Here is a 64,894-nt window from a genome sequence, read left to right on the forward strand (position 1 = left end):
AGCTCCATCGCAGTCTTTAACACTGGTAACATGCCGCGACAGCGTGGACGTGAACCGTATGTGCAGTTGACGGACTTTGAGCGAGGGCATATAGTGGGCATGCGGGAGGCCGGGTGGACGTACCGCCGAATTGCTCAACACGTGGGGCGTGAGGTCTCCACAGTACATCGATGTTGTCGCCAGTGGTCGGCGGAAGGTGCACGTGCCCGTCGACCTGGGACCGGACCGCAGCGACGCACGGATGCACGCCAAGACCGTAGGATCCTACGCAGTGCCGTAGGGGACCGCACCGCCACTTCCCAGCAAATTAGGGACACTGTTGCTCCTGGGGTATCGGCGAGGACCATTCGCAACCGTCTCCATGAAGCTGGGCTACGGTCCCGCACACCGTTAGGCCGTCTTCCGCTCACGCCCCAACATCGTGCAGCCCGCCTCCAGTGGTGTCGCGACAGGCGTGAATGGAGGGACGAATGGAGACGTGTCGTCTTCAGCGATGAGAGTCGCTTCTGCCTTGGTGCCAATGATGGTCGTATGCGTGTTTGGCGCCGTGCAGGTGAGCGCCACAATCAGAACTGCATACGACTGAGGCACACAGGGCCAACACCCAGCATCATGGTGTGGGGAGCGATCTCCTACACTGGCCGTACACCACTGGTGATCGTCGAGGGGACACTGAATAGTGCACGGTACATCCAAACCGTCATCGAACCCATCGTTCTACCATTCCTAGACCGGCAAGGGAACTTGCTGTTCCAACAGGACAATGCACGTCCGCATGTATCCCGTGCCACCCAACGTGCTCTAGAAGGTGTAAGTCAACTACCCTGGCCAGCAAGATCTCCGGATCTGTCCCCCATTGAGCATGTTTGGGACTGGATGAAGCGTCGTCTCACGCGGTCTGCACGTCCAGCACGAACGCCGGTCCAACTGAGGCGCCAGGTGGAAATGGCATGGCAAGCCGTTCCACAGGACTACATCCAGCATCTCTACGATCGTCTCCATGGGAGAATAGCAGCCTGCATTGCTGCGAAAGGTGGATATACACTGTACTAGTGCCGACATTGTGCATGCTCTGTTGCCTGTGTCTATGTGCCTGTGGTTCTGTCAGTGTGATCATGTGATGTATCTGACCCCAGGAATGTGTCAATAAAGTTTCCCCTTCCTGGGACAATGAATTCACGGTGTTCTAATTTCAATTTCCAGGAGTGTATTTATGCTTTACATGTCACTTCTTCGCACTGCCACCCTCAACCCTAAGAGTTGGAAGTGAAGGAAATGGAGCACCTCAGCCGTATTTTCGAAGTATTTATTAATCAGTACCTGAAAATATGAAATGCATTCTCAGTTGTGATTATGATAAAGTATCAGCTGTATAAGAGAATGGCAACGAAGAAAATCTGTGCCGGACCAGGAGACGCTAACTCGGATTTCCCGCTTTATGCGAGCAGTCCCCTTATTCGCCTCGGCTATCCGTGCACAACTCATGGTCGGACCAAAACTTCCATAAGTCTTAGTTCTCGCCTAACAGCCTGTACTCGTACACACATTATGTAATTCCCGTACGGGGGAGGGCATTTTAGTTGAAAGCCGTTGCCTGATATCGGCGGATAAATACGATATTGCAGTGCCTCTGTTATTGAGAAGAGAGTTACAGTGTTCCCTCGGATTTGCTTGCACGGCCAAAGAAACACTGCATCGTTCCACTGAACAACAGTACCGTATTTATTATTCAGACGACTACTTTTAACGCTACATTTGCGTCATTTTCAGTTACTGTTTACCAAGAAAAAACCTATACAGTTCAAATGCCTTTGTCTAATGATTTAACTGTTGTACAAAACAGGATATCACAACTGCTTTAACATTGAAAATGACAAAAAAATGGTTCAAATGGCTCTGAGCACTATGAGACTTAACTGCTGAGGTCATCAGTCTCCTAGAACTTAGAACTACTTAAACCTAACTAGCCTAAGGACATCACACACATCGATGCCCGAGGCAGGATTCGAACCTGCGACCGTAGCGGTCGCGCGGTTCCAGACTGTAGCGCCTAGAACCGCTTGGCCACTCCTGCCGGCCGAAAAGAAACACAATCAAAGTAGCGTATGAGTGTACACATCATTACATGTAAATGTTTCTTTTCAGGAACTTGAATCATAAAGTGAATAAAAGTACTGGACATAATAACACACAGTGAAAAGATGTGTCATTCTAATCATACTTGTGGTTATTCGCATGTATGAAAGAGATGGAATCTTCTAAGGTAACTATTGCCTTACTTTAAAACTACGACAGTGTAAAGCAATACACTTTCTAGCAATTGTAAATTTTGAAAAGGGTAAATATCAAACATGATTCAACTGAGAAACGTAAGTGATATAGAACAAGCATCACATGTAAAAGTTTGTAGAAGTGCTGTACCGATGGCTCTGAGCACTATGGGACTCAACTGCTGTGGTTATCAGTCCCCTAGAACTTAGAACTACTTAAACCTAACTAACCTAAGGACATCACACACAGCCATGCCCGAGGCAGGATTCGAACCTGCGACCGTAGCAGTCGCACGGTTCCGGACTGCGCGCCTAGAACCGCGAGACCACCGCGGCCGGCTGCTGTACCGAATGGAAGTAAAGTAAGCCAACAGTTACCTTAGAAGGTTCCATCTTTTTCACATATGCTAATAACCAAGTGTATGATTACATTGATATACTTTTGTGCCGTGTGTTTTTACGTTCATGTAATTTTATCCATTTTATGATTCGCTTCTGCAAAAAAAAAAAAAAAAAAAAAAAAAGAAGTACACAAAGCCTTCCCATGTACTGATGTGTTTTCTCCTTTTATAATATTAAAGCAGTCGTCGTATCTTTATTTTTTACATCAGTTAAGTTACGAGGGGCGTTTCAAAAGCCCTTGTAATGTTCGAGAGATTGTACCACCGGCGCGTATCGAGGTCATGTTTAGTTCGTAGCATCTTTGGAACGAACGCACACGAAGTTTCAGCCATATTGGTCTATTTATATGTGTTTGGCATTCGTGTGAATCAAGGAAGTCGAGTGATTGTCAAAAAATGGACTAAAAGGAATTTCGTGTGCTGATTAAACATTACTTTATAAAAAGCAAAACGCTTCAGGAGACTAAAGAGAAGCTTGATAAGCATTACGGTGACTCTGCAGCTTCGATTATAACAGTTTATAAATGGTTTCAAAATTTTCGGAGTGGCCATATACTGAACGTTCTGGACGCCCTGTGGAGGTTACGACTCGAGAAATCATTCATAAAATCCATGATATGGTGATGGATGACAGGAAAGTTAAGGTGCGTGAGATTGCTAGTGCTGTGGGCATCTCGAATGAACTGATACATAATATTTTGCACAAACATTTGGACATGAGAAAGCAATCGGCAAGACGGGTTCCACGTTTGGTGACGCTTGATCCAAAACGGAATCGTGTGAAGTGTTGCAAAGATGGTTTGCAGCTGTTCAGGAAGAGAACTTTAGGCGTCGTTTCGTCACTGTGGATGAAACACGGATACATTACTATACTCCTGAGACCAAACAACAATCTAAACAATGGGTTACCAAGGGAGAATCTGCACCAAAAAAGGCGAAGACCATTCCTTCGGCCTGAAAGCCTATGGCGCCTGTCTTTTGGGATTCGCAACGGATAATCCTCGTCGACTATCTGGAAAAGGGTAAAACTATTACAGGTGCATATTATTCATCGTTATTGGACCGTTTGAAAACCGAGCTGCAAGAAAAACGCCGGCGATTGGACCGCATTAAAGTCATTTTCCATCACGACATTTCACTAGTACACACCTCAGCAGCTGGGGTCGCAAAATTAATTTAAATAGGATTCCATCCCACCTATTCACCAGACTTGGCTCCCTCAGACTATTAGTTGTTCCCCTTTGAAGAAATGTCTGGCGGGACAAAGATTTTATGCAAACGAGGAGGTGACTGCAGCAACTAATAGCTATTTTGCAGAGTTGCACAATTCCTATTATTCGGAAGGGATCAACAAATTAGAACAGCGTTGGACGAAGTGTATAAGTTTAAAAGGAGACGATGTCGAAAAATAAAAAAGGTTTACCCCAAACACGTAAGTAGTTTTTATTTTTGCACGGACTTTTTAGATGACCCCGTATTAGACACGGGCTATATAGCATCTGAAATATAGTGCTACAAACTATTGTTCAAAATTAGTTGGTCTGATAAGGTAAGAAGGTTCTCCGCAGAATCGGCGAGGAAGGGAATAAAGTGAAACATTGGAGAAGGGGCAGGATGGTAGGACATCTGTTCAGACATCACGGAATAAATTCATGGTAATAGAGGGAGCGTTAAAACTGAAACTAAACTCCTCCCGAACAAGCCATGAAGGCCCGAAGGTACAGACCGGCCGCCGTGTCTTCCTCACCCACAGGCGTCACTAGATGTCGATTTGGACAGGCATGTGGTCGGCACACCGCTCTCCCGGCCGTATGTCAGTTTACGGGGCCGGGGCCGCTACTTCTCAATCAAGTAGCTCCACAGTTTGCCGCACGAGGGCTTGCCAAAAGCGCTCGGCGGACCGTATGGTCACCCATCCAAGTGCTAGTCCAGCTCGACAGCACTTTACTTCTTTCGTGATCTTTCGGGAACCGGTGTTACCACGGCGGCAAGGCCGTTGCCAATACAGGGAATTACAGAGTGTAAAAACTGCAGAGGAAAATAGAGGCTGGAATACATACAACAAATAACTGAGGACGCAAGTGGTACTCTGACATGAACAGGTTGGCACAGGAGAAGAATTAATGGCGGACTCGCATCAGACCAGTCAGAAGAGTGGATGATTCAAAATAAAAAAATAAAAAGAAAACATCACGCAGTCTTCCTGGTCGTTGTTCTTGGATTGCGTCCGCAAGAAGTCTCAGTTGTTGACAATAAATGTCAGCAGTTATGGTTACACAGCAGGGAAGCAAAGCACACCTTCGCTGTTCCACCAGATGCATAACATTATCTTTTGTGGATGCGCAGAGGTCTTTGTAAGGGGAGTTGATGCTTTGTTTGGGCTCAGCCATTCCTTTTTTTTCCCTTATGTTAGCATAAAGATACCATTTCTCATCAGCAATAACGATACAGGACAGGAATGGTCGGTTTTACTCGTTAGCAAGCAGAGACGCACATACGGGCACCCGCTGCTTTTTGTGATGTTGCCTTAGAACATACGGCACCAGTGCATCTGACTTTTTGAATCTTCCCCGTTGTATGTAAATGTCGCACGATGGTCCAAGTCTATGGCCATCCGGATATTTTTGTATAACCGACTGTAGAATTACGACATTTAAGCCAAGGAATCCTGATGTTAGTTGAAACTCTTCACCAGAACGTGAGACAGCGCTTTGCCTCGTTTTCATCTAATTACTATTTCATCAACTTTCACACTTGTCGCGTCCCTGAAGTCCTCTTCGAAGTCTGTTTACAGTACCACAGAAAAACTGCATAACTACATCAAAATTTATGTTAAGCTTCATTGTCATGATTCGACAGCTATAAAAAAATTACCTGCTTACATCAGAAAATTATACTGAAGATATTAATTTTTTGCCATCGAACTGAAGATTCAAAAAAATTTCGTACTTGCAGTTGGCGACCGTTTGCTCCACTGCACAATATTTCGACTGGGCACCTGCCAGCCATCCTCAGGTGAGCCACCGAAGGCTGACGAATGCTTTTCCCGTCCCGCAATTTGTTAACGCGCTGGTTTCGTCAAAACTTAGTGATTTTGATATATAAATGTCTGTGATTGGTATTCTGGAACCAGTAAATAGCCTTAGTTGTCATAGACAACGACAAAGGTGACCTAAGAAAACCGTATATAAATCTAGGAATACGAATCGAGATTCACCAAAGTATTATTAGTATACTGTTTATCCAGCTGCCTAATTTTATTTCGAGATAAGCATCACTTCATTCAAGAGCTGTAGCCCGAGGGCAGGGACGTCACGTTAGTTTTAGTGAAATATCACAAGCGAGCAGACACTCGTGGAGGTGACCTGTCGCCAGATAAGATGCATACCAGGTGTGTAGAGCCTTATAACAGTCCGTGTAACAATGGTGACTTAAATGTTCGATGTTAAGCTGCCAACACTGGACCATACAGCAATTAAAGTGTTCAGTTTACATCATAACGAGCACTTAATGTGCGTCTATAGAGAGCTAGCGATCTCTTAAAGTGCTACTGCATTTCAAACAATAGCTTCCTGTTTCACTATATTTAGGTTTCCAAGCCAATAAGAACTCTGTGTTTTCTCCTCAGTCGGGCGGGGTGGCCGAGAGGTTCTAGGCGCTACAGTCTGGAACCACGCGACCGCTGCGGTCGCAGGTTCGAATCCTGCCTCGGACATGGATATGTGTGACGTCCTTAGATTAGTCAGGTTTAAGTAGTTGTAAGTTCTAGGGGACTGTTGAATGAAGACTTTCACGACCGGGTGACATGGCTGTTGATATACTTTCCGGGATGTGAGGTCGTGGTCCAAGAACTTTTCTGCTCCTTACGTTTCGTCCAGAACTGCGCTGGACTTCCTCAGAGGCGCTGCTCCGCTGAGTCTTGCCGACTGATGACATCAGCAGTTAACTCCCATAGTGCTCAGAACCATTTTTTTCTCCTCAGGAACACTTAAATTGGAAGGAACACATAGAAAATGTTGTGGGGAAGGCTAACCGAAGACAGCATTTTATTGACAGGACATTTAGAAAATTAACAGATCTACTAAGGAGACTGCCTCCTCTACACTTGTCTGTCCTCTTTTAGAATACTGATGCGCGGTGTGGGATCCTTACCAGATAGGACTGACGGAGTACGTCGAAAAAGTTCAAAGAAAGGCAGCACGTTTTGTATTATCTCGAAATATGCGAGAGAGTGTCACATAAATGATACAGTATTTGGGCTGGACATCATTAAAATAAAGGTGTTTTTCGTTGCGACGAAATCTTCTCACGAAATTTCAATCGCCAACTTTCGCCTCCGAATGCGAAAATATTTTGTTGACACCGACCTACATAGGGAGAAACGGTCACCAGGATAAAATAAGGGAAATCAGAGCTCGTACGGTAAGATATAGGTGTTCGTTCTTTCCGCACGCTATACGACATCGAATTAATGAGAATTGTGAAAGTGGTTCGATAAAGCCTCTGCCAGGCACTTGCATGTGATTTGCAGAGTATCCATGTAGACGTGGACGTAGGAACATTAGAAAAAAGTATTCCGGTTTTTGTTAGGAAAATGGACAATTGTTTCGTGACTTAATTAAATGCCTTTTGTTCTAGCACTGTCGACTTTGAGGCTTCTAAATTTATCATCAGATGTACCTTACGCCTATACATCTGATGATGAAACAATAAGTCTGGAAACCGACTAAAGTGTAACAAATTAAAGACATGTAAATAGGTAACCTATTTTATTCCTAATTATGCGAATGCGTTCGTCATAGCCCGTTCAATGATAGTAAGTTTAAATACAGGGTGATTTAAAAAGAATACCACAACTTTAGGAATTTAAAACTCTGCAACGACAAAAGGCAGAGCTAAGCACTATCTGTCGGCGAATTAAGGGAGCTATAAAGTTTCATTTAGTTGTACATTTGTTCGCTTGAGGCGCTGTTGACTAGGCGTCAGCGTCAGTTGATGCTAAGATGGCGACCGCTCAACAGAAAGCTTTTTGTGTTATTGAGTACGGCAGAAGTGAATCGACGACAGTTGTTCAGCGTGCATTTCGAACGAAGCATGGTGTTAAACCTCCTGATAGGTGGTGTATTAAACGTTGGTATAAACAGTTTACAGAGGATGGGTGTTTGTGCAAAGGGAAACGTTCTGGACGGCCGAGAACGAGTGATGAAAATGTAGCACGCATCCAGCAAGCATTTGTTCGCAGCCCAGGAAAATCGACTCACAGAGCTAGCAGAGAGCTGCAAATTCCACAATCAACTGTATGGAGAGTCCTACGAAAAAGGTTAGTTATGAAACCTTATCGTCTGACATTGGTTCAAGCACTGTCTGCAGCTGATAAGATTAAAAGAATCGATTTCTGTGATTTTATCCTTGCTCAAATGGAAACAGATGAATCTTTCGTTTCAAAGATTGTGTTTAGTGATGAAGCAACTTTCCACACTAACGGGAAAGTCAACCGTCACAATGTCTGTATACGGGGCACTGAGAATCCGCGGGAAACAACTCAGTATGAACGTAACTCGCCTAAGGTGAACGTTTTCTGTGCCATTTCAGCCAATAAAGTTTTTGGTCCCTTTTTCTTCGAAGGTGCTACTGTAACTGGACTACAGTATCTGGAGATGTTAGACAATTGGCTGTTCCCTCAGTTCGAACAAGAAGCACAACAATTCATATTTCAGCAGGATGGAGCGCCACCACATTGGCACTTATCTGTCCGTAACTACCTGAACGTCAACTACCCGAGGCGAGGGATCGGCCGCCAGGCAGCCCGTGACAGAGCACTTCATCACTGGCCTCCAAGAAGCCCTGATCTTACCCCCTGCAATTTTTTCTTATGGGGGTATGTTAAGGATATGGTGTTTCGGCCACCTCTCCCAGCCACCATTGATGATTTGAAACGAGAAATAACAGCAGCTATCCAAACTGTTACGCCTGATATGCTACAGAGAGTGTGGAACGAGTTGGAGTATCGGGTTGATATTGCTTGAGTGTCTGGAGGGGGCCATATTGAACATCTCTCAACTTGTTTTTGAGTGAAAAAAAACTTTTTAAATACTCTTTGTAATGATGTACAACAGAAGGTTATATTATGTTTCTTTCATTAAATACACATTTTTAAAGTTGTGGTATTCTTTTTGAATCACCCTGTATATTCCCTTTCGTGCGAGTGACTGACACCGAAAATTAAAAGCACCATAACAGGTACTGGGGCCCGAGCTGTTGTTCAAGTAAAATATCGTGACGATAGAGCATAACAGTCTCAAGTTCGAGACCCTCGATCGCCATGTTTATAGTAATAACATAGCAGCGTTTGTTGCCGGGTCTGTGCTAATGATAGGATGCTACTCCAGATGAGAATCTTTCTGATAATTAATGCTACAGAAAGAGTTTTAGCGTCTGATTATCCGATTTCCAGAAATTGATGATCGTCGAAATTGGTAATAGGTTTCTTTAAGCATGATGAGGCAAGTCATGTGAGCTCAGCCCCTAGGCACGCAATAGCGTCATACTTATTCTCGTCAGAGGCTGCCTGCGGCGAAACGAGATCTAGCGCCCAACTGACTGGCCACTCTGAAGAAAGGTGTTATTGGCCACCTACGCCGCCAGTGATCCACAAAAAGTGGTCCGCCGCCGAGCTGCTGAGAAGAGAATTAAACGTAGCCGTGATGCCATGCCTCAGATAGCTGGCTACACGTTGATACCGTAGAAGACGCCGCCAGAGCCTGAAGGCTGTGGGTTCGACTCCCCGTCACGCGCTGTACTACGACTTATCCAGTGGAGGCGCACCTCAAACTGAATATTTAATTACGTCAGCAGCGTTACAAAAACTTGTACCATCCTCATAGCTTGCACAGTAAACGCATTTTCTTATCGAAAACGTGAATAATTCCTAGTCATTTTACACAAACACGCCCTAGTCAATGATGAAGATGACGAGAGCTTGTTGCTCGTTAGCACTGAGAAAGTCTCAATATAATAAATAAGAGGTTGATGAGTAATTAATTCAATTAAAACGAAGCATTTAATCAGAATCAGAATACAGATTCTTGTGTTAGGTACACTACTGGACATTAAAATTGCTACACCAAGAAGAAATGCAGATGATAAACGGGTATTCAATGGACAAATATACTAGTACTGACTTGTGATTACATTTTCACGCAATTTGGGTGCATAGATCCTGAGAAATCAGTACCCACAACAACCACCTCTGGCCGTAATAACGGCCTTGATACGCCTGGGCATTGAGTCAAACAGAGCTTGGATGGCGTGGACAGGTACAGCTGCCCATGCAGCTTCGACACGATACCACAGTTCATCAAGAGTAGTAACTGGCGTATTGTGGCGAGCCAGTAGCTCGGCCACCATTGACCAGACGATTTCAATTGGTGAGAGATCTGGAGAATGTGCTGGACAGGGCAGCAATCGAACATTTTCTGTATCCAAAAAAGGCCAGTACAGGACCTGCAACATGAGGTCGTGCATTATCCATCTGAAATGTAGGGTTTCGCAGGTATCGAATGAAGGGTAGAGCCACGGGTCGTAACACATCTGAAATGTACTGTTCAAAGTGCCGTCAATGCGAACAAGAGGTGACCGAGACGTGTAATCAGTGGCACCCCATACCATCACCCCGGGTGATACGCCAGTATGGCGATGACTAATGCCCGCTTCCAATGTGCGATCACCGCAATGTCACCAAACATGGATGCGACCATCATGATGCTGTAAACAGCACCTGGATTCATCCGAAAAAATTACGTTCTGCCATTCGTGCACCCAGGTTCTTCGTTGAGTACACCATCGCAGGCGCTCCTTTCTGTGATGCAGCGTTAAGGGTAACCGCAGCTATGGTCTCCGAGCTGATAGTCCATGCTGCTGCAAACGTCGTCGAACTGTTCGTGCAGATGGTTGTTGTCTTGCAAACGTCCCCATCTGTTGACTCAGGGATCGAGACGGCTGCACGATCCATTACAACCATGCGGATAAGATGCCTGTCCTCATCTCGAGTGCTAGTGATACGACGCCGTTGGGATCCCTCACGGCGTTCGGTATTACCCTCCTGAACCCACCGATTCCATAGTCTGCTGACGGTCATTGGATCTCGACCAACGCGAGCAGCAATGTCGCGATACGATAAACCGCAATAGCGATAGGCTACAATCCGACCTTTATCAAAGTCGGAAACGTGATGGGACGCATTTCTCCTCCTTACACCAGGCATCACAACAACGTTTCACCAGGCAACGCCAGTCAACTGCTGTTTGTGTATGAGAAATCGGTTGGAAACTTTCCTCATGTCAGCACGTTGTAGGTGTCACCACCGGCGCCAACCTTGTGTGAATGCCCTGAAAAGCTAATAATTTGCATATCACAGCATCCTCTTCCTGTTTGTTAAATTTCGCGTCTGTAGCACGTCATCTTCGTGGAGTAACAATTTTAATGGTCAGCAGTGTACATAAAAAATATTAAACTTAAATAATTTCTATTAAGGGGGCTAATAATCGGATGGCTTTAAAGTAGCCTAGATTGGAAATTTGGGAGGGATTGCATGAAATAACTCTATGATCGCAATTAAGAAACACGTGGCCATTTGTTTTCTAGCTAAATTTGTTCAAAACCCAAAGGGTATCAATGGTTCAAATGGCTTTGAGCACTATGCGACTTAACTTCCGAGGTCATCAGTTCCCTAGAACTTAGAACTAATTAAACCTAACTAACCTAAGGACATCACACACATCCATGCCCGAGGTAGGATTCGAACCTGCGACCGGAGCGGTCGCTCGGCTCCAGACCGTAGCGCCTAGAACCGCACGGCCTCTCCGGCCGGCCCCAAAGGGTATCAAATGAAGAACATAATTGTAAGGGAATGCTGCTGCGAGACACTTATTACACAATACGGCACGCACTTCGTGAATTATAACTCAGGCGTTGGAAATGTGTAGGAAAGGAAACATAAAGAATTGGTTCAAATGGCTCTGAGCACTATGGGACTTAATATCTGTGGTCATCAGCCCCTTATAACTCAGAACTACTTAATCCTAACTAACCTAAGGACATCACACACATCCATGCCCGAGGCACGATTCGAACCTGCGACCGTAGCAGTCCCTCGGTTCCGGACTGAGCGCCTAGAACCGCTAGACCACCGACAGAAAGAATTCATCAAACGCACGTAATAGGTACATTCACACTCGTTATGAATAGAGAGAGAAGAATAGAAGCTGTAATGGTATTTCCATACACCAAACGTTCACGTATTGTGTAAGAGACTGATTACAATGACGGAAAAAAATCGCAACACCAAGACGGAGTTGTGTGACATAAACGAAAGTTGGTAGGCGTGTTTCTGTATCTTAAACATGGTGGTATTCACATCTGACACTACTCGCGTAAGAGGGGTGCTAGTAGCGCCTCTATAAGGATGTAAATCAGGTTTGCTTGAAATACGTGCATTAACGGTCGTGAGCTTTTGTTACCTTAGATAATGGACGTGGTGCGTTGTCGTTAGTCAAGAATGCCTTTAAGGCGACAAAGACTGCATTTTCAACATCTCACTGATTTCAGTAAGGCCGTATAACAGGGCCACGAGGAGCTGGGAGTTCCTTCTGCGATATTACAGAAAGGCTTGTGGTCACGATAATGTACTGTCACAAGAACACCGGGCTCCACACGGTCGCATGCCACTACCCAGAAGGAAGACCATCGTGATCGGCTTAAGGCTTTGGAGCATCGTATCGCATCTGCAGCAGCCGTTAGAGCAGCAGTTGGCACCCCAGTGATACAACGAACTGTTACGAATCGCTTACTTCAAGGACGGCGCCGAGCCAGATGTCATATCGCGTGAATACCACTGGCGACAAACCTCCGCCATTTGCGACCTCAATCGGTCAAGTGAGAGCTCATTGTAGGACACGGTAGAGGTCAACTGTGTTTTTTGATGAAAGCTGGTTCTGCGTCTCTACAAATGATGACTCACTGTTGGTTATACAGAAACCAGTTGAGGGCCTGGAAGCCACCTGTCTTCCTGAACCTACATCTGGTGTTATACTCTGAGATACTGTTTCATATAACAGCAAGAGCTCTCTCATCGATATCTCATGCACCGCGACTGCAGGTTTGTACGTCTGTCTAGTGATTCGACCTGCTGTGCTGCCATTCATGAACAGCATTCCAGCGGGTGTTTTCCAACAGGATAACGCTCGCCCACGTACCGCTGTTGTCACCCGACATACTTTACAGAGTAGCATATTGCCTTGTCCTGCTCGATAACTACATCTGTTTCCAGTCGAGCACATACAACGTATCATTAGATGACAACTCAAGCGTCGTCTAGAAACAGCATTAACATTCCCTGTAATGACTGACCAAGTGCGAGAGGCGTGGAACTTCATCACAAAAACTGGCATTTGGTACGTGTACAACACAATCCATGTACGTTTGCATATTTGCATTCGACATTCTGGGCTTTACTCCGGTTATTAATGTACCAGCATTTCACATTTGCAATGGCTTATCTCGCGCTTACATTAACCTGTGATCTTACAATACCTAGATAAATATATTCCCGAAATTTTATTACTGTTGCGAATTTTTTCAGTCACTTTTCTTTTACCGGTCAACCATATCGTCAGAGCCGCACGGGGCAGACGCGCGGTCTACGGTGCCATGCCACGGTTTGCGTGGCTCCGCTCGTTGGAGATTCGAGTCCTCCCTGGGCCATGGGTGTGTGTGTTGTCGTTAGTGTAAGTTAGTTTAAGTTACATTAAGTAGTATGTAACGCTAGGGACGGATGACCTTAGCAGTTTGGTCCAATAGGAACTTACCACAAATTTCTAGTTTGCACGTCGTCAGTTACTTAATTCGAAATTTCCAACTTCGGGAATACGAAAAATGTAGTGATTAAATACACAAACATTTGGAACAAAATAATTTGGCACACGATATAGAATTGTGATTGAATGGTGAACTTGAATACTCCTACAACCATACGAATCAGAGATGAAAAAAGTCCTGCTTTAATAAACGAGAGTAAAAACTACTGGTTTCGCCATAAATATTACTAGAAAGGAACATGGTTACCAAGAAGATTTAATATTGATAGTAAGTAAGAAATGATTGTCTTGCTTCAAAACCTCACCATGGTACAAAAATAGTCGTGGTATATCTCAGAGAAAGTACACAACGAGAACAGTGAACACGCGACAGATATTCGTGTGAAATGAAATCACGCCCATAGGAAAGATTATTACAAAGGCTGCAGCAAAAGAAGATGGAATACCAGAGATGAAGGCTCAGTGTGTCACATGAGAAACACTTGGGTGCGAACACGCCATCTCGCAGATTACAACAAACACGAAACTCACGAAATGAAATGAAACCGAATGACAGAAAATGAATTCAATCACGAACATACAAAAACAAACACACAAATTCGCACATAACAGGCACACAAATTACGTGGATTTAGACATAGGTAGACTAAAACACTCTCCCATAGTTAAGTTCCGACAGGATTAAAGATCACTCCAAAGAAACGGAATATTAATAGACATGATATCACTCCTTAATTGAAATGAATTATACGGCATGACTTGCAATGGTTACACCTGAAAGAAACGCATTAGAATCTCATCTAAAGTAAGTCTTACACATAGCAATTTCCCAACTTACATTATTGGAGATGACCTCAAAGAACAGTTTCACTTACTGAAGCACCAGAGTGTAGTGAGACCATCACACTACCGGATCGGGGTTCATAGGTAACAGCAGAAGCAGTCAGAAAAAATACGCGCCAGGTACCTGCACCAACACACAGAACAGCTGCTGTCCAGTAGCCACTAATCTCTCATTGACCCAACATAGTTCTATCCAAAGTCTTCACAAAAGACGTGTAAAATGCCATTATCTTGAAAAGAACCGGTGGTCGAGAACCAAAACAGTTTGAAGCTTCACACAGAAACTCAAGCACTCTCTCTACCAAACTAAAGAAGAATTAGGAAAAGAATCTCAGAAACAGAGCAGGGATACATAACAAACATGGTTATAAAATGGTTCAAATGGCTCTGAGCACTATGGGACTTAACTTCTAAGGTCATCAGTCCCCTAGAACTTAGAACTACTTAAACCTAACTAACCTAAGGACATCACACACATCCATGCCCGAGGCAGGAGTCGAACCTGCGAGCGTAGCAGTCGCGCGGTTCCGGACTGAGCGCCTAGAACAAACATGGTTATACGAGTACATAAACAATTAATAGACATATAGGTGCATGAAACATAAAACATATATTGGTCAATTACAAGATATGAATACTGAAATGTCGTTATGAATGAAGCACTCTGCTTTTCATTTTTCTCTCCATTTTAGAGGATACATACTGTTAGAGCTGCTAAGAAATATCGGAAAACCGAAAGATCAGCGCAACCAATGAAACGGCTGACATATCGAAGTTTCTAATGTTTTTCCTAAGCATACTTTCTACCACCGTTATGCTTAGCCAACTCTGTAATGGACGTAAAGGTAAGCCTACGCTCTTAGTTCAGTTCGATAGCGCGCTGTATCTCCGGTGGCTGGTGCTACGGCGTTACCTGTGTACGCTGTTCCAACTAACGTGCCTCAAAGAATTATTTAAATCTTAGACCGTACCCGCGTTGCCTGCCACTCTATTGCGAGACAAGATGGTCAACGCGGAAAGCTACCCACTGACATGCGATAGGCGGTATTTCAGACTTACGCTATGCCATCTCGTTGTTATATCATGTGTTCTCTTTTGCACAATATTGCGTCACTGCCGAAGTCTTCTCGTGCAGTACGCTTAAGCCTTCTTTGTGATCCAGTACGGCATTTCTGATGTAAGAGGTTGCATGACCGATAACAATGTGAAAATCGTCTGCACCTCGAAATTGGAGCATAATGTAAATCTCTGCTGTCACCATTGGAACTCTGATATGCTCCAGGTATATTTACGATTCCAGTTGTTAATACATACCACAAATTTCAACGCCTGTTCTCAACTATATATTCTCGAAAGCATTAGAAGTACATATTCAGAACATACGTACTCATAGAACACAGCTATATAAAACGAGTTTGAAAAAAATGTTCAAATGTGTGTGAAATCTTATGGTACTTAACTGCTAAGGTCATCAGTCCCTAAGCTTACACATTACTTAACCTAAATTATCCTAAGGACAAACACACACATACCCATGCCCGAGGGAGGACTCGAACCTCCACCGGGACCAGCCTCAAGGTCCATGACTGCAGCGCCCTAGACCGCTCGGCTAATTCCGCACGGGTAAAACGAGTTTATGATGGAAATTTGGTACAGTGAATTTTAAATGTAAGCTTTTCGATGAAGTTCTTGTGGCCTTCCTTAACAAGAAATATACTTTTTCTTCAGCACGTTACATGTGACTACTTGCTGTATACTCTCATCGCTTAAAGGATGTGCTCCACATGTCTTCGTCACATTTCGCTGCAGTACCGCACTCGTCTTTGCTGTGAATTGCAAATTTTTTGAAAAACCTGTGGATAATTTCGTAAATCTTGACGGGCCTATGAATCATTTGCACCGTTTCTTCAACCTTATCAATTCTAGTGTTGATATGAGATCTGGAGACTGTGGCGGCCAGGGAAGATACGACAGTTCATCTTCGTGCTCACAAAATCAGCCCTGGACGATGCAGCCCGCCTGAACACGGCCCTGTCCTCTTGGGACATAGCATCACCGTTGGGGAACCAACATTGTACCATCCGAGGGACCTGATGAGCAAAAATGGTCGCATATTCCTTGGCAGTAACGCGACTCAGGTCTCCACCTAACTCACGCCATGCTTCACTCTTGGGGCCTAAACTCGACAAGAAGTTGGAAAAAGTGTGAAAAAAAAAGACTTTTCCGACCAAATGATACTCTTCCATTGCTCCATAGTCGAGGTTTAATGGCTTCGGCGCCAGGTTTTGCCATCACAAGCATTTGAATCACAGATGTGTGCTTTTAGAATTCGAGCTCCCTCCGCGGTTCCTTGCTTATGGAGCCCCCTCCATGTTATTTTGGGGGTACCTCTTGAAACACCAAACACTTCGGCTACCATGGTTACGGAAGTACCCACCACGCGAACACCAACAATCTGCCCACGTTCAAATCGCTTAGCTCCGACATAATGCACTCAGAACGCTGTTCTGACTACGACTGACCCTTGCAGCATGTTAAGGACAGCTGCAGTTGCCGTTCGTGGTCAGGCACAATAGTGCAAACGGGAGGCATGGCTAGCATCTGCATTTATACTGAAGTGTCTATTTCTCGTGATGTTTCCATCTTTTTGCCCACCCATGTGTAGGTAAACGTGGATAAGAAATTAAACGAAAGTATGGGCAGAGTCCATATATGCCCTTGGAAGTGTCTTACAGTTTAAAATCTGTTCCACGTTCTCCTGCTATTTTTACTTCTCTTCTTTTGACTAATAACGAAACCCAGCCACCCATCACAATTAAATTTTCGTCTGTCTTACCTATCTGAATAATTTGCCTTATCTCATCATACATTCTTTCAATCTCTTCATCATATTTGGAGTTGCATAAAAAGTTCTCGGTTTACTTGCCGCGTCAAATTTGGATAAAATCCCAAGCTTTCGATGACTACCTCCGTCATCTTCGTCAGGGGTAAAACTGACTGTCGTGGACCGGTGAGGCTTCCGCTTTTATAAGCAGTGGACGGCTTCTCATTGGCTGGATGACGTCACGGTGAAACCGATGCGTACTGAGGTGGCGGCCTCTATATCCAAAGATTTTGTTTGCGCGCTTTATCCGGCGTTGCTTGCAGCGCCATCCATCGCAACAGGCGGAGAACTGCGAGGAATGTAAGAAGTCTCCCTCTGCGCTCTTTCTATATCAATTGCGCGCTTCCATGCTTTACTGAGTGCATAACCGGAATCTCTGTTGAAATTATTTTCACAGAGTCTAATTTCAACTGCTTCCCTGATGACAGAGTCCCAATAGTTTGAAGCGTGAGCAAGTAGTCTTGTTTCATCGAATAAAATCTTATGTTTATTTAACAAACTGTGCTCAGCGACCGCTGATTTTTCTAGATACCTGTATTTCAGGTGACGCTGATGTTCCACACTGCGATCGGCGACAGTTCTTATAGACTGGCCCACATAACTTTTGCCACACTCGCAAGGAATGCTGTAAATTCCCGGTACTCTCAGGCCAAGATTATCTTTCACGGGTCGCAGCATTTCCTTAATCTTCCTGGGTGGCCGGAAGACTGGTCTGATTCCTTGCCGGCTCAGGACTCTGCCGATCTTGCTGGTCGTTGCACCGCAGAATGGTAGCCGTGCGATGTGTTGGTCCTCTTGATCTGTTCGAACAGCGTTCTTTCTTGGTTTCTTCGCCAGAGTAGATCTGATATCACGATCAGAATAACCATTTTTTATGAATACCGTCGTCAGATGGTTAAGCTCGGAGCCGAGATGATCCTTGTCCGAAATAGTCCTTGCTCTGTGAACCAAGGTGTTCAGCATAGCTCTCTTCTGAGCTGGGTGGTGAAAACTACGCGCGTTTAGATATAAATCTGTATGCGTCGGTTTTCTGTGCACAGAATGTCCGAGACGTCCATCTGATTTTCGCTCCACCAGTACATCTAAGAAGGGTAACTTTCCATCCTTCTCCACCTCCACTGTAAATCTTATGTTCTGATGTATACCATTCAAATGTTCAACAAACTGCTGCAGTGCCTCATTGCCATGTGGCCAGATTAAAAATGTATCGTCAACATATCTGAAGAAGCAGGATGGACGTAAGGGAGCACTGTTCGAACAGATCAAGAGGACCAACAAATCGCACGGCTACCATTCTGCGGTGCAACGACCAGCAAGATCGGCAGAGTCCTGAGCCGGCAAGGAATCAGACCAGTCTTCCGGCCACCCAGGAAGATTAAGGAAATGCTGCGACCCGTGAAAGATAATCTTGGCCTGAGAGTACCGGGAATTTACAGCATTCCTTGCGAGTGTGGCAAAAGTTATGTGGGCCAGTCTATAAGAACTGTCGCCGATCGCAGTGTGGAACATCAGCGTCACCTGAAATACAGGTATCTAGAAAAATCAGCGGTCGCTGAGCACAGTTTGTTAAATAAACATAAGATTTTATTCGATGAAACAAGACTACTTGCTCACGCTTCAAACTATTGGGACTCTGTCATCAGGGAAGCAGTTGAAATTAGACTCTGTGAAAATAATTTCAACAGAGATTCCGGTTATGCACTCAGTAAAGCATGGAAGCGCGCAATTGATATAGAAAGAGCGCAGAGGGAGACTTCTTACATTCCTCGCAGTTCTCCGCCTGTTGCGATGGATGGCGCTGCAAGCAACGCCGGATAAAGCGCGCAAACAAAATCTTTGGATATAGAGGCCGCCACCTCAGTACGCATCGGTTTCACCGTGACGTCATCCAGCCAATGAGAAGCCGTCCACTGCTTATAAAAGCGGAAGCCTCACCGGTCCACGACAGTCAGTTTTACCCCTGACGAAGATGACGGAGGTAGTCATCGAAAGCTTGGGATTTTATCCAAATTTGACGCGGCAAGTAAACCGAGAACTTTTTATGCAAGGACTCCGTCGCGAAAGACTTCGTAGTCATATTTGGAGTTAGTTTCTATATAAACTTGCACGACTGCGGTGGGTGTTGGCTTGTACAGGGTGTTTCAAAAATGACCGGTATATTTGAAACGGCAATAAAAACTAAACTAGCAGCGATAGAAATACACCGTTTGTTGCAGTATGCTTGGGACAACAGTACATTTTCAGGTAGACAAACTTTCGAAATTACAGTAGTTACAATTTTCAACAACAGATGGCGCTGCAGGTGATGTGAAAGATATAGAAGTCAACGCAGTCTGTGGGTGCGCCATTCTGTACGTCGTCTTTCTGCTGTAAGCGTGTGCTGTTCACAACGTGCAAGTGTGCTGTAGACAACATGGTTTATTCCTTAGAACAGAGGATTTTTCTGGTGTTGGAATTCCACCGCCTAGAACACAGTGTTGTTGCAACAAGACGAAGTTTTCAACGGAGGTTTAATGTAACCAAAGGATCGAAAAGCGATACAATAAAGGATCTGTTTGAAAAATTTCAACGGACTGGGAACGTGACGGATGAACGTGCTGGAAAGGTAGGGCGACCGCGTACGGCAACCACAGAGGGCAACGCGCAGCTAGTGCAGCGGGTGATCCAACAGCGGCCTCGGGTTTCCGTTCGCCGTGTTGCAGCTGCGGTCCAAATGACGCCAACGTCCACGTATCGTCTCATGCGCCAGAGTTTACACCTCTATCCATACAAAATACAAACGCGGCAACCCCTCAGCGCCGCTACCATTGCTGCACGAGAGACATCCGCTAACGATATAGTGCACAGGATTGATGACGGCGATATGCATGTGGGCAGCATTTGGATTACTGACGAAGCTTATTTTTACCTGGACGTCTTCGTCAATAAACAGAACTGGCGCATATGGGGAACCGAAAAGCCCCATGTTGCAGTCCCATCGTCCCTGCATCCTCAAAAAGTACTGGTCTGGGCCGCCATTTCTTCCAAAGGAATCATTGGCCCATTTTTCAGATCCGAAACGATTACTGCATCACGCTATCTGGACATTCTTCGTGAATTTGTGGCGGTACAAACTGCCTTAGACGACACTGCGAACACCTCGTGGTTTATGCAAGATGGTGTCCGGCCACATCGCACGGCCGACGTCTTTAATTTCCTGAATGAATATTTCGATGATCGTGTGATTGCTTTGGGCTATCCGAAACATACAGGAGGCGGCGTGGATTGGCCTCCCTATTCGCCAGACATGAACCCCTGTGATTCTTTCTGTGGGGACACTTGAAAGACCAGGTGTACCGCCAGAATCCAGAAACAATTGAACAGCTGAAGCAGTACATCTCATCTGCATGTGAAGCCATTCCGCCAGACACGTTGTCAAAGGTTTCGGGTAATTTCATTCAGAGACTACGCCATATTACTGCTACGCATGGTGGATATGTGGAAAATATCGTACTATAGAGTTTCCCAGACCGCAGCGCCATCTGTTGTTGAAAATTGTAACTACTGTAATTTCGAAAGTTTGTCCGCCTGAAAATGTACTGTTGTCCCAAGCATATTGCAACAAACGGTGTATTTCTATCGCTGCTCGTATAGTTTTTATTGCCGTTTCAAATATACCGGTAATTTTTGAAACACCCTGTATCTATACTGGCTATGTTAATACCTTCACCACGTAGTACTTGGAACTTACAAGCATTCCTATTATCTTATTCATTTTAGGCTTCCTGTTAGATTCTGTGTCGATATCCCAGTACTTAGCTCACCAGAGGTCCTACTTTTCCTTCTACCGCAATTTATTAATTCCCACTAGATGTAACTTTAATGGAACCATCTCCCTTTTTAAGTTCTCCAATATGCCTGCCCGATTAAAGGATCTAAAATTCCACGCTCAGACCGCTAGAATGCCTATCTTGTTTTCCTGCTGATGACGTCCTCCAGAGTAGTCCCCGCACAAAGATCCAAATTGGGGAAATGTTTTGCCTTCGGAATAAATTATTCAAGAGGACGTCTTCATCATTGAGCCATACAGCAGAGCTCCATTCCTTAAAAGAAAACAACATCGGCCGTAGCTTCACGTCGGTTTCATCCGTTCGCAGTACCAGAACATCAATGCCATCTTGGCCGATGTTATAAGGCCAGATCAATCATCCAGACTGTTGCTCCTGCGACTACTGAAAAGGCTGCTCCTCAGAAGCCACTGGTTTGCCATCTCCACAGATACCCCGACATTGTGCTTGCACCTACAATACGGGCATCTGTATTGTTGAGGTAGGTAAGTCACTACACCTCTGCAAAGTCCATTGACCAGGGGGAAATAGTAAAATATAGTACTTTATGGACTCATTTCGATCGAATTTATGAGTGTGCCAAACAAATACTTTTTTAGAAGTGCCAAGACGTTCAGAGAGCTTTAGTTGTCAAATTTCATATCTAATGCAAGCACCTTGATAAATCAGAGTGCAGTATTACCATGAATTCACTAAAATCCAGACAACCCGTGAAGTTTCATGTCGTCCCTCCTTTCAGTGTGCTATGTAGCGTATTGAATCAGTTGCTCAAGAGAGTTGTCGCAGAAAACATGTTGAACTACTTCACTAGACCGTCTGTTCGTATCACCTGCAATAAATCTTAGAGGTACAAGTGCATACTCAGTAGGTGATTGTCACCAAATTAACTCTGACTGAGTCTCCGGCTGTAAATGCGTGGCTCAGGTGGCAGGCAAAATATTCGGTTGTTATTATCATCATTATTAAACTTCCTGGCAGATTAAAACTGTGTGCCGGATCGAGACTCGAACTGGGGACCTTTCTTTCAGGAGTGCTAGTTCTTCAAGGTTTTCAGAAGAGTTTCTGTGGAGTTTCGAAAGTGGGAGACGAGGTACTGGCACAATTGAAGCTGTGAGGACGGGTCAACGGGTCGTGAGTCGTGCTTGGGTAGCTCAGATGGTAGAGCACTTGCCCGCGAAAGGCAAAGGTCTCGAGTTGGAGTCTCGGTCCGGCACACAGATTTAATCTGCCAAGAAGTTTCACATCAGCGCACACTCAGCTGCAGAGTGAAAATCTCATTCTGGAATTATCATTATTGTTATTATTGAGTTCGCTTGGACCAATTATTCACGTTCAGATAACTTCGCAGATTAAATTTGTATCTCGATAGACATCATGCTTGTATTTCTGTCGACTGAAACGACGTCTAAGGTGATTAGGTGTTCACACTGAGTAGATGATAAGAAATCCTGTTTGCGTACGTCTTGAAATATGCAAATATGTTTGACACGAGAACGATGTCTTTTTGACAGGAGAGCTCTTACTTGAGAACGGCGCAGTAACCGAAATCGCGACTTTTAATAACAGTCCAGGCTGAAAATGTCATCTCTAAAACATTGACAAATTTCTCTTCTCTTCTCTAACAAGTTTCAGGGGTTTAACGTCTCGTCGACATCGGGGTCATTAGAGGCTGTCACGTTTTCTCTATGGTATTCGTGGGTGACGTACTTCCGAATGTTTAGCCGAGTTCGCCGGCCAGTGTGGCCGAGCGGTTCTAGGCGCTTCAGTCTGGAACCGCTACGGTCGCAGGTTCGAATCCTACTTCGGGCATGGATGAGTGTGATGTCCTTAGGTTAGTTAGGTTGAAGTAGTTCTAAGTTCTAGGGGAAGGCAACGGCCTTGCCGCAGTGGACACACCGGTTCCCGTGAGATCACCGAAGTTAAGCGCTGTTGGGCGTGGCCAGCACTTGGATGGGTGACCATCCAGCCGCCATGCGCTGTTGCCATTTTCGGGGTGCACTCAGCCTCGTGATGACACTTGAGGAGCTACTCGACCGAATAGTAGCGGCTCCGGTCAAAGAAAACCATCATAACGACCAGGAGAGTGGTGTACTGACCACACGCCCCTCCTATCCGCGCCGGCCGCGGTGGCCGTGCGGTTCTAGGCGCTCCAGTCCGGAGCCGCGCTGCTGCTACGGTCGCAGGTTCGAATCCTGCCTCGGGCATGGGTGTGTGTGATGTCCTTAGGTTAGTTAGGTTTAAGTAGTTCTAAGTTCTAGGCGACTGATGACCACAGCAGTTGAGTCCCATAGTGCTCAGAGCCATTTGAACCATTTTGAACCCTCCTATCCGCATCCTCAGCTGAGGATGACACGGCGGTCAGATGGTCCCGATGGGCCACTTGTGGCCTGAAGGAGTGCCAACTTCTAGGGGACTGATGACCTCAGATGTTAAGTCCCATAGTGCTCAGAGCCATTTTAGCCGAGTTCTTATTTCCATTTTTCTGCACGATATTTCGACGATCGAACCAGTGATCTCCTTCAGCTGTTGCGAGCTGTGTTGCTATGCGTACTCGTCGCCTGAACTAGAGTGGCTGAAGATTCGCTGCTTGAACTTCAACCAGACTGCTTGTAGTCCGGGCAGATAGACTGCACAGTGATACACTCCCCTCCCCCAATCACCTCCACACACACACCGAGAAATTCATATCTCTTTGTATTTAGGGATTAAAAGTTAAAATAATGTCTGGATTTAAATTATCGTTTGGACTGGTGTAATGTAATAACTAATAAGCTTGTACTGTTTGACATATTTCAACTGTGCCGGTGGATGCCGTTTACGAAATTTTGAATCAACAACCGACGAATCGTGATAACTCGGCATATACCGATACGCGCAAAAGAATCTGTCTAAATACAAAGGCTTCCACCTGCTATACACTAGAAAAAGGCCATTGTTGTAATAAATTTCAGCGTGTGTTCTGCAGCTATTTTAACGGTTAATCAATCAACAGCTTTCTATGGAAGAGTGACGTGATTATGCAGTGTGTTTGCAATTCTATATAAGGAGGTTTTAGTAAAGAAATACAATGTTGAAACAACAAACTTGATTTCCTTTCTTTTCTAATAAAATACAGCGTATTGCCAATCTCTAGGACGTCATCCTAAAAAAAAGTGTTGAATGCGAGATTAAGAACCAGAAAAAATGGGAGCGTCGGTACAAATGGTTGTACTTGAAAATTGTGTGAAATACGTTTAAAAAATGATATCGAAGATTTAAAAAAAAAGACAAATAAACAGGGCGTTTCTTCGCTTCTGTACCTTTCAATAAATTTAGGAAAGTTACTTGAAGCACGGCAAAATTAGAAAGTGCACCAATTAGAAAAACATACGAAATCCGTTGAACTTGAAAATTGCGCTCTAATTCATGTACAGGTAATTAAACAAAATGTCATTGAAAAAATGTAAAATCGCCAAGCAGTGTCTTCTCCGATTCGAAGTGTGTATTTCCTTAGTAGGGAAGAACTCTCCCACACAGCAAAACATGAGCCTCTAGCTCGTGAGATAGTACTAAAAAGCGACATAAATCTTGAAAGGTGGGCGAAAGGCCCACATGTGTTAGCAAATATACTACTTCAGAATTATTAAATTGCATTGATGAGTTTTTAGACAATCTAGATGAAACAATTCCCCATGATAAATATTTTCCTTAATGGAAGGCGAAACTGCAAGGGTTTCTTGTTAAAGTGAATTGCCTTCGCAAGTTGGTTATGCCGCATCGTCTCCATCTTTTGAAGTGAAGGAAAAGTTTTTATATCTGGTTGAACTGAAAAGTACTATAATTGAATCCATATTTACAGTAGCTGATAGTGAACTACGGAAACGAAAATTTTCTTAAGGCAAATTAGTAGTAGCACTCTTTCGATGGTGCTGTTAATTTTAGCGGTTCTATCAATGAGATCCACACTCGATTATCAGAAGAAAGGGCGAACGAAATGCTATACATTCACTGGAGAGCACGTGTTTTGTCAATTGCTAGCACCAACTGGAAGAACAAACATCCTGTAACAAAACAACATTACTTATTGTTAAGGACATCTATAAACTTTTTCATGCTTCTCCGAAACAAGAAAATGTAGGCCTATTGCATGAAATTCAGTGTGCTCTTAGAACAACTTGTTTGAAAAATGCCCGAAACTGTCGAAATCCCTGTTGATACCCGCTGATTTAATTTCCACAGTTCATCCTGTGTTCCTGTGCTACAAGAGCATTACGATGACTTGTGAACATATACACAAGGACGAAGCGGGTTTCATATGTTCGGCAGGAGGAATCTTGTTAGAAATGATGAGTTACAATTTTATTGTAGGTTTGGTGCGTTTGGACGATGCAGTTAATGCCGTCTCAAATTTAAGTAAAGCTTTGGAATAACAATCACTCAAAATTTCACTACTTCCTGTAATTGTCTTAGGAACTCTGGAACATTTAAGACACATCGAGTGCCTTTGCGATTGCGGTGAAAATAGCTCGGAAAATCAAATGCTAAATAAAATTAAAAAACTACAGCTGGACACAACAGAATTTAAAGTGTGCCATTGACGGACAACAAGAAACAAAGCATGAAAAACTTAAGAAAATTTATGAAAAGTTAATTACTGAAATTAAGCAATGGTTCAATGACAAGGCTGCAAAAGTGATAGAACTAAGTACATATTTGGAAAGTTTTAGAACGTTTCAAGAATTTAACGATAATAATTTTAAAGAACCGTGCATGATGTTAGGACTCAAAATTTTGTGTTATTTTTAGTTCGTTGCTCGTAATGAATGAGAAGAATTGTCTTCTGAAGCTTCTTTTATCTTAAGGGCAGACATCGGCTATGAAGCACTAAGGACTCGCTGAATATCTGCTGTGTATTCCCGTTTCCATCTCCAGTGTTGAAAAGTCATCCAGCACATTGAATAGGGTGATGGGAAAATTAAGAATGAGGATTGTCAGGATATGCTTCAAGCTTGTGTTAAGGTGACAACCGAAGGCGATGAGGGACCCACACAAATTTTCATTGATGATGTCATCAACAGGTGTGCTATAAAAAAAAGCCTCGACGCATTACTTTGGTGCAGATGTAAGTTATTGATGGAGTCGTATTATTTTGTTAATTCTGATAATTTTATTCTTGAAGATAATTAATTAACATAGGCTATGCATACTGTGTTGTTTCTAATATTTATGTAGTTGTGTTCTGTTCTCTACGTCAAGTGGTGTGCTTTAATTGTGTGTACATGCGGAGTTCATTAAACTGCATAATTTGTAGGGAAAGGTGCTTATAGTTACACATCAAATGACGCCACACACACTAAAGCGATAACACAACTTATCACAGGCAAATTATTTGAAGGATTAATGCCCTCAATATGCAACACGCAAAAGGCGGTGCGAAGCGCTGTACTAGCTTGTATGTTAGTAAGATATCTCAGGTTCTTTTTGCATTACAATTTCATTGATATTAATACTGCTTTAATAGCAAGGGTTCGCGTAGAGAAATATTATTGTATGGCGCATTTATCACTGATCATTTCAGAGTAAGTTAATTTCTGCGAATTTACGTAGCTGAGATAAAAGATAGCCGTTATGCGGTAACCACAACAATTTAATGGAAACTTCTGTTTTGTAAATAAATTAAAATAACACTGAAGCTAAATAATATAATTAAAATGCAAACTTTGTAAATTATTGCCGCGGCTCTGTGCCATATAATATTGTAAATATTCAAATGAGACGTTGCGGCCGTGCAAATGGCCGACAATAGGCTCGCGCTGTATTGGGCTTTCTGATATTCTGAAAAAATAAGTCGTTAGTTTTCTAACGTTTAGGGATGCTGAAGATACATAAATAAGAGTTTTAAGAGAAAATAAACATATATGTTTAACCAAAATACAGCGTATGTACACTTACGTCTATCCTCATCCAAGATCAAGACTAGAGTAAGGAAGTACACAAAATCATTCGACTGTTTCACAGTTATTAATACTTTCAGCATAGAACAAAGAATATTATACGTAATAAATCGATATTGTTTTTAAACATAATTACTTTGAATGATAAATGTTTTTCTGTACATTTTTCGTACGTCTTTCAAGAATCATAAAAACTCATAGCACTGTTCGTAATTCCATATGAATAAATATTGTTCTCCCAAAGGGAACCAGTGCAATACATTAAAATCATCCACACCCCCCCCCCCCCCCCAGAGTAAAGCGGCTCTATTCATCACCAAGTGTGCACAATAACATGGCTCGAAGCACCTGAAGATGACGACTAAGTTGGTAGTCGAAATGTAGCGCAGGAAAGTGGAGACAACAAATCGGCCGAAGACCCGAAAGTAAACCACAGATTTCTTTTCTCTCATGAGGAGAGTCATTTGTTGGCTCACAGGGGAGTTTGAAATTCTGAGGCAGAGTGTCGGTTGGTGCAGGCGTGGCCACTGGGACAATGAGGATCAGGGGCTGCTAGGTTGCTTCCCGCGGCGCGGACCGCCGGCCAAGTTCAGGGACAGCCGGAGCTCTGCGGACACGCCCGGCCTCCGCTAATGGGGCAGCGGCAGCCGAAAGGCCGGCAAAAAGCGGAGCCGGTCGGCGAACTCGTGGGCAGCCCAGGGCAGAAGCCGCCAAGGACGGGGGCCGACCGCTCCGTATATAAGGGACCACTGGACACCGCCGGGGCATCACTCGAGTTCCGAGGTTCCACTGCTCTCTGGCCGCAGCTCGTCTCCAACCACCTCCGCCGACACCATGAAGGCTTTCGTAAGTACCACGTGACCAAGTGGCACAGGCCGCTCCTAACCGTAACCTGCATAATCTACGTCTAACGCTGCTTGCTCAAAACCGCTGAAAATTGTAATATTCTTATCTTGCACGGACCCTCCACTACTTTCGGATTTTTGCGTGTGAGACGGTATCTTACCGTAACGCGGGAACTGTTTATTTCTTGACTTTCTTGACGTTTCAGCTCTACGTTTGTCTGATTGTCCAGTCCTGTAGAGCACCAAAAGTTTGCTCTTTTCTAGTACTCGTGGTATGTTCTCCATTTCCGCAGTAGGTGCCTGGTTCATGAGAAGTTTTAGTTCATCAAGTCTCACGGTAAATCCAACTACATTGGGCCTCTTGGGCATGAAGTGACATCTTTTCCCAAGCTGTCGATGTCAGTCTACGTTACCGTAACTTTTACCTTTATTTAATGACTTTTCTATCACCAGACCCCTCCCATCTATAAGATTCACAATCACGTTTGGTCTAGGGCTTCTAGGTCTAGCTCTGCTTTCTTCGGACTGTTGAAACTATCAATGCGTAGACCAATTCTTTTCGTATCGAACGGTAACGCATTTAATCTCAAGACCATTTTATTACATCATACCAATCATAGTGCAGATTTCTTTGGAAAACAGAGACAGCGTAATTAATGTAGAAATTCAAAATAGAATCTGTCTTGAGTCTTCTCAATAGAATTTACACTTTATTAATGTTCATTTCGAATTCACAGCTTTATCTTCCGGTCTTTAGTCGTAAGGACATTAACTGCATTGTCAACACGCCAGAAAGGCATATCTGTGAGAGTTACAGTGGGTTCTTAATTGTAATTTGCGAAATTTTTGTGGAACATACGTAGAATTACAGATGAAATGCTTAGATTTTTGTTAAAGCTTGCAGTATACCATAGACTGTCGCTGATTTCTGTCCTATAGTAATGCTGGTCCGTTGCACCACTAAAGGTTTGTTCCAGTCCAGTACTCGTGGTAAGTTCTCCTACTCCGCAACTCGTTCAGTGAGAAATTGTAGATGAGGTACCCTCCAGACATACGCAGGTATATTGAGCTCCGGAAGAGCGCTTCTAGGGCATGAAACAGTAGTTGATTTCAATGTCTGACTGGCGGTCGCGTTCTCAAACGATACCATATTCCTTCGTATATTTACACGTGTTATATTACACTTATTTACATAGAGGATCACCTGGTAATCTACATCTACATGACTGCTCTGCGGTTCACACGTGATTGCCTGGCAGAGCGTTTATCTAACCCCTGTCAGATTATGGTTTTTTTTTAGATAAAATTATTTTAGATACAGGAAAATCCTTTTGAGTTCGAAAACCATTGGACAAATACCGTAGTTTTACTAAGCAGTTGTCTTTGATCACAGTGCTGAGAATCGAATAGTATAGTTAACGATCATAACTTTCAGGATTTAAATTATAGTTCCACCTTCAAAAACATTCCCAGGCTTACTAACTTTCTGAAATATTTTAACCGATTGTAATTGATTTTCTATTTGTTCAAAATCATTCGAAACCAATATCGCACAAAATATATTTTATTCAAGGCAACCGGTTTCAACAGACTTAGCTGCCATCTTCAGGTTTTAAACATTTATTGTAGTAAAACATTTTCTATTTCTTAGATACCTGTAGGACTTTATCACGCAAAAGTTCGCAAGCATTTTAAGATGTAAGATGTACTTACATTTTTTAATCAGGATACTGTTTCCTGGTATATTATTCTGTCAAGAGAAGACTTCAGTCAGATCCATGTTGTGGCAGTAAAACTGTTACATAAAACAGCAGCATTTTTAGTATCGTGAGGAAGATGCCGAAACGTACCTGACACGATGAAACTAATGAAAGTGAGGCTTCCTCGTCTATGCTAGGACGCCTCGCTGTCTTATCTCAGAATACAGGCGCACATGAGTACACAGCCTCTCTTTCTGCCATGCTTTTCCCAGATGTTGATTGGCTACCACAGAGTGCATTTTATGAGGAACCCGATTTCCGATGGAAGAATTCTCGTTTGATTTTGTCGACTATTTATGTCATATATTCGTGAAATTATCTCTTAATAAAAAACTACAGAGCTGTAATGAGTTTGAAACTCATAGATTATAGCAAGGACGGACTGGTATATGGACTTCATCACATTGTTTTGATTTTTAAACCCTGTTGCCGAGGGAAAGAATTTCTTTTTGAGAATTTTATGTTGTCTGTTGTTGAATGAGTGACACTATGCCTGAGGATGGTTAGAGTCTCAGCTTTTTCTTGAAGTTCACAAGCTGCTATTAAGTTATTTAGGTAAGAACACAGTCATCTCAGTAGTGCTATTATTCCTTGATTCTACTTGGTACACAAGTTCGTATAGGCAATGCTTATGGCTTTTTCGTGCGAATTTCATATTACTCGAACAAAGAACACAGAACCCATAGCAATTCCGGAGGGACAGTGATTGTTCGTTTTAATATTATTTTCAAATGTAGGCAGTTTGTCTGTTTTACTGTTTTATACGCTCAGACTGAATTTTAGCTTTCCTGAGGCAACTGTTGTGTGAAGTTTGTACGAGTAAGTTAAGGGAGACTGTGAGAGTTCACCATTCGTCTACTCTGGGTGACCTTTATGAATAAATCTAAAATGACTCCGTTTCATGCATTAGATCTATGAAGATCGATATTCGTGTTTTTCTTTTTTTAAACTTCTATTTATTTACGGGTATCAGTTAAAGTTACTGGAAATATGTGGTGGCAAATCTAATTACGAAGAGTAGAAGGATTATGCCGTAACTTTTGTTCATGATCAGTTTCCTGTGTAAAAGCGAAAGCCAGAGATGTAAACGCGAACACGGTCACGCAGCGACGTCTTTTTCTCATTATATGTTTTCAGTAATGAGAGGAAATACATCTCCGATTATCTCAAGTTGTCAAAATTAAACACTATACTCCATGTGTGACATAGGAAATGGGGGATGCCCTTGTGAATACATAATAAGACATGCTCATTTTCATGTATGGAATATCGTCTTTCGTTAGTCACTCATTTTTCAGCTACATCCAAAAGCTCTCCTGTGAAGAGGAGAAGGATCCATCACTTCTATTCTTCCTCGTGGTACTTTCTTTTGTTAGTAGAACGTAGTATGGAACATGCGCACCGACAAAACACTGTAGACTAAGAAAATTATATATTTAACACCCTCCCGGGCAGGCTAAAGCTTCATAGAGTTCTGACAGTAGTACTATATTGCGAATACTGTGTGAATCTTCATGTTCTCACTATGTATTAGTTTATCCATAAAGTAGGGGCAATTCAGCCAAGCCAAACTCAGTTTTTTTGACCGAATTCTCGGAATTTCGTGGATTTATTTACTGTACCTCAAAAGGTAAAGCCAGGATTCAGGGCAGGATACTTCTAATTTGCAGGATGTTTTGACTTATCACATACACTCAAAGTAGCCTACTGACTGCCAAAAGTAAAATAATTGAGTCTCTCCTGTGGCTAAGTCACTCTTCATTAAACGTGTTCACTCAGAGTGCAGTAGAAGATCTTCTGTGGAAGATGTGTTGAGCAGCCAGCTTTCAGTCTTCTCCTGTCACATATTCTGCTTGTTCGATAGAGAGGATAATAATCTCGAAGGGCAGATACGAGGGCTCGAGTACTGATCTAACACAGTTTTAATTTGTAATATAGTAACTCCCTCATTGTTTCCAGGACATTCTTACATTTTCTACTGATTGTGATTGGTCTGAGGTATTAGAAAAACTGGTATCCTGATGACTCTTGAATTGAACTATTTAGGTCTTTCTACATGCACACATCCATAAAATTACGTATTTGAAGCACCTGTAGTTATTGTATCAGCCACCATTATCATTGTCGGTGATTCTAGACATTGCAACAATTTCCCCTAGGTATAATTTCTGGAGAGAAACATCCCTAATGTAGCAGTGAGGTGTAAATACTATTTAGAAGACATTTCTAAATACATTTAAATAATTTTGGACTGAGTACAGTCCCCTGAGGAACATACAAAGATATTCACATATCTGATAAAGCTTTGTCATCTTGTATGGGATAGTCTAGTCTAGCTCCCAGATATAGCTACATCTGAGCGCAGATCCTACTGGTTTAAGGAAAATGTATGTCATCCAAATGAGTGGACCCCATTACTTTTTTGATGCGGTAAGCTGCTCTGCTGAGTTGGCATGACATTGTGTGCTTCCTGCAGGTGTGCGCCGTCCTGATGGCCCTGCTGGTGGCCGTGGCCTTCGCCGCTGAGGAGAAGGACCTGAAGGGCTCCGAGGCAGTGTACGTGGCGTCGCCCTACGCGGCCACCTATGGCTACTACGGCTACCCCTACGCCGCCGCCTACCGTGCCGCCCCCGTCGTCAGCGCCTACTCCGCCTACCCCTACGCCGCCTACCCCTACTACTACCGCTGAGGTCTCCGAGAGACTCCGCAGCTGACCACTCAACACATGACGGATCAACGCCACACCCAAACACACTTGCCTTATAGCACACTTTTTTAAAAATACAACTGTTTCACAAAACAATATCAGTGTGTACGTTTATTATTTCTCTCTACATTAATAATCCCTTGCACATGATTCCCTTACAGTCTTCCTCAAACTAAAGCAGCATCTTCAGATTTATGGACAGTTCCTCAGCTGTGTAAAAACGTTGGAAAGGCTGAGTGGTACTAAAAGATAGAGAGTAAACGAGGGTATAAATCTCTTGAACAAGTCACATACACAGCAAAAACTATTTTTCCAAACACAGCTGAGTCAAAAGGTATCTTTTGCCAGCATTAAGAAAATACAAGATCACAAAGGTAATGAAATTGGCCTTATAACCAAAGTTGATCAAAATCATCACACTCGCCACACTAGACTTCCCGCGCTGAATATGAAATAAGTAAAAACGTCTCTGAAGATAATCAATGGAACCGGGGAATGAAAGCATTATCTCCCCATGCGACTCCATGAATGGACGTTTAATAGTTATACATTAGACTGAGACTTATAATGAATTTTGTGTAACTTTTAATATACAACGTGTGCTAATTTCAAGGTGTCAGGCCACTTAAATACTCCGAGCTCCTCTGAGTTTTCATCTTAAACTGGGACACCCGTTATTTTACAGCTCTAAAACCAGATTCATACACTGGATGCCGATATTGTACTTCACATTTGCCGAATACGAAAAGAGCAATTGTCCATTACTTCCACAAAGCTATAAATTATGCATACTTTGGGTAGTATCCATTCAGTCAAATTATTTTATTAAATAAAGGAAGTTGTCTTATATTCTCAACTTTCACTCAATCCAAAAAAATGTCTCACATACAAACAATTTGTGCACCTCTCCAGAGGCCAAACTGCGAAAATGATATCAAATTGTTAATACTTTCTTCTTTTGCCGCTCTTTTACACACACTTTTCTCATTTGGACACATCTGGCACTTGTTGCCAATTTTTCTATGTCACTTACTACGCACTGCGTTCTCTGAATGCAAAATAGCCGGCAGAACTTTCACCAGCGCACATAAATATACGCTGATCAACGATTAAATGAGAGTTAGCTATTATTTGATAAGATAGGTATTATACCACTTCAGTTATTAGAGTAATTTGGCACCGTAAGTGCCATGATACATTAGTAGCTGCAGACACGATTATTACTTATCTCATAAAAGACAAATAATAGTTTGTTTTCTGATCCACAACATAAACAGCACTGAGGTAACCACTGACGAAGAATGGTTGGTTCAAATGGCTCTGAGCACTATGGGACTTAGAACTACTTAAACCTAACTAACCTAAGGACATCACAAACATCCACGCCCGAGGCAGGATTCGAACCTGCGACAGTAGCAGTCGCGCGGTTCCAGACTGTAGCGCCCAGAACCGCTCGGCCACTTCAGCCGGCGACGAAGAATGGCTGCAAATATTAACAATGTATTGGCGGTAATGGATCTGAAAGAAGAGAAGAGCGAGGAGGACGAAAAAGAGAAACATGGCAGGACACGAGTAATGAAGAGAGGAGGATAAAAGGACATCACTAATTGAGAAACACTAAAAGAAACAAGCGGAACTGGGAAAACAAGTGAATACACTGCCTCACAAAAAAACCGAAGCACTCTGAAGGGAAGGACACGTAATGAAAATTCAGGAGTTGAGAAGTTTATGGTATTTCAGTGATTACAAATCGAATCAAATTAACAAAGAACTTGGCTTGACTTTTCCATACGACGTTGCACCCCCTCGAGCTTTGATTGATGCACTGATTCGGTTGGGAAGGGTTCATAAAGCTGTTGGATCCTCTCCTGAATCAAGCTGGTCAACAACTCTTGTACCTGATCCTTGTCACCCTGGACACTGGCACTAAGATGGAGTTGACATCCCAGATGTACCCTACACACATTCTATTGGGAACAGATCTAGGAATCCTGCTGGCAATAGGAGTTGCTCACCATCACACAAACGTTAATACATTACACTACATTTATCGTTTTCCATGGATCCCTTGGAGAGGAGTCTCTGCGATGTGGAAAGAGTGAAAGGTTTTTTTCTCTTTTTTCTTTTTCTCAGGTACATGTATATTGTACAATTCTAGCGCAAACAGAGTTATCAGCTATAATCATTGTGAAGATATTCATCAACAAAAAATGGTTCAAATGGCTCTGAGCACTATGGGACTCAACTGCTGTGGTCATAAGTCCCCTAGAACTTAGAACTACTTAAACCTAACTAACCTAAGGACAGCACACAACACCCAGCCATCACGAGGCAGAGAAAATCCCTGACCCCGCCGGGAATCGAACCCGGGAACCCGGGCGTGGGAAGCGAGAACGCTACCGCACGACCACGAGATGCGGGCTATTCATCAACTGAGTAGAAGGAGTTAACCAACAGGAAGTTCTCTAATTCATTCTGAAACCGATCTTTATCACTTACAAGACCTTTGATATGCTCTGGTAAGTTATTCAATATATGAGTACTCATGTATTTGACTCCTTTTTGTACTAATGTTAAGCTTTTATAATCCTTATACAGATTGTTTTTGGTTCTGGTATTATAATCATGTTTTGCACTATTTTATGTAAAAAGAGACACGTTGGAAATGACAAAGGACAACAGTGAATATGTGTACTGAGAAGTAGTAGGCAGAATACCAAGTTTCTTAAAGACGTCTCTGCATGATTATCTAGGATTGAGACCAGATATAATTCTAATAACTCGTTTCTGAATTTTGAAAATGTTCTCTTTTTGAGGGGAGGTTCCCCAAAAGATAATTCAATAACTGATTAATGAATGGAAGTAGGCCAAATAAACTAACTTCTTCATTTTTAAATCACCTGTTTCTGTTATCATGTGTACTGATAATGTAGCTGAACTAAGGCCTTTCATTAAGTTTGTGAGTTTTCCAATTTAGGTTGTGGTCAATTTGTAGCCCTAAAAATTAGATACTGTCCACACCTTTAATTTCGTTGTTTGAATACATTATACTCATATGGTCAGTTATTCTTTGTGAGGTTCTAAACTGTATGTACTGGGTATTGTCAAAATTCAGTGACAATCCATTTGCTGTAAACCACCCATTGATACAAATATTTCATCAGATTATTGCTCTGTGACATCACGGGTACTCTTTTTTATACCAATACTTGTATCATCTGCGAATAAGACAAAATTTGCATTTTGTGACACTGCACATGGAACAACAAGGGACATAAAATAGAGTCCTGGGGTACCCCTTGTCTGATGGCTTCATATTTTGGATAACTATTGCTATGTGGTATGCCTGATACAGACACATACTGTTTTCTATTAAAGATATAGGCTGAGAACCATGAGCCTGCTACTCCTGTTATCCCATAATACTTTAACTTTTGTATGAGCTATCTATCTATATCTATATCTATATCCGTACTCCGCAAGCCACCTGACGGTGTGTGGCGGAGGGTACCTTGAGTACCTCTATCGGTTCTCCCTTCTATTCCAGTCTCGTATTGTTCGTGTAAAGAAGGATTGTCGGTATGCTTCTGTGTGGGCTCTAATCTCTCTGATTTTATCCTCATTGTCTCTTCGCGAGATATACGTAGGAGGGAGCAATATACTGCTGGACTCTTCGGTGAAGGTATGTTCTCGAAACTTTAACAAAAGCCCGTACCGAGCTACTGAGCGTCTCTCCTGCTGAGTCTCCCACTGGAGTTTATCCATCATCTCCGTAACGCTTTCGCGATTACTAAATGATCCTGTAACGAAGTGCGCTGCTCTCCGTTGGATCTTCTCTATCTGTTCTATCAACCCTATCTGGTACGGATCCCACACTGCTGAGCAGTATTCAAGCAGTGGGCGAACAATCGTACTGTAACCTACTTCCTTTGTTTTCGGATTGCATTTCATTAGGATTCTTCCAATGAATCTCAGTCTGGGATCTGCTTCACCAACGATTAACTTTATATGATCATTCCATTTTAAATCACTCCTATTCGTACTCCCAGATAATTTATGGAATTAACTGCTTCCAGTTGCTGACCTGCTATATTGTAGCTAAATGATAAGGGATCTTTCTTTCTATGTATTCGTAGCACATTACACTTGCCTACATTGTGATTCAATTGCCATTCCCTGCACCATGCGTCAATTCGCTGCAGATGCTCCTGCATTTCAGTTCAATTTTCCAATGTTACAACCTCTCGATATACCACAGCACCATCCGCAAAATGCCTCAGTGAACTTCCGATGTCAACCACAAGGTCATTTATGTATATTGTGAATAGCAACGGTCCTACGACACTCCCCTGCGGCACACCTGAAATCACTCTTACTTCGGAAGACTTCTCTCCATTGAGAATGACATGCTGCGTTCTGTTATCTAGGAACTCTTCGATCCAATCACACAATTGGTCTGATAGTCCATATGCTCTTACTTTGTTCATTAAACGACTGTGGAGAACTGTATCGAACGCCTTGCGGAAGTCATGAAACACGGCATCTACCTGGGAACCCGTATCTATGGCCCTCTGAGTCTCGTGGACGAATAGCGTGAGCTGGGTTTCACACGACCGTCTTTTTCTAAACCTATGCTGATTCCTACAGAGTAGATTTCTAGTCTCCAGAAAAGTCATTATACTCTAACATAATACGTGTTCCAATATTCTACAACTGATCGACGTTAGAGATATAGGTCTATAGTTCTGCACATCTGTTCGACGTCCCTTCTTGAAAACGGGGATGCTACGCTCTTCTAGAGACCTACGGTACACCGCTGTAAGAAGGGGGGCAAGTTGCTTCCCGTACTCTGTGTAAAATCGAGCTTGTATCCCATCAGGTCCAGCGGCCTTTCCTCTTTTGAGCGATTTTAACTTTCTCTATCCCTCTGTCGTCTATTTCGATATCTACCATTTTGTCATCTGTGAGACAATCTAGAGAAGGAACTACAGCGCAGTCTTCCTCTGTGAAACAGCTTTGGAAAAAGACATTTAGTATTTCGGCCTTTCGTCTGTCATCCTCTATTTCAGTACCATTTTGGTCACAGAGTGTCTGGACATTTTGTTTCGATCCACCTACCGCTTTGACATAAGACCAAAATTTCTTAGGATTTTCTGCCAAGTCAGTACATAGAACTTTACTTTCGAATTCATTGAACGCCTCTCGCATAGCCCTCCTCACACTTCATTTCGCTTCGCGTAATTTTTGTTTGTCTGCAAGGCTTTGGCTATGTTTATGTTTGCTGTGAAGTTCCCTTTGCTTCCGCAGCAGTTTTCTAACTCGGTTGTTGTACCACGGTGGCTCTTTTCCATCTCTTACGATCTTGCTTGGCACATACTCATCTAATGCGTATTGTACGATAGTTTTGAACTTTGTCCACTGATCCTCAGCACTATCTGTACTTGAGACAAAACTTGTTTTGAGCCGTCAGGTACTCTGTAATCTGTTTTTTGTCACTTTTGCTTAACAGAAAAATCTTCCTAACTTTAATATTTCTATTTACGGCTGAAATCATCGATGCAGTAACCGCTTTATGATCGCTGATTCCCTGTTCTGCGTTAACTGTTTCAAATAGTTCGGGTCTGTTTGTGACCAGAAGGTCTAATATGTTATCGCCACGAGTCGGTTCTCTCTTTAACTGCTCAAGGTAATTTTCAGATAAAGCGCTTAAAAAATTTCACTGAATTCTTTGTCCCTGCCACCCGTTATGAATGTTTCAGTCTCCCATTCTATATCCGGCAAATTAAAATCTCCACCCAAAACTATAACATGGTGGGGAAATCTACTCGAAATATTTTCCAAATTATCCTTCAGGTGCTCAGCCACAACAGCTGCTGAGCCAGGGGGCCTATAGAGACATCCAATTACCATATCTGAGCCTGCTTTAACCGTGACCTTCACCCAAATTATTTCATATTTCGGATCTCCGGCAATTTCCTTCGATATTATTGCACTTCTTATCGCTATAAACACGCCTCCCCCTTCACTGTCCAGCCTGTCTCTGCGGTATACATTCCAATCTGAGTTTAGGATTTCATTACTGTTTACGTCTGGTTTCAGCCAACTTTCTGTCCCTAGTACTACATGGGCATTGTGACCGCTTATTAATGAGAGCAATTCTGAGACCTTTCTATAGACGCTCCTGCAGTTTACTATTAGCACATTAATATTGTTATTCCCTGTTGCATTTTGCCTACTCCTACCTTGCCGCGTCTCAGGAGGCCTCTTGTCGGGCCTAGGGAGGGAATTCTCTAACCTAAAAAACCCACATGTGCACTCCACACGTACTCCGCTACCCTTGTAGCCACTTCCTGCGTGTAGTGCACGCCTGACCTATTCAGGAGGACCCTACATTACTCCGATAGCGGAGGTCGAGAAATTTGCATCCCAGAGCTCCGCAGAATCGTCTGAGCCTCTGGTTTAAGCCTTCTACTCGGCTCCAAACCAGAGGACCGCGATCGGTTCTGGGAACGATACTACAAATAGTTAGCTCAGATTCCACCCCGCGAGCGAGGCTTTCCGCCTTTACCAATTCCGCCAACCGCCTGTACGAACTGAGTATGACCTCTGAACCCAGACGGCAGGAGTCATTGGTGCCGACATGAGCAACAATTTGCAGTTGGGTGCACCCAGTGCTCTCTATCGCCGCCGGCAGGGCCTCCTCCACATCTCAGATGAGAACCCCCGGCAAGCAGACAGAGTGAACACTGGCCTTCTTCCCCGACCTTTTCGCTATTTCCCTAAGGGGCTAACGTTGGAGCTCCCAATAACTAATAAACCCCTCCCCCCGTGAGCCTGCTCGAACCTTGCTGAAAGAGCGGCCACATGTCCACTCACAGGCAGAGCGGGCGATGCCACACGGCCAACCTCTGCATTGACCCTCCGCCTCGTGCGCCGCGAACGCCGCTGAACCCGCCACTCCCCTTGGGGAGAGGGTGGCTCAACCGCGCCCGGTACCCGCGAAGATGTCTCGCAGCAGGGACAGTGGGTGAAGCATGTAACACCTGGGGTGTACCATGCGACGCACCAGACTCCCCACTGCCGGTACACTCCGAGGCAGCAGCCTGAAGACGGCTGACCACGGCCATCAACACGTTCAGCTGTTCGCGAACAGTGGCCAGCTCCTCCTACGTCCGTACATAGCAGTCACAAAAAATGGTTCAAATGGCTCTGAGCACTATGGGACTCAACTGCTGTGGTCATAAGTCCCCTAGAACTTAGAACTACTTAAACCTAACTAACCTAAGGACAGCACACAACACCCAGCCATCACGAGGCAGAGAAAATCCCTGACCCCGCCGGGAATCGAACCCGGGAACCCGGGCGTGGGAAGCGAGAACGCTACCGCACGACCACGAGATGCGGGCATAGCAGTCACACATCCTATCCATCCTAAGAAATCAATTTACTGTAGAGAGTTAATCAACTTTTAACTAGACTGCTAATTCACTAAAGGCGGCTGATAGTTGACTAAACTGTGGTTGCAAGACACTTCTTGTAGAAAACAATGAAAATGATAAGTTTACAGTCCTTTCCGAAATCCAAACTGGTTGCGAATGAGAATATTTTTCTCCACTAAGTGTTCATAAAGTCTATTGTACATAACCCTTTGAAACACTTTTGAAAATATTGCCAATAATGAAGTGGGATGGAAGTTTTCCACTGATGATTTGTCTCCTTTTTTGTGTAATGGTTTGACAATAGCATATTTAAGCCTATCTGGAAAAGTACCACTGTGGAGGGTTTCATTACATAAGTAACTCAATAGAGACGTATGACACTTACGGACAAGTATTGTTCTGTTGGAAATTGGCACCACAATATTGTCATACAAGAGGTAACACATGAGGACCCAGAGTTCCCTCAGTCAGTACGACCTGTGAGTTACTGTCAAACAGGTGGTTCCCCATACCATGACGCCCCCCGTAACACAACTGTGCCTTTCCAAAACACTGTAAAAAGTGACCTCTCCACTGGTCGCCATTGTGTCTGATGGTGCTCATCCAGGCCAGTGCAGAACCGTAGTTCATTCCTGAAAACGTGATGCCATTCATGAGCAACCCATGATTCCTGGTCACGGGAACCATTTGCATTGTGGTGTTGAGAGCAGCCTATGCATGGGTTAATAATTCTGCAGTCCAGTTTCTGCTAGCCTCCGACCACTGGTGCGGGATTACACAGAATATTCAGGGAGTCCATTACTTGTTCATTGATGGCAGGTGCGTATTTCATGCGGCTGCGATATACTTGGTGCAGTTTGGTGATCTTCCTGGTGGAAGTCAGATGTAGTCGACCAGACACTTGACAACGAATATGCGTAGCGCCACATCCCCATGCAGAACAAAATTAGGTCACTGTCACATCCGAATGCTCCACATATCTGGGTATTGCACGATTCGAACAGCCAACCAAATGGAGACCTACAGTGAGGTCACTCAAAATCTGTCGTGTGGCGATAACGCAGTCTGGCGCGAGTACGACGCATCTCTTCGTTTTTCATAGTGATCTCTCAATTTCTGACGTTGTTCACGCCGGTTATATGCCCTAGTAGGCCTTGTAACAAAACAAAACATAAACAACACTAAACACGAACAACACTAATGCACTCTGGTGGTCTTTCAACTTACCACAGAGAAGTTTAGTTTTAGTTAGTTACGTTCTCGTCGATAGTGTGTAGGTGTACGTAGTTGCAACATCCGATCATTTCTGGATGCAGCAGTTTTTGTCAGCCAGTGCATACGTTTCATTTTTTGGACAGAGTTAAAAGACTGTGTAAATTTTTTCGGAAAAATTGCGAAAATAATAAGAGAAAGTGCACGGTTTTTTTTCCTTAAATGTAACACGATACTGAACTGTGCCTGGAGATGAATGACCATCTTCCAGATACCGGCATTACGATGGAGAAGGAGTTTGAGAAATGTTTGGTTTATGAACTGGAACAGCTGGGCTTCTAGCTAAGTTACATTTCATATTGCGACTATGATCAGATGACAGCGATTTGATATGTGATATGTGCATATCGAGAAATAGATGAAATAGACATAAAATGGGGTAGTCGTGTAATTTGGCCACCTGCAACCATTCTAAATGGCACTTGGTACTGGAACAATATCTTGACTGCAACTGTTCCAGTCTTTTCGCGACATCCTTAGAGAACACCTAACATATACAGTTTTCCTGCATTGGTCTGAAGCATTTGGTCCCAATATTTGTAAATGTATTTCCGATACTCCATACACATCTTACAAGCGACAAGTGACTCTTTTTCTGATCTTTCTCTTTTACATTCAGTTCCTGAGTATGCATTTTATGTAGCAGCCACTGTAACTTTAAACCATCATTAATTAGAGTAATATTTAGGTTCAGTTTGTCACAGATTTATTTTCAGTACGGAACAAATGTCACACCGAAGAGAAGGAGGCATATTCTTAAAAATCTACAACAGCTGCAATACTATTGCCGTTTTGGACTTAGTACATCCTCGATATGATGATAAAAAGTCGCAGGGTCAGATTCCTCATGTGACAGCTCTCGGCTTGGAGAGTCAGTATTTCACTTTCGGCCAAGATTACCCAGTCCACCCACATGTATCAAATGGCAAAAACACATACACCTATTATATTGAGACGGAGGTTGTACACCATCTGATTAGAACTTTCCAGACACCTATCAGTGGACATTAATATGAGGTGTGTCCACCTTCTCCTTTATGGGGTCCGCAGCTCGTAGTTTCACAGTCGCGTTCTCGCTTCGCAAGCACAGGGTGCCAGGTTCGATTCCCAGAAGGGTCAGGGATTTTCACCTGCCTCGAGATGACTGGATGATTGTGTTGTCCTCATCATTTCATCATCATTCATGAAAATAATGAGTTTGGACTGAGCAAAGGTTGGGAATTTGTACGGGCGCTGATAACCGCGCAGTTGAGCGCCCTACAAACTAAACATCATCATCATCTCCTTTATGGTGGGTTGACTCCGTTGGAGTGTACTAATGTCTGGAGGAATGGCAGCTAATTCTTCCTAAAAAAACCGAAATCAGGGCAAGGAACGATGTCTCCCACTGGGATTCTGGAGCGATGTCGAAATTCTAACTCATCTCACAGACATTCGGTTTGGTTTAGCTCGGGACTCCGGGCAGTCAGTCCATTTCAAGGCGTTATTGCCCACAAACAGTTACCTCACAATTGCTGCAATACGAGGTCTACGTACCAACCACGAAATGCACCCTCACACCATAACATCGCCTTCTCCATACTTCACTGTTGGCACTGCACAGGACGGCAGATAATGTTCTCCAGACATTCGCCAAACCCAAACCCTTCTGTCAGATTGTCAGAGGACATGGCGTGACTCATCACTCCAAATCACTCGTTCTCCGTCATCCACCATCGAGTGGCGTCAGTATTTGGACCATGTCAGGCGTCACTAACATTGACTACAAAAATGTGTGGTTTATGGGGAACTTCTCAACCATTGGACGCCATTCTTTCTTACTCTTTGCGAACAGTCACATTGTCAGCTGGACTGCTGATAACACTTTGGAACTCTACGAGAGATTCTTCTGTTGATTTCATGCCATATCTTACAACCCCCATCCGCATTGCTCGATGGTCTCTATCACTCAGTACATAAGGTGTGTCTGGTCTTGGTTTAGTTGTGGTTGTTCCTTCGGGTTTTCACTTCACAATCACACCACCAACACTCGACCTGAGTAGATCTGGAAGGGTTGTAATGTCCCTGATGGATGTGTTGCTGAGTTGACAGCCAGTGACTGGATCACATTCGATGTCACTGAGCATTCCTTACCGACCCAGTCTACTGTTGCTGCTTCTTTGCCGATAACACAGCACTCCCCTCCTCGTTTTATGTTGGCGAGTCCGCTGCTTGCCATATCTAGTGGTCAATTATGTATTACACAGAGGCTTCTGGATACTGAGTAGGTCCTTTTTACGCTCTTCGGCCGCTATTAAAAAAGAGTCCATTACTTGTTCAAGCTTTACATTTAGACGTTTCGAGCACGGCCTAGCATGAGAATATCTGACAAAAACATCTGTCACCATGAAAGAACAATTTATAGATGACATATTAAGACTGAACCTACTTGAATTCGTTGGAAACCAAGTTTACACACCAGGGGAAAGAAATTAACTTACAGTATTGTGTAAAAGAGTATCCATCGTCATAACGGTACTCAGTTAACCAGCACCACATACTCTAGTTACAAAACTAGCTATAACATGGCACCAAGTGGCATGGTTTTCGTAGAGTTGGGATCTTGCATTAAACGTCGAGATACAATAATTAACAAATTCAGTCCCAGAAACAACTGTAGAAACATAAAATAGCAATAAACATTTTAGAGGAAAATTAAGAATCACAGTTAGAAGTGTGGAAATCAAACTATATCATTAACACTTGTGATGACCAAGAGCTGATGTGAAGGGTAGAAAGGGAGGACAGAGGGGACTCTGTAGAAAGGCATAAAACAATCTTAGGTCATGCAAGTGACAGCTAGCGACAAACACCATTGTAAATCTGTAACTACAAGTCTACTAGGTATTGCGCCACTAGTAAACTATTGTTTCCTTTCCATACAAATAAAAGCACTCCGTCTTCAGGCCACGTGTGGCCTACCGGGACCATCCGACCGCCGTGTCATCCTCAGTGGTGGATGCAGATAGGAGGGGCGTGGGGTCAGCACACCGCTCTCCCGGTCGTTATGATGGTATTCTTGACCGAAGCCGCTACTATTCGGCAGAGTAGCTCCTCAATTGGCATCACGAGGCTGAGTGCACCCCGAAAAATGGCAACAGCGCATGGCGGCCTGGATGGTCACCCATCCAAGTGCTGGGTACGCCCCATAGCCCTTAACTTCAGTGATATCACGGGAGCCGTTGCAACCATTGTGGCAAAGCTGTTGCCCTTCCCATACAAATAGTAATAAAATTTCTGAAATGCCCATACCACGACTAGTACTTCCAGCTCTGTAGTAGTATAAGACCTTTCACAGTCTGGTGAAATCCGACTTGCAAAGGACGCACAAAAAACTACAGCTGAGGGTTCAGTTATAAGTCCATACTTTGAAGATGTATGAGGACGACATAAAATTTGAGAACATACTGGCAATGTCTTAATTGCTTCAAACGATTTCTGACATTCTGGTGTCCACTGGCAAAGTACATCTTTCCTCAACAATCAAAGCAAAGTTCTGGGATTCATAGACTGATCTGAAAGCGATTATTCTTTTTTAGTTCCTGGTACTTCAAAATTATTAATCGCTCGTATCTTGCCACTATGAGATAGAATACCTTCCGAATTGAGGAGCTGACCAAGACACTTGACTCATATTTGAGAAAAATGTGACTTTTTGTGATTAGCTGTAATCCCACTTCGATTAAATGTTGGTGAGATGACCAAGAAACCTGATTCGTATTAGACAAAAATGTGACATTTTATGATTAGCTGTAATGCCAGTTTGCTTAAATGTCTAGCACTTGTGAAAGTAGGGTAATTTGTTCCTCCAATGCAGTTGTTGCCAATAGAAGGTCATCCACAACTGAAGTTAGTTGAGTCCTAAGTTCTGGTCCCAACACTGTGTCTAATGCCTACATTAAAGTCTTGAGGTAATGCTCAACCCAAAGGGAAGAATCAAATGGTTCAAATGGCTCTGAGCACTATGGGACTTAACTTCAAAGGTCATCAGTCCCCTAGAACTTAGAACTACTTAAACCTAACTAACCTAAGGACATCACACACATCCATGCCCGAGGCAGGATTCGAGCCTGCGACCGTAGCGGTCGCGCGGTTCCAGACTGTAGCGCCTTTAACCGCTTGGCCACCACGGCCGGCAAGGGAAGAATCCTGAACTAACATGACCTTTCAGTATAAATGTAGGCAGTATATTTCCTTGGCTCTGGTTTTATTGGTCCTTGCCAATATGAAGCTCAGAGATCGATGTTTGTTGAGTATTTTACCCCATGAAACTTTTGTATTAACGCACCCACATTCTCCAGGCGTCTCCAAACTCGTACAATAATCTTGGTAATCACCCAAGCATCGAATACAAAATGCGTCTTTCCACCTGGTCTAGTCACTACAGAAAGGAGATACAATATGGCCTGGTGGATGTCTCTATCAAATCCCAACATCCTCTAAATTTCGTCTTCAACAGTCTACCATAGTGGCCAAGGAGCTACATAAAAGATGTGGCAAACGTTTGGTGAGGAAACACATCTAAAAGGTATGTATATATCCTTTAATGATACCTGGCCGTTCCTCAAAAACATCCGAATGTTGCAATACGATGTCTGTCAATTGCTGTTATTGTAAAGGTCAAGGTGCCGCACTTCTCATAATGTTTACTGGATTTCTTTGTAATGTAGAAGCACACAAATTTTCCAGACAGTAAATTCTGCATGTAATGGCGTCTCTCACAAATAACACATAGATGATTCTGCCTGCAATATTTTCCACGACTCCTTTCTTGCTTAGTAAGCTCTAATCAGGTTACCACCCTGTTGATCTGGCATGAGATATGACCCTCTGAAAAGTCGAACTTGATGTCCCATTTTCTAGAGAAAAGTCCTCACTGAGGATATAGTCTACTATTAAACCTTCAATAACTAAAACATTTATCAGTTATTAACGTCGGAACTGTCTAAGCTTCAGAGTTTCTTTCCCATAAGCACTGTAGCATAGACTTATGTGGTGGCAGTCACCTCAGGATTTCAATTCGTGTTGTTTCTCGGCTCTATTTGAAATGGATCTGCATTTCCACAATATGATTCAGTGCTCGAGGTTTCACGTACAATGTATTACTATCCTGTACTCCTATCGCACTTGTTCTACTTCTTCAAACACCTTCTCTACTTGGCAAGTCATCAGTTTTCCATTGTTCGAGATTCGAATCTCTCTGTCGCTTAATCCTACGTAGCTCCTCCTGAAGTTCTGAATCACAAGTAAGTTTGCAACCACCAACTTAATCTTTCCATCTACATTTTGTTTAACTTCCACTTCACTTGTCTCAGACTAAGTATTTATCTCTGAGGAAAAGTATGGCTTACGTTCGTCAGACTTTTCCGGTATCCTTTTCTGATGGCCTGAATTAATGTTGGGTACCTATACAACTTACTCCGCAACAGGAGGAGTGGTGCTTTCAGGCCGAGTTTTCTGTCGTTGTGGAAACTGTTCCTGTCACTTTTTTAGTTCTGTTATTTCAGTTACTAATTCTGTAACTCTTGGAGCAATATTTGCCTGTTGCCGTGCAGTCCCAGTTACTTCGCTCTATTAGACAATAAAATCCTTCTCAGAGGGTAAATTTGTTAAGTCATCCTGACTGGGTAGATCGGCAAAGTCCTCCTTAGTGGTCATTTCGACTGTCTAGCGGAAAGTAACCTTAACTGTCTTAAAGTTTCTATCTCTGGGTCACACGCAGTTGGATCTGCCTTTCCTGCTTCTTCTAAAGCCTGCACATTTGATTGTTGTTGTTCCATCTCAAATTGATATCTAGTTTTCACCAACACACATAGAAATTCTACATAACTTAACAGCCTCACTGCCCGCATCTCGTGGTCGTGCGGTAGCGTTCTCGCTTCCCACGCCCGGGTTCCCGGGTTCGATTCCCAGCGGGGTCAGGGATTTTCTCTGCCTCGTGATGGCTGGGTGTTGTGTGCTGTCCTTAGGTTAGTTAGGTTTAAGTAGTTCTAAGTTCTAGGGGACTGATTACCATAGATGTTAAGTCCCATAGTGCTCAGAGCCATTTTGAACAGCCTCACTTTCGAGAAACAGTAAGTTCACTCTGATAGCTAAAGTCACAGTAAATAAAATATTTACTCGCTGCACTGAGATACTGACTATATATAGAGGAAAGTTTAATACCACTATTAACAGACTGTTTTCCCGGCTGGACAGCCGCGCGGTCTGTGGCAACGGTCCGCGCGGCTCCCCCTGTCAGAGGTTCGAGTCCTCCCACGGGAATGGGTATGTGTGTTGTCCTTAGCGTAAGTTAGTTTAAGTTAGATTAAGTAGTGTGTAAGCTTAGCTGCTGCAGCCGAAAGGCCGGCAAAAAGCGGAGCCGGTCGGCGAACCCGTGGGCAGCCCAGGGCAGAAGCCGCCAAGGACGGGGGCCGTCCGCGCCGTATATAAGGGACCACTGGCCACCGCTGGGCATCACTCGAGTTCCGAGGTTCCTCTGCTCTCTGGCCGCAGCTCGTCTCCAACCACCTCCGCCGACACCATGAAGGCTTTCGTAAGTACCACGTGCCCAAGTGGCACAGGCCGCTCCTACCCATAACCTGCATAATCTACGTCTAACGCTGCTTGCTCAAAACCGCTGAAAATTGTAATATTCTAAACTTGCACGGACCCTGCACTACTTTCGGATTTTTGCGTGTGAGACGGTATCATACCGTAACTCGGGAACTGTTTATTTCTTGACTTCCCATCGTACGTTTCAGCTCTACGTTTGTCTGATTGTCCTTGCCAGTCCTGTATAGCACCAAAAGTTTGCTCTTTTCTAGTACTCGTGGTATGTTCTCCATTTCCGCAGTAGGTGCCTGGTTCATGAGAAGATTTAGTTCACCAAGTCTCACGGTAAATCCAACTACATTGGGCCTCTTGGACATGAAATGACACCTTTTCCCTAGCTGTCGATGTCAGTCTACGGTACGATAACTTGTACCTTTCCTTAATGACCACTCCTACCTGTAAGATTCACAGTCACGTTTGGTCTAGGGCTTCTAGGTCTAACTTTGCTTGTTTCGGACTGTTGAAACTATCGATACGTAGACCAGTTCTCTTCGTATCGAACGGTAACGTATTTAATCTCAAGAACACTTTATTACATCATAGCAATCATAGTAGAGACTTATTGGCAAAAGAGAGACAGCGCAATTACTGTAGAATCTGTCTTGAGTCTTCTCAATAGAATTTCCACTTTGCCAATGTTCATTTCGAATTCACAGCTTCATCTTCCGGCCTTTAGTCGTAAGGACATTAGCTGCATTGTCAACACGCCAGAAAGGCATATCTGTGAGAGTTACAGTGGGTTCTTAATTGTAATTTGTGGTATTTTTGTGGAACATACGTAGAATAACAGATGAATATGTGTAGATTTTGGTTAAAGCTTACAGTATGCCATAGACTGTCGCCGATTTCTGTCCTATAGAAATGCTGGTCCTTTGCACCACTAAAAGTTTGTTCCACTCCAGTACTCGTGGTACGTTCTCCTTTTCCGCAATTCTTTCAGTGAGAAATTGTAGATAAGGTACCCTCCAGACATATGCAGGTACATCGAGCTCCAGAAGAGCACTTCTAGGGCATGAAACAGTAGTTGATTTCAATGTCTGATTGGCGGTCGCGTGCTCGAACGATACCGTATTCCTTCGCATATTCACACGTGTTACATTACACTTATTTACATAGAGGATCACCTGATAATGTACTTCTACATGACTTCTCTGCAGTTCACACTTAATTACCTGGCTGAGCGCTCATCAAACCCCTTTCAGATTATGTTTCTAACCTTCCAGTCTCGAACAGCCTCCAGAAGGAACAGTTAAAATTTCCTCTGCGAGTTCTGACTTCTGTTATTTTATTACGCTGTTTATTTCTTCCTTTGTTTGTGGGAGTCAACAAAACATTTTCGCTTTTGGAGGAGAAAGTTGGTGCTTGAAGTATACCGAAAAGATCTGGTCGCAACGAGAAATGCCTTTGTTTTAGTGATCACCATCCCAGCTTCGGTGACATACTCTTCAGTTTTCGCGATAATACTAATTTATTTGCCCTTCTTTGAACTTTTTCGATGTCCTACGTCAATCCTACCTGGTAAGGGTCACACACCGGGCAGCAGTACTCCAGAGGAGGACGGGAAAGCTTAATTTCTTACACCTGCGATGAAAATCATAACGTATTTAATTCGTGGAGAGCCATGAGTACTCTGAAACTTTTTCACGGTGGAAAATACATAATTTCAGGGATATCTTGTTTGTGAAACGCTTTTCGCAAGTTACCCATAACTCAGTCAGTGACATTCCTATATGCAAGTAAAGGTTTGTCCTACTTCAGTACCAGAGGCACGCTGCTGCAAAGGAGGTCTCGCCCTTTTTTTTGCATTACGCTCACACCACTCATACGCAGACTGGGCTGCTAGTACGGTCTGAGAGAATTCAAACTATTGTCTTCTTACAAGCTGCCTAGTTAACTCACCGTTCATAAACATTACTTATCCAAGGGCTAACAGAAAATAATGTTCATTTTAATATTATGGGCTTGGAAGGAAAATTATGATACTTTTCGGACTTACTCTTATTGACATAACACTAGATTTACTGTTCTAAAAACACATTTTTACGCGAAGTTTCATCGACAGTAAATTTCATTATTGGGTGGCTAACTTTCACCAGACTAAAATTTCCATTTCACAATAAATCTCAGCTCTAGTCTGCGCAAATTTTTCGCTTTTGTTACGTTCATTCGGAGCCAGTGAAGGAAACAAGAGGACTCTCTCTCTTTTTTATAATATCACTGAAAGTACAAAATCAAATGAAATTTTTTTTTTATAAAAGAAATCCTTTTCAGTTCGAAAACCATTGGATAAATAGAAGAATTTTAATTAGCAGTTGTCTGTGATCACAAGGCAGTGAATCGAATACTATAGTTAACGATCATAACTTTCAGGATTTAAATTATAGTTCCACATTCAAAAACATTCTCAGGCTTACTAACTTTCTGAAATATGTTAAACGTCTGTAACTGATTTTCTGTTTGTTCAAAATCATTCGAAACCAATATCGCACAAAATATATTTTATTCAACGCAACCGGTTCCAACAGAGTTTGCAGCCATCTTCAGGTTTTACACATTTATTGTAGTAAAACATTTTCTATTTGTTAGATACCTGTTAGACTTTATCATGCAAAAGTTCGCAAGGATTTTAAGAAGTAAGATGTACTTACATTTTTTAATCAGGATACTGTTTCCTGGTAAATTATTCTGTCAAGAGAAGACTTCAGTCAGACGATGGTGTGGCAGTAAAACTGTTACATAAAAAAGCAGCATTTTTAGTGTCGTGAGGAAGACGCCGAAACGTACCTGACACGATGAAACTAGTCAAAGTGAGGCTTCCTCGTCTATGCTAGGACGCCTCTGGGACTTAGAATACAGGTGCACATGAGTACACAGCCTCTCTTTCTGCCATGCTTTTCCCAGATGTTGATTGGCTATCAGAGAGCGTATTTTATGAGGAACCCGATTTCAGCTGGAAGAATTCTCATTTGATTTTGTCGACTATTTATGTCATATATTCGTGAAATTATCTCTTAATAAAAAACTAGAGAGCTGTAATGAGTTTGAAACTCATAGATTATAGCAAGGACGGACTTGTATATGGACTTCATCACATTGATTTGATTTTTAAACCCTGTTGCCGAGGGAAAGAATTTCTTTTTGAGAATTTTATATTGTCTGTTGTTGAATGAGTGACACTATGCCTGAGGATGGTTAGAGTCTCAGCTTTTTCTTGAAGTTCACAAGCTGCCATTAAGTTATTTAGGTAAGAACACAGTCATCTCAGTAGTGCTATTATTCCTTTTTTTTTTTTTTTTTTTGTTTTGTGGTTTTCGGGCGCACAACTTCAATGGTCATTAGCGCCCTGACTACTCTAAGAATGCACCGCGAGGCACAAGTTGACAACAACAACTAAAAGGGAAAACACAATAAAAGACAGACTGACAGGCATAGGATTAAAAAACATCATCAAATGTCCTTAGCGAGGTTTGTCAAATTGATAAAACAAAGAACACGAGCAGCTGCTCGTGGGTCATCCGCTAAAATGGCATCTAAAGTAGTAGGCAGGTTAAGATCGAGGCGCAGTGTTTTAAGATCGGGACAGGACATTAAAATGTGACGAACTGTCAGCAAGTGCCCACATGGGCAGAACGGCGCCGGCGCAGCCGTCAGCAGATGGCGATGGCTGAACCGGCAGTGTCCAATTCTTAACCTTGCTAAAACGACCTCCTCCCGCCGAGAAGGGCGTGAGGACGACGTCCAAGCCACGGGAAGAGGTTTTAAGGCCCGAAGCTTGTTGTCGGTAAGTGCAGCCCAATCGGCATGCCACAGCGACACAACGCGCCGACAAATGACCCTGCTAAAATCGGACGAAGGGACACAACAAGAAGCTGTCCGAGGCTGGAGGACCGCAGCCTTGGCCGCGGCATCTGCAGCTTCGTTCCCAGGGATACCGACATGGCCAGGAACCCACATAAAGCTAACCGGCGTACCGACGTCCACCAGCTGCTGAAGAGAGCGTTGGATCCGGTGTACGAAAGGGTGAACCGGGTACGGATCACTGAGGCTCTGGATGGCGCTCAGGGAATTTGAGCAGATGACATAAGCAGAATGTCGGTGGCGGCAGATGTACAGAACAGCCTGGTAGAGGGCAAAGAGCTCAGCTGTGAAGACCGAACAATGGCCATGGAGCCGGTATTGGAAACTTTGTGCCCCGACAATAAAGGAACACCCGACCCCGTCATTGGTCTTAGAGCCATCTGTATAAATGAATGTTGTTGAACTTCGAACGAAGTTCCAAAAAACGGGAGTGGTAGACCGAACCGGGGGTGACCTCTTTTGGGAGCGAGCTGAGGTCGAGGTGAACGCGGACCTGAGCCTGGAGCCAAGGTGGCGTGCGGCTCTCGCCCACTCGAAAGGTTGCAGGGAGTGAAAAATGAAGGTGTTGAAGGAGGCGACGAAAGCGAACTCCAGGGGGTAGCAAGGCAGAGACATACAACCCGTATTGAAGGTCAAGAGAGTCGTCAAAAAAGGAACGATAAGAAGGATGGTCGGGCATTGACAGTAGCCGACAGGCATACCGACAAAGCAGTATATCGCGCCGGTAGGTGAGTGGCAATTCGCCAGCGTCAGCATGAAGACTCTCTACGGGACTGGTATAAAATGCTCCGATCGCAAGTCGTAAACCCCGATGTTGTATGGAGTTGAGGCGGCGTAAGATGGATGGCCGTGCAGAGGAGTATACGAAGCTCCCATAATCCAGCTTGGAGCGGACGATCGACCGATATAGACGAAGTAGGACGGTTCGATCCGCTCCCCACGACATACCACTGAGAACACGGAGGACATTTAAAGAACGGGTACAACGGGCGGCCAAATATGACACATGTGGAGACCAGCTAAGTTTCCTGTCAAAGGTAAGGCCTAAAAATTTGATTGTCTCCACGAGTGGGAGAGCAACGGGACCGAGTCGTAAGGACGGTGGGAGAAACTCTTTGTAGCGCCAGAAGTTAATACAGACCGTCTTCTCGGCAGAAAAACGGAAGCCATTGGCGACACTCCAGGAGTAAAGACGGTCAAGAGAACGCTGAAGACAGCGCTCCAAGACACGTGGACACTGCGCGCTGCAATAGATGGTAAAATCGTCCACGAAAAGGGAGCCTGATACATCAGCTGGGAGGCAATCCATTATTGGATTGATCGCGATGGCGAAGAGAGCGACGCTCAAAACTGAGCCCTGTGGCACCCCATTCTCCTGGCGAAAGGTGTCGGACAGGACAGAACCCACACGTACCCGAAACTGTCGATCCATTAAAAAGGAACGAATAAAAAGAGGGAGGCGACCGCGAAAGCCCCACGTATGCATGGTGCGGAGAATGCCCGCCCTCCAACAGGTGTCGTAAGCCTTCTCCAAATCAAAGAACACAGCCGCGGTCGGGCGCTTCCGCAAGAAGTTATTCATGATGAAGGTCGACAAGGTAACCAGATGGTCGACAGCAGAGCGGCGCCTTCGAAATCCACATTGTACATTGGTAAGTAGGCGTCGAGACTCGAGCAGCCAAACCAATCGAGAGTTAACCATTCGCTCCATCACTTTACAGACACAGCTGGTAAGCGAGATAGGTCGATAACTGGAAGGCAAGTGCTTGTCCTTCCCCGGCTTAGGAATCGGGACAACAATAGACTCGCGCCAGCATGCGGGAACATGTCCCTCAATCCAGATGCGATTGTATGTACGAAGAAGAAAACCTTTACCCGCAGGAGAAAGGTTCTTCAGCATCTGAATATGAATAGAATCAGGCCCTGGAGCGGAGGACCGTGATCGGCCAAGTGCGGTTTCGAGTTCCCGCATGGTGAATGGGGCATTATAACTTTCACAATTCGAGGAGCGGAAGTCACGTGGCCTAGCCTCCTCGGCCTGTTTGCGGGGGAGGAAGGCAGGGTGATAATGAGCGGAGCTCGAAACCTCGGCGAAAAAGCGGCCGAAGGCATTGGAGACAGCCTCAGGGGCCACAAGGACTTCATTCGCGACCTTCAAGCCAGAAATTGGGGAGTGGACCTTAGTGCCAGATAGCCGGCGCAGGCTACCCCAGACAACAGAAGAAGGAGTAGAACTGTTGAAGGTGCTGGTGAAAGCAGCCCAGCTGGCTTTCTTGCTTTCTTTAATAATGCGACGACACTGAGCACGTAATCGTTTATAATTAATACAATTCGCCACTGTAGGGTGGCGTTGAAAGGTGCGTAAAGCACGTCGACGAGCACGTATAGCGTCCCTACATGCTGCGGTCCACCAGGGGACCGGTACGCGACGTGGAGAAGAGGTAGGGTGAGGGATGGAATATTCAGCAGCAGCGAGAATGACTTCCGTGAGGTGTGCGACCTGACGATCGCAGCTTGTGAAGGTTTGATCCTGAAAGGTCGCCCTGGAAGAGAAGAGCCCCCAGTCTGCCTTGGAGATGGTCCAACGAGAGGAGCACGGAGAGGGAGTATGCTGCAGGAGATGGATAATACACGGGAAGTGGTCGCTCGAATACGTATCAGCAAGGGCATACCACTCAAACCGGCGTGCAAGTTGGGGAGTACATATAGAGAGGTCTAAATGGGAATAGGTATGAGATGTGTCCGAAAGAAAAGTAGGGGCGCCAGTATTGAGGCAGACAAGATTGAGCTGGTTGAAAAGGTCTGCTAACAAGGAGCCCCTCGGGCAGGATGCTGGAGAGCCCCAAAGAGGATGGTGGGCATTGAAGTCTCCAGTTAACAAAAATGGTGCAGGTAGCTGAGCAACAAGTTGCGTCATGTCTGCCCTGGTAACGGCAGATGACGATGGAGCGTAAACGGTACAAAAGGAAAACGTAAAAGTGGGGAGAGTAATGCGGATGGCAACTGCCTGCAGGCCGGTGTGCAACGTGATGGGATCGTAGTAAATATCATCCCGGACCAGCAACATAACCCCTCCATGAGCTGGGATACCTACCACAGGGGGTAGGTCAAAACGCACAGAGGTGTAGTGTGCCAAGGCAATTTGATCGCATGGGCGTAGCTTCGTTTCCTGGAGGGCTACGACGAGCGGACGATGCGAGCGGAGCAGCAACTTCAAGTCCTCTCGGTTGGAGCGAACGCTGCGAATATTCCAGTTAATAAGTGCCATCGGAAGAAAAGGAAGATGAGAGAAGGGGTCACCTCGAAGGCCGCTGAGGGCCTGGCTTCGAGCGAGCACTGCCGCCGCTATCAGTAGGCGGACAGTCATCGTCCATTGGTTCTATAGGGTCATCGGCCATCTTGGGAAGATGGCCGGGAGGGGGAGCTTCCTCCGCCGGTGAACGGCCAGATGTTCGGCTACCAGTGGTGCGGCCAGGCGAAAGGGATGACGGCCTGGGGCGGCAACCGCTGGGTGGCGCAGGAGAAGAAATGCGCCGTGGCGGAGAAGGAGAACTGTGCTTCCTATTAGCCTTCTTGGATGGTCGTTTGGTGGAAGTACCGGACGAAGGCTGGGAGGTCGAGGTACGTAGGAAGTCTGCACGGGACGGTTCCTTCTTGAAGGCCCGTGCATCTGACTTCTGGGTCTTCGTCTTAGCAGAAGCTGATGAAGGGGCTGGTGTCTGTGGGGTGATGGGACGAAGAGGAGACGTCGACCTCGCGATCTTAGCACTGGCCGAACGGACGACCGTGGTGCTGAAGGTCAGATCGCATGTCTGGGTTGCTACCTCCCGGGTAGTCCGAGGAGAGGCGAGGACAGTGCTGTATTTCCCCGCTGGGAGCAGCGTGGGCTTCCTACTAGCCAATAGCTTGCGAGCAGCCGAGGTGGACACTTTCTCTTTGACTCGAATTTCCTGGATACAGCGTTCTTCCTTATAGACAGGACAGTCGCGGGAGGATGCGGCATGGTCACCCTGACAGTTCACACAACGAGGAGACGGAGGTGGACAGTCACCCTCATGGGCATCCCTGCCACAAGTGACACATTTAGCCGCATTGGAACAAGACTGTCGAGTGTGATTGAAACGCTGACACTGGTAGCAGCGCGTAGGTGTCGGGACATAGGGGCGAACAGAAATAACCTCGTAGCCCGCCTTGATGCGCGATGGCAGCTTAACACTATCGAAGGTTAAGAAAAGTGTCCGGGTCGGTACAAGGTCATTGTTGACCTTTTTCATGACCCGATGGACAGCCGTCACGCCCTGCTCAGCGAGGAAAGATTGAATCTCCTCGTCAGTCAAACCGTCGAGGGATCTAGTGTAGACCACACCACGAGACGAATTCAAAGTTCGGTGAGCCTCCACCCGGACAGGGAATGTGTACAGGAGTGTGGCCCGAAGCAGTTTTTGTGCCTGAAAGGCGCTCTCAGTTTCTAGTAATAAGGTACCGTTACGCAACCTGGTACAAGATTTGACAGATCCGGCTATGGCATCTACGCCCTTCTGGATAACGAAAGGGTTGACAGAGGAAAAATCCTTTCCGTCCTCAGATCGAGAAACTACGAGGAACTGTGGGGCAGGCGGTAGTATTTTTGTCACTGTTGGCTGGTCACGTTTCCGTTTGTGGGTCGAAGTCGAAAGCGATGGAGTAGAATCCATTGCGGAGGAATCCCCCATGATTGCCAGCGTCTCCGATGGCGCGCTCCTTCCTTGTGGGGACCCTCTCAGAGGGCACTCCCGCCTTAGGTGAATGTTTACACCTCAGGTCACACCTCCCGAGAAACAGACGGAGGGACCAATCGGCATGGTCAGAAGGTATCAGCTCAGGCAATCACCCCTCCCCGGGCCTGGCCTTTACCAGGGGGTACGCGCGTGCCTTACATGTCTACCCAGGGCGGGGACTTACGCGTTACCCCGTCACCGGCTACGCGTGCGAACGCGTGGGTCGGCCTTCAGACACGCACAGGGAGGAAGGAAGAAGAGGAAAAAGAAGAGAGAGGGAGAAAGAGGACAGACTGTCTCAAACGCCGAGGCGGAGACCAGAGAAGGCAAGGAGAAGAAGGCAATGAGAAAGCAAGGAGAAGGAGGCAAGGAGAAGGCAAGGAGAAGAAGGCAATGAGAAGGCAAGGAGAAGTCAAGGGAAAAAGTAAGGAAGACAGTGAAGTGGAGAAGAGCAAAGAAAGGAACCAACAAAAGGAAGGAAGAAACGAGAAGGAAAAACCAAAAAGACCACGATTATAGGTCGTGAAACCGTCCGTCTCCGGACGCAGGCGCTAACTACCCCCGTGAGGGGGATGGACTCCTTTTAGTCGCCTCTTACGACAGGCAGGAATACCTCGGGCCTATTCTAATCCCCGGACCCGCAGGGGGAGCTATTATTCCTTGATTCTACTTGGTACACAAGTTCGTATAGGCAATGCTTATGGCTTTTTCGTGCGAATTTCATATTACTCGAAGAAAGAACACAGAACCCATAGCAATTCCGCAGGGACAGTGGTTGTTCGTTTTAATATTATTTTCAAATGTAGGCAGTTTGTCTATTTTACTGTTTTATACGCTCAGACTGAATTTTAGCTTTCCTGAGGCAACTGTTGTGTGAAGTTGGTACCAGTAAGTTAAGGGAGACTGTGATAGTTCACCATTCGTCTACTTTGGATGATCTTTCTAAACAAATCTAAAATGACTCCGTTTCATGCATTAGATGTATGAAGATCGATATTCGTGTTTTTCTTTTTTTAAACTTCTATTGATTTACGGGTATCAGTTAAAGTTACTGGAAATATGTGGTGGCAAATCTAATTACGAAGAGTAAAAAGATTATGCCGTAACTTTAGTTCATGATCAGTTCCCTGTGTAAAAGCGAAAGCCAGAGATGTAAACGCGAACACAGCCACGCAGCAACGTCTTCTCCTCATTATATATTTTCAGTTATGAGAGGAAACACATCACCGATTACCTCAAGTTGTCAAAATTCAGCACTATACTCCATGTGTGACATATACGTGGGAAATGGGGGATGCCCTTGTGAATACATAATAAGACACGCTTATTTTCATGTATGGAACATCTTTCGTTAGTCATTCATTTTTCAGCTACCTCCAAAAGCTCTCCTGTAAAGAGGAGAAGGATCCATCACTTCTATTCACCCTCGTGGTACTTCCTTTTGTTAGCAGAAAGTGGTATGGAACAAGCACGCCGACAAAACACTGTAGAATAAGAAAATTATGTATTTAACACCCTCCCGGGCAGGCTACAGCTCCATAGAGTTCTGGCAGTAATACTATATTGCGAATAGTGTGTGAATCTTCATGTTCTCACTACGTATTACCTTATCCATAAAATAGAGGGAATTAAGGCAAGCCAAACGTAGTCTGGTTTGTTTTGACTGAATTCTTGGAATTTTGTGGATATATTTACTGTACCTGAAAAGGTAAAACCAGGATTCAGGGCAGGATACTTCTAATTCGCAAGATGTTTCGACTTATCACATAAACTCAAAGTAGCATACAGACTGCCAAAAGTAAAATAACTCAGTCTCTCCTGTGGCTAAGTCACTCTTCATTAAACATATTCACTAAGAGTGCAGTACAAGATCTTCTGTGGAAGATATGGTGAGGAGTCAGCTTTCAGTCTTTCCCTGTCACATATTCCGCTTGTTCGATAGAGAGGGTAATAATCTTGAAGGGCAGATACGAGGGCTCGAGTACTGATCTAACACAGTTTTAATTTGTAATATAGTAACTCCCTCATTGTTTCCATGACATTCTTAAACTTTCTACTGTTTGTGATTAGTGTGAGGTATTAGAAAAAACTGGTACCTTCGTGACTCTTGAATTGAACAATTTAGGTCTTTCTACATGCTAACATCCATAAAATTACGTATTTGAAGCACCTGTAGTTATTGTATCACCCGCCATTATCATTGCCGGTGATTCTAGACAAATCAAAAATTTCCCCTAGATATAATTTCTGGACAGAAGCATCCTTAATATAGCAGTAAGGTGTAAATACTATTTAGAAAATATTTCTTAAGTAAATTTAAATAATTGTGGACCGAGTACAGTCCCCTGAGAAACATACAAAATTTTCACATATCTGATAAAGCTTTGTCATCTTGGACAGCATAGTCTAGTCTAGCTCCCAGATATAGCTACATATGAGGGCAGATACTACTGGTTTAAGGAACATTATGTGATCCAGATTTGTGGACGCCATTACTTGTTTGACATGGTAAACTGTTCTGCTGAGGTGACGTGTGTTCCCTGCAGGTGTGCGCCGTCCTGATGGCCCTGCTGGTGGCCGTGGCCTTCGGCGCTGAGGAGAAGGACCTGAAGGGCTCCGAGGCAGTGTACGTGGCGTCGCCCTACGCGGCCACCTACGGCTACTACGGCTACCCCTACGCCTCCGCCGCCTACCGTGCCGCCCCCGTCGTCAGCGCCTACTCCGCCTACCCCTACGCCGCCTACCCTTACTACTACCGCTGAGGTCTCCACGAGACTCCGCAGCTGACCACTCAACACATGACGGATCAACGCCACACCCAAACACACTTGCCTTATAGCACACTTTTTTAAAAATACAACTGTTTCACAAAACAATATCAGCGTCTACGTTTATTATTATTTCTCTTCCCATCAATAATCCATTCCACATGACTCCCTTACAGTCTTCCTCAAACGAAAGCAGCATCTTCAGATTTATGGACAGTTCCTCAGCCGTGTAAAAATGTTGGAAAGTCTGAATGGTACTATAAGATACAGAGCAAACGAGGCTATAAATCTCTTGAATAAGTCATATTCAGAGCAAAAACTATTTTTCCAAACACAACTGAGTCAAAAGGCTTCTTTTGCCAACATTTAGAAAATAGGAGATCTCACAGGTTATGAAGTTGGCCTTTTAACCAAAGGTGATCAAAATCATAACACTTGAATACTAGACTTCCCATGCTGAATATGAAATAAGTAAAAACGTCTCTGAAGATAAATAATCAATGGAACCGGGGAATGAAAGCATTTTCTCCCCATGTGACTCCATGAATGGACGTGAAATAACCATACATTAGAAGAAACATACTGAATTTTGTGTAACTTTTCATATACGACGTGTGTCAATTTGAAGGTGTCAGGCCACTTAAATACTCCGAGGACCTCTGAGTTTTCATCTTTAACTTGGACACCCGTTGTTTTACAGCTCTAAAACCAGATTCATACACTGGATGCCGATGTTACACTTCACATTTGCTGAATACGAAAATTGGTGAGCTTGTCCATTACTTCCACAAAGCTATAAATTATGCATACTTTGGGTGGTATCTACTCAGTCAAATTATTTTATTAAATAAAGGAAGTTGTCTTATATTCTCAAATTTCGCTCAGTCCAAAAAATGTCTCACACACAAACAATTTGTGCACCTCTCCAGAGGCAAAACTGCGTAAATGGTATCAAATTGTTAACATTTTCATCTTTTGACGCTCTTTTATACACACTCTTCTGATTTGGACGCATCTGGCACTTGTTGCCAATTTTTCCACGTCACTTACTACGCACTGAGTTTTCTGAATGCAAAATAGCCTGCAGAACTTTCACTGACGCCCTTAAATCTACCCTGAGCAACGATTAAATAAGAGTTAGCCACTCCTTGATAAGATAGGTATTCAAAAATGGTTCAAATGGCTCTGAGCACTATGGGACTCAACTGCTGAGGTTATTAGTCCCCTAGAACTTAGAACTAGTTAAACCTAACTAACCTAAGGACGTCACAAACATCCATGCCCGAGGCAGGATTCGAACCTGCGACCGTAGCGGTCTTGCGGTTCCAGACTGCAGCGCCTTTAACCGCACGGCCACTTCGGCCGGCGAAGATAGGTATTATACAACTTCAGTTATTAGAGTAATTTGGCACAGTAAGTGAAATAAGACATTAGTAGCTGCAGACACGATTATTACTCATCTCATAAAACACTGATCCACAACATAAACAGGATTGAAGTAACCACTGAGGAAGAATAGTTGAAAATATTAACAATGTATTGGCGGTAATGGATCTGAAAGAAGATAAGAGCGAGGAGTAGGAAAAAGTGAAACATGGCAACGGGTAATGAAGAGAGGAAAGGACATCACTAATTCAGAAACACTGAAAGAAACAAGCGTAGCAGAGAAAACAAGTGAATACACCGCCTCACAGAAAAAGCGAAGCACTCTGAAGGAAAGGACAAAACGTAATGAAAAATCACGAGTTGAGAAGTTATATGATATTTCAGTGATTACAAATCGAATCAAATTAACAAAGAACGTGGCTTGACTTTTCCATACGACGTTGCACCCCCTCGAGCCTGGATGGATACCCTGATTCGGTTGGGAAGGGTGTTGTAAAGCTATTGGATCCTCTCCTGAATCAAACTGGTCTACAACTCTTGTACCTGATCCTTGTCATCCTGGACGGAGTTGACATCCCAGATGCACCCACACACATTCTATTGGGAACAGATCTGGGAATCCTGCTGGCAACAGGAGTTGCTCACCATCACGCAAACGCCAATACATTACACTACATTTATCGTTTTCCATGGATCCCTTGGAGAGGAGTCTCTGGGATGTGTACAGAGTCAAAGGTTTGTTCTCTTTTTTCTTTTTTTTCTCAGGTACATGGATATTGTACAGTTCTAGTTCAGACAGAATTATGAGCTATAATCATTGTGAAGATGAAACTTCCTGGCAGATTAAAACGGTGTGCCGGACCGAGACTCGAACTCGGGACCTTTGCCTTTCGCGGGCAAGTGCTCTACCAACTGAGCTACCCAAGCACGACTCACGCCCCGTCCGCACGGCTTTAATTAAAGCTTTAATGAAAGCTGTGAGGACGGGGGCGTGAGTCGTGCTTGGGTAGCTCAGTTGGTAGAGCACTTGCTCTACCAACGACGTGACGGAGCTCAGCATGTAGGCTAAACCGCTATTGTGGCAATGTTATACATTAACATGCAGTTCCTTTTTTCAAAACTTTACGTGAATCGCCATGACCGTGTTGCAGGATTTGATCAACTCGTAAGCCTTCACGCTTCCCTGTATTTTAGGTCGAAAAAGTTCCTGTACGCGAAATAAGTCTAAATAATATGAAAGAATTCACCGAACGTACTGTAGCGTGACAGCTATCATGCGACTGTAGATTTTTTCAGTAAGTTTCGTTACGTTATGAAGAGCTGTTTTGGAAGCCTACGGCGGCGGCCGCCATGTGGCCTGCCGTATGCGTCATAGCCACACCTGTCGCTAAAGCGGACCGTGAGAATTCTCACTGTGGCGCGTACTAAAATCATTTATTCACCTCACCTAAGAAACTAAATAACTACGTTAAATATTATCTGTTTTATTACAAATTTGGTACATGACCTTTTGTTATTCAGACGAACTTTGGGTCAAAATTTGATATTGCTACCTATAATAGTTTCGGAGATAAAGTTACTTAAAATGTCAAAAACCGACATTTAGGGAATTAAATGCAGTTAGTAACTATAATAGTTTATCTTTTGGTATTATTTGAAAATATAAACAGAACTCTCGGTACACAGAATTAATTAATTGAGATTTTCATATTAAAACTTTAATTTTCATCTTCGTAATATAAAATTCAGACAAAATTATTGTGTAGTTGTGGGAGGTAAATCAGAGTGAGTGAGAGTGTGTATGTGGGACATACATTAAATTTCATGTAATGCATTACGCAGTCATAGCGTGGGAAAGATGTTTGTACCCACATTGCTGACGACGTATGTCCAAGCGTACTTGTTTTTTCTAAGAAGGCAGCCAGAATAGTAATTTGTAGAGTAGTGTTTTCCTAAAATTAGTTCAAGATTAGTTTTCGTTTGGTTTGGTGGAACAATTTATTAATATTTAGAGCATAAAATGACGTAAATGCATCTGTGAATGTTGATTGGAGTAAAACAGTTTAGGTGCGAATATGATCTTGAAAGATTGATCTGATTGGCTGTTCATTGATCAACCAATCAGAATGAAGTCTTTCTCGCGCTCTATCAAGTAGTATATGCGCTGTAAGCAGCGGCATTGTGGGAGCCGTGGACTAGCTGCCGGACGAGAAGGTCATGTTAAACGTGTCCGAAAAAGTTATTTGTAAAATAAAGACGTGACTTATTTCACGTTCGGTTTATATCGCCTAGCAAGCAGATGCATTTACGGACAGTTCTGTGAAGTTTGGGAGATTATTTAGGAGTGTTTGTTCTAGAGAAAACCGCGTGTGAAACTATCTGTCTGTGTGAAGAATTCTGCGTGGCATGTTCATTATGAATTTACTGATCATTTTTGGCGAGCATCTTCCTTGGAAGAATCCACTAAAAAGGACCGAGTGTGGAACTCATTTCGTAACAGAGTATTGACTGTATTAATCTCGTAATATTCGGGGTCAGACATAGTACGTTTCTGGCTATCTTGAGTGTGATATAAGCTGTATGAACTAGTAGCAGATGTGCTATCGACGCGAATGTTGGCTTGTTGACACTATAAAAGACAATAAAAGACATTAGTATCGGGAAGCAGACATTTGCAATGAAGGAAGGAAGCATCCACTTTTGCCCGTTATTACTAGAGATTTATAGGTTTATTTTGTTACCTGAGTTACGCGGACTACGCAATCGTGGACGATGGTTTTCTTCAACGCTGCTTTTAACATCGTCTGCATAGCACCCACTACTGCAGAGCAACGGATGGTGAACGAACGCTATACTGAGGTAGGTGTACATTACTTTGCAGCTTGCTTGACTCAGTGCTAGCGAATCCATTTTTTAACACCACCATGGCGCAGTACCTTGATTAATATAGGTAATTATATATTTTCAGAATTTCCACATATCGCAATGAGTAGATTCTCATACCTGTCGGACGTAACTTCATAAATTACAACTTTTTCTTTAACTAGAAGTAATCGAAAGAAAGTCTCTTACCGTCATAATACCATCCCCTCGGAGTATGGGTCGCTCGTTCCAGAGAGTACACAGCAAACACGATGCAGTCATTTCTATAGCAACTCTGGCCGCGCCCGGCCGCCTAGGAAAACTTCACTTATTATGCACTTTACACGCATACCGAGAAGTGCATAGAGGGATGGGGATAGCATAGAAACGGAACAGAGCGTGCGGCACTCGAAGGCGTTACTCAGTGGCTCCTGGAGCACTGATTAATCTTGGTGATTTGTTATTACTGTTCACTCATATCTTCAAACGAGTAACACATTAAATCCGGGACCTTTCTATCGAATGTCCGTATGAAATAACAATTCAAAAATATAAGGAGTTTGCTAGCAGTTCACAAGGGTGCGGGGAGTGAAAGGACCAAGTCCTTAGAGGATTCCCAACAACAAACTTTATTTACCAGGCATCTAAACAACGAACACTAGTAATATCACAGAGACACAATGACATTAGAACTTACTATTCGTTGAAATAACGTATAAAGTAAAAAAAATCAGAAAACTCCTGCGAAACAACAAGCGTAACGTTTAAGAATAAATATTTTAATTTGAAAGGAATGGCAGTGACTTCCTTCAATAAAATAATTTAGGGATAGGCACCCGTATACAGAGTGTTTTATGATTAATAGCGAGAACAGCTTAGAAGGTCACCTGACCTCAACTCTATGGATTGAAGTATCTGCGGTCATTTCTAATGTGAAGTGTGCGGCACAAGCGTCGATGTGGTTAAACTGGGCAGCGTATTGTTCAGTCTTTTCAAGTTTTACGAGTTGATCCAGGAGCTTTAAAAAAATTCTTAGCTCACTGCAGGGAGGGATACAGTATTGTATCCAAAAGCGAAGAAAACCTCCTTTAAGATGTACGAATACACAGTAAACTGTAGCATGTTGGAGCACTATATCACCTCTTGTTAAGGTGGACAGTAAGTGAAATTTGAATCCAACTAGATGGGGAATTAATCTGAAATTATGTCTTTCAAACAAATCTGTACTAATTAGGATATTTCATGTTAAAGTCATTGGCGGAATGCAACTACACATTCGCAACCGGCTCGTTTCCAGACCCATGTCTATTGGAACGTTTTTTCCTCTATTATCGCATACTTCATATTTTCGCTGTTAATCATATTCACTCTAAATGCAAGGAGAGAGAGAGAGAGAGAGAGAGAGGCATTCTTTTATAGGGTTGGCATCACTGAGTGGTAGATGGGGATCCCCTGACCAGAGTGAAGACCCCAGGAACTTGGTAGTACGCAAACTCACGTTGTCGTGTGCAGCTGCGTGAAAGATAGCTGTAAAAAAAATCCCACCATGTGGGAGCCACGTGCTGTCACCCGCTT

At 43.8% G+C, this 64,894-nt stretch overlaps 2 protein-coding genes and 1 pseudogene across 2 annotated transcripts; all 3 read left to right on the forward strand.

Moving 5' to 3' along the window:
- Positions 1–22,967: 22,967 nt before the first annotated feature.
- LOC126254103 (5S ribosomal RNA) lies at positions 22,968–23,084 on the forward strand (annotated as a pseudogene).
- A 4,687-nt stretch (positions 23,085–27,771) lies between these two features.
- LOC126253499 (cuticle protein 4.9-like) lies at positions 27,772–32,440 on the forward strand. The gene is made up of 2 exons (XM_049954882.1): positions 27,772–27,878; positions 32,114–32,440. The coding sequence occupies exons 1-2, from the start codon at positions 27,867–27,869 to the stop codon at positions 32,324–32,326; spliced, it is 225 nt and encodes a 74-aa protein (XP_049810839.1). The 5' UTR covers positions 27,772–27,866; the 3' UTR covers positions 32,327–32,440.
- A 1,416-nt stretch (positions 32,441–33,856) lies between these two features.
- Positions 33,857–59,179, forward strand: LOC126252659 (uncharacterized). The gene is made up of 3 exons (XM_049953562.1): positions 33,857–33,916; positions 47,432–47,629; positions 58,850–59,179. Exons 1-3 carry the CDS (start codon positions 33,857–33,859, stop codon positions 59,063–59,065), a joined length of 474 nt encoding a protein of 157 aa, XP_049809519.1. The 3' UTR covers positions 59,066–59,179.
- Positions 59,180–64,894: the final 5,715 nt, after the last annotated feature.

This window comes from Schistocerca nitens, chromosome 4 (genome assembly GCF_023898315.1).
Source record: "Schistocerca nitens isolate TAMUIC-IGC-003100 chromosome 4, iqSchNite1.1, whole genome shotgun sequence".
Classification (NCBI taxonomy): Eukaryota; Metazoa; Arthropoda; class Insecta; order Orthoptera; family Acrididae; genus Schistocerca; species Schistocerca nitens.

Coding starts and splice junctions, on each gene's coding strand:
- LOC126252659 (XM_049953562.1), top strand. CDS start 33,857: ATGGATCTGAAAGAAGAGAAGAGCGAGGAGGACGAAAAAGAGAAACAT. Junction 33,917..47,431: donor AGAAACATGGCAGGACACGA/GTAATGAAGAGA, acceptor TAGCTGCTGCAG/CCGAAAGGCCGGCAAAAAGC. Junction 47,630..58,849: donor CCGACACCATGAAGGCTTTC/GTAAGTACCACG, acceptor TGTTCCCTGCAG/GTGTGCGCCGTCCTGATGGC.